Source organism: Amaranthus tricolor, chromosome 11, assembly GCF_026212465.1.
Source record: "Amaranthus tricolor cultivar Red isolate AtriRed21 chromosome 11, ASM2621246v1, whole genome shotgun sequence".
In the NCBI taxonomy this organism is placed as follows: domain Eukaryota; kingdom Viridiplantae; phylum Streptophyta; class Magnoliopsida; order Caryophyllales; family Amaranthaceae; genus Amaranthus; species Amaranthus tricolor.
The window spans coordinates 2165917-2238005 of NC_080057.1; the positions used below are offsets into that span (position 1 = coordinate 2165917).

Sequence of the window (72089 nt, forward strand, 5' to 3'; positions counted from 1 at the left end):
ATACCCGTTCGCCCACGATGAACTCTTCTGGTCGTCGCTTCAAATCAGCATAAGACTTTTCACGATCCTGTGCCGCTTTCAAACGATCCCTTATCAACTTCACTTTTTCAGTCATTTGGAATAACAACTCAGGTCCCAAGGTCACCGCTTCGGTGAAATCATCCCAATAAATCGGACTACGACAACGACGCCCATACAAAGCCTCGAATGGAGCCATCTGTATAGATGCCTGATAACTGTTGTTGTAAGAAAATTCGACGAGGTCCAAATGTTCATCCCACGACCCTTGCCATTCCATGGCAATAGCACGCAACATATCTTCTAGTATCTGATTTGTCCGTTCCGTCTGCCCATCCGTCTGCGGATGCAATGACGTACTATAAAGCAACGTAGTGCCCATTGCCTTTTGCAAGGTTTGCCAAAATTGTGACAAATACCATGTACCTCTGTCGGACACAATAGTACGGGGCACACCGTGAAATCGCACGACATACTTAATGTAAGCTCGAGCTAATTGTTCCATCTCCCAACGACAGTTCATAGGTATGAAATGTGCTGATTTAGTCAAACGATCCACTATGACCCATAACGCGTCATTTTCTGCCTTCGTCGGGGGTAAACCCACAACAAAATCCATAGAGATATCATCCCACTTCCATAACGGTATCTTCAAAGGTTGCAGTAAACCTCCTAGTCTTTTATGCTCACTTTTAACGTTTTGACAAGTCAAACAGCGCGAGACATAATCCGCAATATCCTTCTTCATCCTAGACCACCAAAACATTAGCTTAAGGTCTTGATACATTTTGTCACCACTTGGATGGACTGAAAATTTCGTAAAATAGGCCTCATCCAAGATACGTTCCTTCAAAGATTCTTCCCCTGTCGGCAAACACCAGCGACCATTGAACCTCAAGCTCCCATCTTCATGAACAAAGAATCCCTCCGCTTTTCCTTCCCAAGCTTGTTCCTTCAACTTCAACAATTTCGGGTCTTTATCCTGGGAATTCAAAATTTCTTCAAAGAACGAAGGTCGAATAGACAAAGCATTCAGGCACCCCTGTAATTCACCCTTACGCACCACCTTTAAGTTTAACCTCGCAAAATCCCGATGCAACTCTTCAACTCCGTCCAAGGCGAACAACGAGTGATTGGGCGTCCTACTAAACGCATCGGCTACTAAGTTCACCCGTCCCTCATGATATATGAACTCCAAATCATAATATGTCATCAACTCTAGCCACCAACGTTGTCGCATGTTTAAGTTAGGCTGAGTATAGAGATACTTCAGACTCTGATGATCAGTGTAGATCCTACATTTAACGCCATACAAGTAATGCCTCCATATTTTGAGAGCAAACACTATAACAGCTAACTCCAGATCATGGGTAGGATAATTAACTTCATGTACTTTCAGTTGTCGTGATGCGTAAGCAATCACCTTACGGTCCTGCATCAATACACAACCCAATCCTTTCTTCGATGCGTCACTGTAAATAGTATAATCCAGCTTTGGGTTAGGTAGAGTAAGAACAGGGGCCGTAGTTAACCTTTCCTTCAAAGTCACGAAGGCCTGTTCACACTCGTCAGTCCACTCGAACTTCTTCTCTTTCTTCATCAACGAAGTCATTAGCCGGGCAATACGCGAGAAATCCTTGACAAAACAACGGTAATACCCAGCCAATCCCAAGAAACTTCGTACTTTGGTGACATTCTTTAGTGACGACCAACTTCGAACTGCCTATATTTTTTCGGGATCAACCGAGACGCCCTCCTTAGAAACAAAATATCCCAAAAATGAGACCTTTTCCAACCAAAAGTCACATTTTGATAATTTTGCGTACAACTTGTTTTCTCGCAGGGTTTGCAAGACTAAATATAGATGTTTCTCATGATCATCCCGGTCTTTCGAATAGACCAATATGTCATCAATAAAGACCACCACGAACTTATCCAAAAACGCACTAAATACTTGATTCATCAAACACATGAATGCAGCTGGAGCATTTGTTAATCCAAAAGGCATCACAGTGAACTCATAATGCCCATAACGTGTTCTAAAAGCTGTTTTATATATATCCCCTCCAGCTATTCTTAGCTGGTGATAACCCGATCTTAAATCAATTTTTGAAAAAGATCCCAGCTCCTCTCAATTGATCAAATAAATCGTCAATGCGGGGTTATAGGTATTTGTTCTTAATGGTCACCTTATTTAGTTCCCTATAATCAATACATAATCTCAAACTGCCATCCTTCTTCCTTACAAAAAGAACTGGAGCCCCCCAAGGGGAAACACTAGAACGGATATAACCCTTGTCCAATAATTCGTCAAGCTGAGACTTTAATTCCTCCATCTCCTTCGGAGCCATGCGATAAGGGGCCTTTGAAATCGGTCCCGTCCTAGGCACCAAGTCTATTGTGAAATCAATTTCCCGTTGAGGTGGCATGCCGGGAATTTCATCAGGGAAAACATCTAAAAATTCATTCACCACCGCAATATTCTTAGGATCCTCCTTCTTCTTCCCCACTTGGCTGATATGACATAAGTACACAGGGTGTCCTTGCCTCATGAGTCTTTGCAATTCTAAGGTCGACAGCAAATTTGTTTTGGGTCCTTTTTTGAAATTTTCGATATCTAACCTTTTCCCTCTTGGTTCTTCTAGCGACACTCTCTGCTCCCTACATTCTATAGTGGCTTTATATTTTCCTAACCAGTCCATCCCCAAAATTACCTCTAAGCCTTCCATATCTAACACATACAAGTCACTAGGAAAAATGACTTTCTCTATTCTTAAGGGTACTTCCTTATACAATCTATCACAATTGTACAATCTTCCTGATGGAACAGTATAAGAAACTTTTTCAAATGTTCCTAAATTCAACTCCTCTACTTTACTCTTTGAAAGAAATGAACATGTTGCACCCGAATCAAAAAGTACATTAACAGCTACAGAATGAATGGTGAACATACCTGTAACTACATCCGTTGCTTGGTCAACTTCCCTTGCACTGACCGCAGATACCCGTACACCAATCGGCTGTGCATTTATTCCTCCCACTTGATTACCCCCACGTTGCATGCCTGACCCTTCGATCCGATTTCCATCCACCCGGCCTTGTCCCCCACTTACAGGTCGTTGAAACCTCTGAGCAGTGTTTCCATGATAACCATTTCCGTACTGCAGGTTGACTTGCCTCCCAGAGTTATTCGAATTCTGCTGCCGGTGTTGCCCACACGGCTGTTGACTTCCACTCCCTTTCTTGATGTAGCATTCATACTCTCTATGTCCCCTTTTGTGACAAAAATTACATTCAAACAAATTCCCATCACAATCTTTTCCCGGATGATTTCCCCTGCATCTCCTACAGAAATACTTCCTTTCATTGCCATCTCGGTCCAGTAATGACTTAGCAGGCTTCGCGTCTCCCCTAAACCCAGAATTTGTACTAGACCTAATTCCCTGAAAATTCCCGAAAGTTCTAGCTTTCTTCTAATAAAAGTCTGACGAATTCCCTGATGTCTGACCTGCAACCTCTTTCCTCTTCTCAGGGACATTACTCTTCTCTTTTTCTTTCTTCTTCCTCAGAATATTCCCTATTTGAGACGCACGCTTGTACATCTGTTCCAGAGTGTAATAGCGATCGCTCTCGATATCTTTTTAAATGTCATATGACAATCCCAGTTCAAATCGCTGCATCTTTTTTTCCTCAGTGGGAACATCATCAGGACAGTACTGAATATATTCCATAAAATTTCGGTAATATTCATCAACTGTCATGTCGCCCATCTCCAAACGAGAGAACTCGTTTGACTTATCTTTTCTAACGTGAAAAAGGTAGAATTTCTCTCGCATAGCCCTTTTAAACAAATCCCAAATAAGGACTCCATCAGCTTGTTCTAGTAACTCAGATCTACTGTTTGCCCACCATTAGTCGGCTTAACCAACTACATCAAAAAGTTTGTCAAACTCCCTCAACCATAGCTCGAGTTCCGATGGTTCCCCCTTACCGTCGAAGGTCGATGGCTTGCTCTGACTGATCCTTTTAATCATATCAGAGGCTAATTCTGACACAGATCTCTCTTGTGGAGTGCCTACATCCGCAAGTGCTCTTACTAAACTCCTTAGTGTACGGTTAGCACTGCTTCTAAACAGTCTTTACCAAGAATGTCCTAAGATTCAAAAGTTTTGGAGAAAGAACAGAGTTTGGTGAGTTTTTTTTTTTTTTTTGACTTAACATTTAATTACTTATTTATTAATACATAGGTGTATATATATATATATATATATATATATATATATATATATATATATATATATATATATATATATATATATATATATATATATATATATATATATATATATATACATATATATATATATATATATATATATACATATATATATATACATATATATATATATATATATATATATATATATATACATATATATATATATATACATATATACATATATATATATATATACATATATATATATATATATATATATATATATATATATATATATATATATATATATATATATATACATATATATATATATATATATATACATATATATATATATATATATATATATATATATATATATATATATATATATACATATATATATATATATGTATATATATATACATATATATATATATATATATATATATATATATATATATATATATATATATATATATATATATATATATATACATATATATATACATATATATATATATATATATACATATATATATATATATATATATATATATATATATATATATATATACATATATATATATATATATATATATATATATATATATATATGTATATATATATAAATATATATATGTATATATATAAATATACATATATATATATACATATATATATATATATATATATATATATATATATATATATATATATATGTATATATATATATATGTATATATATATATATATGTATATATATAAATATATATATGTATATATATAAATATATATATGTATATATATAAATATATATATGTATATATATAAATATATATATGTATATATATAAATATATATATATATATATATATATATATATATATATATATATATATATATATATATATATATATATATATTAAACTTAATAAAATACTGTAAAAGTGATTCAAATATATATAACGCACATCGCACCTCATTTGAAAGAAGAACATAAACATACTATAATATTTTTATTGATATTCCCTAATACATCATAACTGATTCACGCAAAGCATTTACATCATTCATAAAAGATAAAAACTTAAAAAGAATAATTATAGGAAGGATATAAAAGAAAAGAAATAAAACATTTAACGCCAAGCGTCCCAAAATTCAGTACGCTCATCATAACTTGCTGTGTTGAAATCCTCATTATCAGCATCTTCCCCAGAATCAGAACTGGAACCTGAAGATGTTCCTTCGGATTCACTGCCAAAACCCCTAGGGTAGTTTGTTGGTACATGGTATTAGTGGGCGGTAATGGTAATAAAATTAAGTAATAAAAAATTTGGTTGTTTGGATGCCTTCAATGGTAATGGATGGTAATAAAATAAGGTAATGACTTGTTGACATAGGCTTCTCAAAGGCCTTTGTACCCTGGATGTACAAAGTTCACCAAACTAACAGCAGTGTTGACAATTTTCAACATTAAGTCAAAGTTCAATTGGAGTGACGCTAGTTTCACAATGTTATTAGAAACGTTAGGACAGATGCTTCCTGAGGGAAATGAACTTCCAAAGTCAACATATTATGCCAAAAAGCTCATGTGTCCTTTCGGCTTAGAGTACCAGAAGATTCATCCATGTCCGAATGATTGTGTATTGTATCGGAATGAAAACGAGAACTTAGAAGAGCGTCCTAGGTGTGGGTTATCGCACTACAAGCGTAAAGGGGCTCGGGATGGTAAAGGGCCCCCGGCTAAAGTATTGTGGTATCTTTCAAGCGCTTATTTTCTATAAAAAGCTCAAACTTGGTTTGTTTTACACGAAACTTGGCACACAACACTATTTGGTATATATTATTGTGTTGAAGTGGTTGGAATTGAAAATCATAGTCAAATGCTAGAAATTAAGTGTTAAGTTGCGATTTTATGGGTTTTTAAGCTTTTTTGGCACTTTCGCGCATAAAGTAGCTCAAACTTGGTTTGTTTTGCACGAAACTTGGCACACAAAACTATTTGGTATATATTATTGTGTTAAAGTGGTTGGAATTGAAAATCATAGTCATATACTAGAAATTAAGTGTTAAGTTGTGATTTTATGGGTTTTTAAGCTTTTTCGGCACCTTTGCGCATAAAGTAGCTCAAACTTGGTTTGTTTTGCATGAAACTTGGCACACAACACTATTTGGTATATATTATTGTGTTGAAGTGGTTAGAATAGAAAATCATATTCATATGCTTGAAATTACGTGGTAAGTTGCGATTTTAAGGGTTTTTAAGCGTTTTTGGCACTTTCGCGCATAAAGTAGCTCAAACTTGGTTTGTTTTGCACGAAACTTGGCACACAACACTATTTGGTATATATTATTGTGTTGAAATGGTTATACTTAAAAATCATAGTCATATGCTTGAAATTACGTGCTAAGTTGCGATTTTAAGGGTTTTTAATCGTTTTTGGCACTTTTGCACATAAAGTAGCTCAAACTTGGTTTGTTTTGCACGAAACTTGGCACACAACGCTATTTGGTATATAATATTGTGTTGAAGTGGTTGGAATTGAAAATAATAGTTATATGCTAGAAATTACGTGTTAAGTTGCGATTTTATGGGTTTTTTTAGCTTTTTTGGCACTTTCGCACATAAAGTAGCTCAAACTTGGTTTGTTTTGCACAAAACTTGGCATACAACACTATTTGGTATATATTATTGTGTTGAAGACGTTGGAATTTAAAATCATAGTCATATGCTAGAAATTAAGTGCTAAGTTGCGATTTTATAGGTTTTTAAGCTTTTTTGGCACTTTCGACAACACTGACATCTATTTTCTCTTAGTTCTTTCGACAAGATTATAATACCGTTGATTGCGGCTACTACAATTTCAAATACTTGGACAATATCTTACAATCCGTGAAGGAGGTTGGAGTCGAAAACATTGACGCTTTAAGTATTTGTTATGTTCTTAAATTATAACATCATATCTTTATTACTATAGGTAAAATCTAATGTTTATGTATCATTTAATTTAATATTATATTATAGGTTTCATACAACACTCCAAGGGAAACACGCCCTTTGCGAGATGGAGAAATGCGCCAATTGAAAGACAAGATTGTCGCATATCTTGCTAATTTTAGTTCTTGGTAAATAATGTAATTAGTTTAGATTTAGGACTTTAATTTGTATATGTACATATTATAATATATACGATCGAGAGTTTACAAAGAGATTATTGGTGATAATTGGTGATTATCATTTGATTATTAATGACATTGTACATTAATCATTGTTTATTACATTGTACATTATTATCATTGGATTATTAATTAATATTAAACAAAAAAAGAAAAAAAAATTATAACTATATGTTACGGGCCTCTTGAAACCGCAGCATATAGTGTAAGACTATATGCTGCGGGTTTAGGAGGCCCACAGCATATAGTCTTACACTATATGTTGCGGTTCTTATAGGCCCGCAGCATATAGTTCATTTTTCTGCTGCGGTTTTAAACCGCAGCATTTAAAATAGGCCATCTGATGGTATCACTAATGCTTGGGGCCAAAACCGCAATATATTATGGCCAAAAAACCGCAGCAAATGATGTTTTTTCCACTAGTGTTCAAGGTGATTTACAGGTTCGATTTCATTGTAATTTCTTAGTGTAATTTTTTTGTTATTTTTCTCCAGATTAGATCTACTTTTTGTTGAATTAAATTGTAGTATCTTGTATGTATGTTGTTGAATTGGTTGGATGCGTAATGTTTTTGCTTCTGTACCCTTTGAGCGGTTGGTTGACGTGGATGTAATACTGATTTGAATTTATGAATAAGGTTAGAGAAGCAAAGTTTCTTAGCTTTGTGAGATTCAGATGGCTTTGCCCTTGATATGTTGGCAGGTAGACATCTGTTTTGTCCTGTACTTGAAATATATATTATAGATATTATATGTTCATCCATGATTGAAGGTGCGGAAAGATCCATCAAGACTAACTAGGAGATTAGAAATTAAGTATGAACAGATAATTTATTTGAATCATGTTTTTTGTGTGACTTATTGTGGAGGTAATTTAGCTTAAAAATGTTGTTTAAATTGTGTGACTTTTATTACAAGGAAGGTCCCATGTGTTTCTCTCTCTAAAAGACTAAAAAAAATAAGGGCATGCTTGGGGAAATGAGAAAATGGAGGTGGAGGGGAGCAATTTAATGGAGGCTTTACAGTTAAAGTTGAAGGAGGAAGGAGATGTTCATAAAAAGAAGAGAAAGCACAAGAAAGATACAAATGGATGGGCATCTCTCTTGTTCTTTGTTTACTTTCTTTGATTCAAACAATTCTTTTTCTTTTTACTATTTTGATTTATTTGGTTTTACTACTCAGTAGTGAGTAGTGAGTATTTTTAATAAGAGCTATAAAGTGTTGCTAGGTTAATGCTAAATAATTGTCCAAAAGCAGCCAAACCAAACAGTGAATAGGGAAGAGAAGAGAAGAAAACCCTATTTCATTTTGATCAAACTATACTTTTTTATGCCATGGATCCCAATGACATTACGACTCATTTACCCTTAGTGGTGGACCAAATTTTAACTATTCAAAATCTTTTAAATCGATCAAATAATAAGTGAACTCACTGCTATAATGATTGAGCATGTCACCTATATTATTTGCTCTTGCAAGTGGTTGCATTTGAAATTTCTAATATCTTTATTCTTTATTTAACCTTATGTATGTCTATACTTGGTCTTAACTAGGGTTGAACAAAGTTTGGTCTAAACAGTAAACCAAACCGGAATTTTAGTATTTGGTCTGGTCTACGGTTTAAGTGATCTGGTCTGGTTTCTTTTCAAATTTTGTATAATGCAATCAACACCATAAACCTTAATTAATGCATACACACTTTATTGAAATTTCACATATAAAAGTACATCACAATAGATAATACTGAAGAAGCCTCTAAGAAGACATGGAAATTTTTCTGTGAGAACTTCATAAGACCTTTTCCATGCATATATAAGCTCCTTCTAAACAAGTACATTCACTTAATTAAGAGCATTTTTATTAGACATACAATACACAACAGTACACCATGCATATAGATTATAAATCTACCTCTTTATTCTTTTAGTTTTATTTAATTTCAGTTAATTATAAGAAGATTATCTTAATTAATTAATTACTGGCAGATGCCAATAAGAAGCCAAAAAACAAGATAACAAAGACCAGAACAACAACCATCTTAATAGAATATAGTGCATGGTCCTCCTGCTACTACACGTTGTAGATGATGATTATCTGTTGTTGTTTCTTTTGATGATATTTATGTTGATTTTCCAAACATGATTTCCTCCTCCTCCTCCTCCTCCTCCTTCTTCTTCTTCTTCTTCTTCTTCTTCTTCTTCTTCTTCTTCTTCTTCTTCTTCTTCTTATTATTATTATTATTATTATTATTATTATTATTATTATTATTATTATTATTATTATTATTATTATTACTATTATTATTACTATTGTTATTACTATTATTATTATTATTATTATTATTATTATTATTATTATTATTATTATTATTATTATTATTGTTTTCATAAATTAAATCTATAACCTTTTCAACTGCTGCTAATTCTTGTTTTGCAGCAACAACTGCATTATTTATCAGTTGTGCTTCCATTTATTGATCTTGTGACTTATCATCTACTTATGCTATGATTTATGTAGTTATGGCGCGTCTTCAACAATCGCTTAAGGACTTTATTTTTTTTTTTGTTTGCTATGAAGCGAAGAAAAATTAGAAGAGTAATGATGCTGATTTTGATTAGGATAATCCTCATTTTTAGAAGAAGACTAAGAATTAGGATGTCTAAGCAACCCAGTCTGCATAATCCTATCCATAGATTAGCACATTTAGATGGAATGATAGAGGAGAGTGATATTGCTTGCATTGAGCAACTTAGGATAGATCGTCGCACGTTTAATATCTTCATTTCATTGGTTCGTGAAGTTGGAGGGTTAAGGAATACTAAGAACATGGTAGTGGAAGAAATGGTTGCTATATTTTTGCATCTACTTGCATTTGAGGAGAAGAATAGGGAAATAAAATATGATTTTCAACGGTCTAGAGAAACTATAAGCAGACATTTTAATAATGTGTTAAAAGCTGTGTTAAAACTTTCGAGTTTGCTCCTCAAGAAACCTGAACTGATTTCCGAGAATAGCACAGATAAAAGATGGAAATGGTTCAAGGTAAACCTTGTATTTTTTTATTAATAGATAGAAAACACATATCAATTTTTAACTTTTATTAATCACACCCCTTTTTATAGAATTGTATAGGTGCTATTGATGGGACTTTGATTGATGTAAATGTGCCTACGATAGATAAATCACGTCATAGGTCAAGAAAAAATACCATCTCAAAAAATGTTTTAGGAGCTTGTGCATCGAATATGCAATTTATATATGTTTTGGCAGGTTGGAAAGATTTAGCTGCCGATGCAAGAGTACTTCGAAGTGCTTTAAATAGAAATAATGGATTAAAAGTGGATAGAGGTCAGAAATCAATGTCTTATTTGTAAAGATTTTTTAAGGGAGCAATGACCAATTATGTAGCTTAACTCATTGGTTTTTCACTTTTTCACCTAGGTAATTATTATCTAGGAGATGCAGGATATAAACATTGTGATGGATTTCTTGTACCTTATAGAAAAATAATTTATCATGAATGGAGAAGAGGGTTGGAACAACCACGCTCTAAGGAAGAGTTGTTCAATATGAGGCATGCTTCAGCTAGAAATATGATTGAACGAGCTTTTGGTTTGTTGAAAGTGAGGTGGGATGTTCTTTCCAAAGGCACCAAGTGCACTCTCAGCACTCAAATAAATATAATATTGGCTTGTGTGTATATTCATAACCTTATTCGCCAACAAATGAGTGTTGATCCAATGGAAGCTATTTCAGATGCATATATGGAAGAGGAAGGAGAGAATGATAAAATTTAAGATGATGGAGACTACATTCAAAATTGTGACGCATCTGAAGAATGGACTAACTTTAGAAACACATTAGCTTAATGTATGTATGATGCATTCTTGGCCAGGAGACATTAGTAATGGATAGTTTCTTATTTTAGTTGGTTTTTCAATTTTTAGACTTTTAGGACTAGCTTTTATGTTGAACTACAAACATCAGTTGTTTTTTGATTGATTAGTTATAAAATATTCTTGTCTTACAAAGATACTTTGGTATTGTTTGCCACCATTATATGACAGATATATAATAACTAATATGGGTGATTCCGGGGGGGGGGGGGGGGGGGGGCACGCATGCAAGAAGGAAGCTTGAGATTCAAGGTCGAGGAAAAAATAAGAGAATGTGGACTTCATTGGAGGAGAATGCCCTTGTTGACATTCTACTTGAGATGCAGAATTCAAATTCAAAGTGTGACACAGGCTATAGGAGGGGCTATAAGACATATATTGAAAACAAAATAAATGAGTGATTTCCTTATTGTGGATTGAAGGATAAGCCACATATTGAATCCAAAATTAAGATTTTCAAGAGACAATGGGATATATTCTTGAAATTTAGAAGCAAGTTAGTGGTTTTGGTTGGGATGATGCTACAAAAATGGAAATTAGTGAGAAGGAAGTCTTTATGGGATGGGCTCAGGTATTTTCTTTTATTTAATTTGTTAACAGTAGCTATTAATCAATGTTTTTGCTATTAGTTTTGTTTCTTTCATTTGATTGATATATAATTGTAAGATATACTCCAGAGAAAAGATGAAGCGGTTGCTCTATTTTGTAAACCATTTCCTCTTTATGACAAGCTTTGTGAGATTTACGCCAAGGATCGTGCTAATGGAAGTATGGTCAAGGGGCCTGGAGACGATGAATAAGGTGATAAGAATGAGGCTGAAAAGAATGATGATGCTATTAGCTCAACTCTAACGATTGGGAAATCAAGTGGCCGAAGAGATTGTAAGAGAAGAAGGGAAATTGAAAATGAAGAGCTTAATGGGCTGGCCACTCCATTGACAGCTTTGATTGATGTTGAAAAGGAGTCTACTTCAATCATGATGGATATGAAGAAATCATTTTTACGAGATGTAGAGATAGGTGAGAAGAGAACTAACCTTTTTGGAGTATTGAGTAATTTGCAAGAACTGACACCAATAGAAGTTGTCGAAGTTACCACAATTATTGGCTTAGATGACAAGAAGGTGGAGATATTCTACAGTGTGCCTGATGCGTCCAAAGTTATGTTCATCAAATCTTTGCTAAAATGATAGTGTTGATAGATTTTAAAAATATTATGATGTAAAATGGTTGAACTTTAGGTTATACTTTCTGTGTTGGTGAAAATGTAGGAGTGTTTTAACAAAGTATGAACTTGGTAGTTACTAGAGGAATGGACTTTTATCGTAATTTTTATGCCTAAACACTAGCTAATTTTCTCGGTTGAAGAGTACTACTATGGCTACTTAATTGAAACTTTTTTATAATTGCCAAGTATTTGCAGTGTAAAGAATGCATGAAGAAAATATTATTATTTGTAATTGCAAGTCGATGCAATTGTCCAAAAAAAATATTAAAGAAAAAAACGGTGATGTTTGTAATTATCCACAAAAATATTATTATTAAAAAAAGAATCATTAGATACAATAATGCTTTTAGATACAAATATACAACAATGAAACTAAGACATTACCATTTTTTGTTACTAACAACCAAACGCCATCAATGGAATATTATCTTCCATTACCATTCTTTAGTCATGCACACTAAACAAAGGAATCTTCATTACCAATTCTCATATCCATTCCTTCATTACTATTGCCATTACAACATTTCATTCCCATGACTTCATTACCATCAACCAAACGGGTCGTAAAGATCATAATGCGACCCCCAATTCTCTTCCTCATTTTCACTGGCAATCTCCATATATGTAGGTGTTTCCCGCTTAGGCTCCCACATCTCAATATCACTTTCCACCTGGACCTCGGGTTCCACTCGTGGCAGATCGGGTAAGATCCGTTCCTCCATTGGTTTCACCGCTAGTTCAGGTTCATACCCTAAGTTGAGTTCTCCCTCTTCCATGGGTTCTTCGTCTTCTAAGGGTTCTTCTCAATGATTAACCCCACTCGGCTCCCCCTGTGTAAGTTCTACTCCCCTCCTAGTCTCGGATAAATGATACAACCTATTTAGGTCCAGCTCTAAGTCGTAACATACCCTTTCGGCCTTTGTTTTAACCATCAGCATCCTTTCCCAATAATCCCGGATACTTTCACCATCCCTTATTCTCCAAATATTATCATTAGAGACTTCTCTCCATACAGACTCTGGGTTAAACATCGGTATTTCCCTAGAGTCACTAGGGGTGTGCGAGTCCATAGGTGTTTTTCCCTTATTCATGTCTCCTGATTCTACACGAAAGAACAAAACTAAAACATTACGTAACACCAAACAACATACGACACAGCACATTCCAACAAACTTACGTCCCAAAGACTACTTCCCAACTCTCTACTAAGGTTGTTTATTCCTTTATCATCTGAGGAACGTTGGCTCTGATACCAATTGTAACGGTCCGATTTCAGTGACCCGGAAATCCATATGAAAATACAAATTTCGGTTCACTCTTTGGACTCTAGAGAAGAATTTTCTCTAGGATCGTCAACGTTCCGTCGATAAAGAAATATAGCTAAAATGGAAACAGTACCAGCGTGAAAGAAAATAAGTCAGCGGAAGCTCTTACGTACAACTCGAGAGCCTAAAGGCCTCAAGACAAACTAATTGAAACAAGCGGACGCGAAAAGAAAACTATACTATCTCTTGTTACATAAGTACAGAGTTTCTTTCTACTCATAATCCAATACAAAAAGGTAAAAGCATAGACTTGATGATTACGGGTTCTAAGTCGAGACCTCACTCCAGACCCCACCTGCAATCAACCTACTAGTCATCGTATGACAACACACAGTAGGTTCCAAAGAAACAAACCAATACACGTCAGAGTCTTCATACAAATATCAATCAGGTTGAATACAAGCTGTTGGCTCTTAAGGTTTTGTTGATGAGATGGGACTTAAGGTAACCGTAATTTCAACCCTGTATTAAACTCTCAACCTTTTCAAAAGTACTCACGCTACTCACATTACTCACGCTTTCTCAATTCTTCTTCAAGAAACCGTTCTCCTTCTTTTCTCTCAACCTTTTCAAAAGTACAAAATGAAAACCCCAAGATCTTCAAAATCAGGCAAGAAAACCCCTAAATCCCGTACACATACCCAGCCACAACCTCTAAGAGTGGTTCATCCTCCACCATTACTGGATGCTGCACCACCCACAACCACAGAAACCACGAACCTACCAGTACCAAACGCAAGATTTCATCACCAAAAAGTGGTTCATCCTCCAAAGTAGTCAAACGTTCGAAGCATAGTGACCCTAATAGTGCTGAAGAAATCTCAAAGGAAATTTCTGTTGGTTTCGGACTCGACAAATACTGGTATGACTCTACCCATTTTCCTCAACTGCATGACATTTTGCAACATCAAGAATGGGAAGTTTTGATGTCAAATTTTAGTTGTAATTCCATTTTTCCAAATCTAATGCGAGAATTTATTTCAAATTTCTCAAATGATTGTGGGATGTGCTCTAGTACTGTCAAGAACATCAAAATAGAATTTAATAGTGCATTGCTGGGGGAATGGTTTAATGTTCCTAATCTTGGGTTTGATACTTACTACGTTGGTTCAAAAATAGTATTTTCTGGGATAAATGAAAAAACGATTTTAAAATTTTTAGTGATTGAGCAAAGAAAAGGGAAAATAAGCCATAACATTTTGAATCCTCTGCATAAATTACTGTACAATATTGCACGAAGATTTATTTTGCCAAGAAACTCCAAAAGGAGTGAAGTAAGTTTACGTGATGCTACATTGATTTACTGCGTGGCTAATCACATAAAAATAAATTTTCCATCTTTGATGATATCTCATTTGTCTGATTGTATTGAGAAGAAAAACTTTGTTGGTTATGGAGGGTTGTTGACCTGGATTTTCAGAAAATTTGATGTCCCTTTGGAAGGGTTGGAGTTCCCAATGGGACCCAACATGAAGATAGGTGCAAAGTGTTTACAAAATTTTCACTTAAAATTAAATGATGAAGGGATGTTAATACATGATTTAGAAGAAGTGATTGAAGTTGAGTCTAAAGTGGAAGAGGTTGAAAAAGAAGAAGAAAAAATGAGGGAGGGAGAACAGGAAGAAAAAGAGGAAAAGGAGCACGGACCTGTTCCCACTAACAATATTGGAACAAAAGAAAAAGGGGAACAGGATGGAGAAGCTAGTAAGGGGGAAGCAGAACAGGAGGGAGTCTTAGGAGAAGATGCTTATCACAAGCTCTGTAATGATTCAAGTGATGAAGAGACTGTGATAGCATTGAGGAGAAAGAATAAATCTATTCAGAGGAAGAGTAGGAGGTTAGCCTCGAAACGTAAGGCTACATTGGTTGATGATACCACATTTGAGACCATGCCTGAGTCTACATCCAATAAACCTCCCTCTCCCAAGCCAACCACATCACCACCACATCACAATCCATCACCACCTCAATCACCTATTCACTTTACACCACCACCATCTCAGTCCTCACCAGGTACGGGTTGTGCTAATCCTGATTCTGTTCCTGCAACTTCTTCAAACTTCATTCTCTTCAAACTCCTTGACCTACAGTCTCAATTCACTGCTTTTCAAGATGAAATTCGAGTCTCACTTGCCTCAATCGTTGATCAACTTACCCTGATGGAGAACCGTCTTGGTGCAAAGTTGGATACTGTTGATGTGCAGACCGAATACATAGATGAAGAAGAGACTGCTCCCTGATTCCTCTTCCCATGTTTTTAATGATTTGTTGGCTGTAACATTAATCAAACAATTTCACTTTTCTTTGTACCATCTGGGGTACAAGTTTGTATTTGAACAACTGCTACATTTCTTTCTTTTGTTTTTATTTCTGGTCTGTGATGACTAACATTATGCGGATTTGATTGCTTTTTATGGTGCTTACTTTCATTATTGTTTCTTGCTTTCATCACTGACAAATCTATATGGTTTTAATGGATATTTTAATTAATTGTTTTGATTAATTCTTTTTGATTGATGACAAAAGGGGGAAGATTATGCACAAACTTAAGAGGAGCTGTGAATACACAGTACATATCTTGATTGATTTATATTGCTTTTTATGGAAGTTAATGTGCTGTGTTTATGATAGCTAAGAATCTGATCATCTGTGTTGATATTAAGTTTTAATGGATATTTTAATTAATTGTTTTGATTAATTGTTTTGAAAATACTTAATAATTTTTGTTTTAGTCTATTTTATATTAGTTTGTTTAAGTTTAATTATTTTTGAAATTTTTAAACATATTTGATATTATGTTTTTATAGAGTAAGTTGCTTTATGTATGCTTGGTAAATTATATTGTAACAAGTTGATTTACTAAGTTATTTGGAGTTGCTTTAATCTCTAGTATGCTCTAAGAAATTTGTTTTACTCTAGTTTACTTGAGTTTGTTTATAAAAGTTTGTCATCATCAAAAAGGGGGAATTTGTTGGCTCTTAAGCTTTTGTTGATGACTTCACTGTTAAAGTAAACAAACATATTTTAGAGATTGTTCTGTAGGTATATATCCGATTTTGTTGAAATCGTTTATGAAGCCTAGGACTTGATTCGTGGAGGTTGTACATGTCTTAAAGATCCAAGAAGTTAGATAAGTGTTATAATGTTGAAAGTAGATGTACAATCTACTGTTCCCAAAATGAACAATCTAACAGAAGTTGAAGCTGGAGACAGTATGCTGTTCCTACGTAGCAGGTCTGGAGAAAAACATCGACTGGAAAATTGCAGTTATTTTATTATTCTGTTTTTAGTTGATGTAAACGGTTAAATCTTAAATTAGTTTCTTAAATTAATTAGTAAGTTAATTGGCTAAACTATTTTTAGGTTATCTAAAAATAGCCTAAGACTTTTTCTTCTTAAGATTAAGATCTCCTATTTTTTAGGATCTTGTGTTTCTAATTCCTATGCTATTTCTAGCTTAAGGAAACCGTTTTTTCTCTTTGAGCAAATTACAGCTGGACATTTATTTATTGGCAATTCCACTATCTTTTTGTTTTGAGAACGTGGAGGATAGTGGGAGGTGTGTCTAAAGTAACTGCTGGTTGTTCCCATTATAAATAGGAGGAACTTTGCTCAAACCGAAAATCGATCCAAGAGTGTCCATTAAAGAGAGATCATTTAAGAAAAATATTTTCTGTTTTTAAATGCCAATTAATTTATTATATTTTTCTTAAGTAATTATTTTAATTTTTATCCTCTTGAGAATTGGCCTTGTAAGGGTTATTGAGTGATTTGTTGTAATTAGACTTATGAGAAGTCTAAGGGAATAGAGAAGAGAAGCGTAAGAAGAGAAAGAGAAGGAGAAAGTAGAGAAAGAGAATTAGGCCTAGAGTAGAGAAGCTTCAACTGAAGCAAACTATTTTATGTAATTGTAATTGATTGCCTAAAACATAGTGAGAATTTTGAAATCCCGGGGGGTCGTGGTTTTACTTCTTATTAGGCCAAGAAGGTTTCCACGTAAAATCTTTGTCTCCTTTTTATCTTTTGCTTTTTATGTTTAAGCTTTATTTTGTTTGTTAAAATTCCGCAAATTAGAAGAAAAACGAAGTAAAGCTAGATACACAACAATTCACCCACCCCCCCCCCCCTCTTGTTGCATTCGACCATCTCTGTGTATTTCAACAATTGGTATCAGAGCCTTGTTCCTCATTTAATCAGGAAACCCTGAGAGCAGTATCCTGTTCCCTGGCAAGATGTTGAAGATGAACGAACGCAAGGAAGAAGGGTACTCTACGCAAAGGCCACCCATGTTCGATGGGAAATTCTATACCTACTGGAAAAATAGGATGGAAATTTTCATAAAGGCCGAAAATTACCAAGTATGAAGAGTAATTGAAATAGGAGACTTTGAAGTGACGACCATCAACTCCAATAATGAATCAATTCCAAAACCAATCACTGAGTATGAAAAGGAAGACTTTCAAAAGATGGAGATGAACGCTCTTGCGATCAAGCTACTTCACTGTGGTCTCGGGCCAAATGAACATAATCGTATCATGGGTTGTAAAACGACAAAGCAGATTTAGGACCTGCTGGAAGTTACCCATGAAGGCACCAGTGAAGTGAAGTGCTCCAAGATTGATCTACTGATGTCCAGATATGAAAGGTTCGTCATGGAACCCAGGGAGAACATTCAAGAGATGTTCACCAGGTTCACAAATATCACGAACGAATTAGTCTCTCATGGTAAGATCATTCCCGTTGATGAACAAGTCAAAAAAATACTGAGAAGTCTTCCACAAGATGAGCGCTGGAGAACTAAGGTCACAGCCATCCAGGAGTCCAAAGATTTCACCAAGTTCAATTTGGAGGAGCTGGCTGGATCACTCATGACACACGAACTGCATTTGGGAACAGCGGACAGTTCCCGAAACAAAGGACTGGCTCTAGCAGCTGATGATAGTGAAGAATCAGAAGCTGGTGAAGAGGAAGCTACTATGTTAGCACGTAAATTCAAAAAATTCTTCAGGAACAGCAGATATAGAAACCAAAGAAATAATAAGGAAAGAGGAACTGCTAACTTGAAGACAAATTTTGAATGCCACAAATGTGGAAGTACTGATCACTTCATCAAGGATTGCCCTCTATGGAAGAATGAGAAGGGCAAAGGGAAGACAAGGGAAGCTGGAAGAATGCCAAAGAAGGGAAACTTCAGAATAGATTTTCGTAAAGCAATGATCGTAGCTTGGGGTGACACTGAAAGCGAAGCTGAAACTGAAGTTCCATTAGAGGAAGAAACTGCAAATCTGTGTCTCATGGCATCTCATGAAGAGACTAAGGAAAGAGAGGTAATGTCTTCTAGTTCTTCTCCTAAACATCTATTCAGTTTAAGTAAGGATAAATTAATTAAGTTATTTTTGGAAACACAAGAGAAGTTGGAAGAAAAAACAACTAAGTGTCTCCAAATTGAGAAAGACCTTAAGTTAAGTAAAGATCACATCTCATACTTAAATACTTTTAGGATCGATGTGCAAAGTAGATTTTTTGATTTGTTAGATAAGAATGTTATTTTAAAAGAGCAATTGGAGAAAATAAAGCAGGAATTCATCATTCTTAACATTGAAAAGAATCAAAACAAATTGCTAGAATTAAAATGGGATGAAAATGATAAATCCACTCATGTGTTTAGCACAGAATTTCAAGAAATGAAATTAAAATTAAAATCATGTGAAAGAGAAAATAAGTATCTCTGTGCATTTCAACACAAGCAATATGTATATCCTAACATGCATAGGCTCTAATACATTCATTATTAGTTAATCCCAACTTGTAACGTTGCCCGTCCTGTTCGGGTCGTTCAAGTATAAATCCAATCCTTTTGGAGGAATACACTTGGGAGAGCTAATCCCAAGGCAACCACCGACCTAAGACGTTGCCCCTCCTGTTCGAGTCGCCAAAGGCTAAAGTATGCATACCCCCATGGTGACCGTAATGATCCAAAACTTCCATGGGAACAATAATTGTAATAATCCAAACCAATACGTTAACCCCTTTGGGTAACATAACACAACCAAACGTCAACCCCTTTGGGTGACAAACACATAAATTCTCAATTTCAAATTTAATTTCTTTCAAATTATTTGAGGTGTCTAATCCTTATGTGATTTACAATACCTCGATTAGAAATGAAACAACACTACTTGCACAACCACATAAACAGTATGGTCTAAGCGTGTACCTTTAAGCGCTGCAACCAAACGATATTTAACCACGATAGAAATTTCGCCTTCTTATGAATCGAGGTCCTAAATATCACACACACACACAAAACAATCACGTATTAGAACTTGTTTACACATTTAATCCACTCCATACTACTACGACATCACTAGGATTTGATAATTTTAAATGTTTTCATCAAATTCCTAATAGTTCCAATTTGTAAACTTTAACTAGAAACTTAAATGATCGATTTGGACAGTTTAGAAAATTCAAATGAAAAATCCGACTTCGCCGTTGCGTTCGGAACGCATCAAATACCTTGGGTACCAAATTTCATAATTTCTAACATCCAATTACTTTTTCTAATTATTTTAAGCATTTAACGAGTTTTTAACGCATCGGTACAATAAAAAACAACGGAACACGACTAACATTCCCAGCTCAGCACCATCACCGAGGCGGAAAATGCTGCTGCCCGGAATATATATATATATATATATATATATATATATATATATATATGTATATATATATATATATATATATATGTATATATATATATATATGTATATATATATATATATATATGTATATATATATATATATGTATATATATATATATATGTATATATATATATATATGTATATATATATATATATATATATATATATATATATATATATATATATGTATATATATATATATATATGTATATATATATATATATATATATATATATATATATATATATATATATATATATGTATATATATGTATATATATATATATATATATATATATATATATATATATATATATATATATATTATATATATATATATATATATATACATATATATACATATATATATATATATATATATATATATATATATATATATATATATATATATATATATATATATACATATATATATATATACATATATATATATATATATATATATATATATATATATATATATATATATATACATATATATATATATATATATATATATATATATATATATATATATATATATATATATATATATATATATATATATTTTTAATTTTATTATTAATATTATTTTATATATACATTGTCAAATGATTAACCTTTTAAATCCCATGACCAAAATACATCTAAAAAGGCCACATTCACAAAATCCTTCAAGAAACTTAAAATTTCATAAATTATGATAATTAAATTAAATACTTAATTCTCTTGACAAATTAAAATTTTGTAGAGAATCATAAAACCAAATTACCCTTTTAAATCAAAACGTATATGTATAAACACAATCCTTCAAACAAATCAAATTTTGCTAAAGGATTTATAATCTCTTAAATAACTACACTACTTGGTATATACCATTTAAATTTCATCTAACAAAATGAAATTTTGTTAGAGAAAAGTAAAACATAAAAATTATTTAAATATCAATATAACTTTATTTCTTAATTCTTATAACAAATTTAAATTTCGTTATGTTAAAGAATATTGATCATGAAGTTATTTTCTTAATCCTTTTAACAAATTAAAGTTAATTAAAGGATTATAAGAGAAAATTTTCATATATAAAAGAAAAATATTCAATCCTCTTATAAGTCATAGGATATCATCATACATAAAATATAATTCATTTCAAAAATCTTTGTATATAAAATCTATAATTAACAATTCAATTAAACTTACCCTTTGATCAAAAGATTGGATTGAACTACAAGATTTTTTTTTTCTTTTGAATGTGCCAAAATCAAGGAGCAAAAGGGAGAAAATTTTCTGAACTTTTTTTGTTTACTTGATGTTTTGAAATGGTGAGGAAAATCAAAGGAGTTTAAATATTAATAGGCACTTAAGATAATGGTCATAATTGTGCCATTATACACAATTATGAGAGGAGTTACAAGACTCCTCCCATGCTTCCACCAACCGGCCACCTCCTCAATTTCCCCTAATTATTACTTTTTGTAAAATAATTAATTAATTAAGTAATTATAATGATATTGTTAAAACAGAAAAGAAACGTCACGCGATGGCATCGTACGCGATAAAACTCGTTACCGTTAAAATTTAATTTACTTTATTCTTTTAATTATATATGTAAAATAGTATAACTTAATAATCATTTTTATTTTTATCTTATTATATATTCTTTTTAACCCGATAAATTACGGGGTGTTACATAGGATGACAAAAGATCGTTCTTGAATGCGGAAGCATTGAATCGTTAGAATTTATTGATGGCGTATTAGAATTTTGTATTATTGCCGTTGAACATCAAGTTAGGACGGGGGAGTTGGCTTTTATTGCCCATGTGTCAAATGTGGCAATGTATCGAAGGTAGATAGTGTTGATATCCTTAGGGAGCACATACTTCGACGTGGGTTTAGGCCTCAATATCATGTTTGGGTTTGGCATGGTGAGGAAGGAGTTTACAAAGAAAAAAGTGTTGTTGAGGATGTCAATGTTGTGGATGTCAATGAGGATGTAGTAGATCGTGTTGATGGGTTTGAGACAGATGAAGAGAATGTCGATGAGGATATAGATGATGGAAGGAGTCAAGGATTAGTTAGGAACACGTTCTCGTGTTTTTGACTTGTTGACAGAGGCTTCTCAAAAGCCTTTGCACATTTGTACCCTGGATGTACAAAGTTCACCAAACTAACAGCTGTATTGACAATTTTCAACATTAAGTCAAAGTTCAATTAGAGTGACACTAGTTTCACAATATTATTAGAAGCGTTAGGTGCGATGCTTCCTGAGGGAAATGAACTTCCAAAGTCGACATATTATGCCAAAAAGCTCATGTTCCTTTCGGCTTAGAGTACCAGAAGATTCATGTGTGTCCGAATGATTGTGTATTGTATCGGAATGAAAATGAGAACTTAGAGGAGTGTCCTAGGTGTGGGTTATCGCGTTACAAGCATAAAAGGGCTCGGGATGCTAAAGAGCCCCCGGCTAAGGTATTGTGGTATCTTCCAATAATACCTAGATTCAAGCGCTTGTTTTTTAAAAAGAAAGATGCGTTAAATTTGAGGTGGCATGCAGATAGGGTGAAGAAAGGTCACTTGCTTAAACATCCATCTGATTCCCCAGAGTGGAAAAGTATTGATAGGTTGCATAAGACATTTGGGGATGAAGTTCATAATTTAAGGCTCGAACTGTGTACGAATAGAATGAACCCATTCGGCAATCTTAGTTCTCAACATAGTACTTGGTCAGTACTGTTAATGATCTATAATTTGACACCTTGGTTGTGTATGAAGAGTGAGTACATTATGCTTTCGCTTCTTATCTCGAGTCCTAAACCACCTGGCAATGACATAGATGTATATCTTGCACCTCGCGTTTTAGATTTTAGAAAGATGTGGGATAAAGGCATATCCGTGTTTGATGCACAGCCTAATGAGGAGTTCACCTTGCGTGCAATGCTCTTATGCACCGTTAATGATTTTCCGGTATATGGCAACTTATCAGGGTATAAGAACAAAGGGAAGAAAGCATGCCCAATATGTGTCGATGACATGGAATCCACGTGGATTCCTAAGTGCAAACATGTATTCATGCACCATTGAAAGTTCCTACCATGAGATCACCAATATTATAAGAAGAAAAAGATGTTCAACGGCGAGGTTGAGGACCGTGTGACTCATCGACGATTGACTGGTTATGAGGTTTACGAACATGTTAAGGGAGTTGAAACTACATTTGGTAAAACAGAGCAAGTGCAAGGGGGTGATGACCGACTATGGAAAAAAGAATCAATCTTTTGTAAGCTTCCATATTGGAGGAATATACAGGTTTGGCATTATCTTGATGTTATGCATATAGAGAAAAATGTATGCGATGCCATACTCGGGATGCTCATGAAAATTTCGGGCACGACAAAGGATGTTAAGGCCGTGCAAGATTACTTTGAATTTAAGGGTATTCGTCCGGAGTTGTGGCCACAGGTTAAGGTGAATAAGAAAAGAAATAGAGATGATAAAGTTGGTGGCAGAAACAAGCGAAAGAGCAGTAAGAAGAAGATGAATAATGAAAAATATTATTTGCCTCCAACTTGCTACACATTGTCCAAGGTAGAGAAGCGGGCATTTTGTGAGTCTTTGATTGTATGGCATTAAGGTTGCGTCTGGGTACTCATCCAACAAGAACAGATTTGTGACCCTAAATAGTGAGTTGAAGTTGGGAAGCATGAAATCTCACGATTGCAATGTAATGATACAAGTGTTCTTACCAATTGCAATCTTTGGAATACTGCCAAAACATATGAGATATGCTGTTACCGAGCTATGTTCGTTCTCCAACACCATTTGTAGTAAAGTTCTTTTTTGACATATTGGTTAATCTTATTGTCCACCTTGTTCATGAAATCAAGCTTTTGGGTCCAGTTTTTTTAAGGTGGTGTTATCCTTTTGAAAGGCACATGGGAATTTTACAAAATAAAGTAAGGAATCCAGTACAACCCGAGGGGAGTATGATTCAAGGCACTGTGAGCAATGAGATTGGTAACTATATAGCCGAGTATATGGCCATGGAAAAGCCTATTGGACTTTCCACCTCTCGACATGAAGGAAGGCTTGAGGAAAAAGGAAAAATTGGCTCCAAATCGATCACACCTCTTCTAGACAGTATTCTACAAGCACACTTGTATGTGTTGCAATTATTTCCACTTATCGCGTTTATTTTTATGCTCCTTTGATGAAGTTTAGTGGTGGTTTAGGGCTGTTTTTAGTCCAATTACTCCGATTTGTAATATTTTAACCCTCCGGGAGTTATTGGGCCGATTTTGATGATTTGAGGGTATATTTGTGCAAGAATTGTGGTTTTTACAATTGCAGGGCATTATGAGACGGAGATTGATGCTCGTGAACTAAAGTGTGAACAATAGAAACCACAAAAAGACCCTAAGTGCGAGTTTCCAAGCATCAAAGCAAAGCCTATTCGGCTTTGAGGACCACCCAAGGTCAAAGCCTACTCGTCGCTAGCCTTTGGAACAAAGATCATAGGCAGTGGATAAAGCCGACTCGGCTTCACAAGAGAATCAAGCCCCAGCCGAGTCGTTTAATGTTCTAAAAAGCAGCAATTTAGGCAGTGAAAAAAGCCGATTCGGCTTTTGTGGAAGGCAAAGTCACTGCCGAGTCGACTGTAGGTTCTGGAAAATCAGTGTTTTTTATTTCATCAAAAGCCGACTCGGCTTTCTACTGAGCACTTGCCACAGCCGACTTGACTGTGCACCCTGCTTGGCGATTTTCCCTAATTTTTGGAGCCACTATTTAAAGTGGCGGTTACTCTTATCACTTTAATCAGTTTTTAGTTTAATTTTCTTTATTAATTTCAGAGAATTCTCTCTAGTTTTTTAGTTAGTTTTCATTGAAGATCCATTGTTGAACACCATTGTTACTCTTTAATTCCTTGCAATTTACAATTACGTTCTTCTCAAGATTTGTAAGTTTTCTTGTTTATTATTTCATTATTCAATGTTGTCTATCATTTGCTACATGTTCTTCATCATTATGCATAGTGAGTAGTTTCCTTATCTAGGGTTAGGGCATAATCCCTAATACAAATCATGGGATAATATTTTATCAACTGATTGTGTGTGAATTGAGTCTGTAATTGAACCTACGCTTAATGAATCTTGATTTAAACATCTTTATTAGCCTTTTCAATAAAACGGAAGTTTGAGATTAGGATTAATTTAGGATTGAGATATATTTAAGTTAAATTCCTTCTAGTTTAACCAATAAAACGGAAGTTTGAGGATTAACACTAGTTTGGTCTTAAATCGATATTAATCAATAGAGCAGAAGCTTGAGATTAATTAGATCACGTTTAATTATGTCGATAACTCAATTTCATACAATCATGAGAGTGATTGACTCCCATGTTAGAATTAGGCGACGCCCGACGCCCTAAAGTTTGTCATATCATTGTTATCCCCATATCGTTTCTGTTTTTGCATTAGTTTATTTGCATTATAGTATTAGTTCTCAACCCATATCTATTGTTTGATCTGTGTCTTGTAGTCATAAAACAACCGATTAGATTAACTCGCCTCCTTGTGTCTGACCCGCAGCTACACGTCAACCGTGCACTTGCAGTTATTAAAATTTGCACTATCAAGTTTTTGGCGCCGTTGCCGGGTAGGCGACGCATAATCCCTTTGTTTTGTTAATTGTTCTACTTGACACTTGCTTGTTGTCCCCTATCCTAGACCCCTTTATGTTTGAGTTTTTTGAATGCATAAAAGAGCTCGATCTCTAGAGCAATACGACCCAGAGATCAAAGCTACTGCCCGTATACTGAAGGCCAAACGCCTAAGGCGGTTAAGGCGACAACAAGACCAAATGGCCAAAAATGCTAACCAATCCTTTGGCTGATTGGGTGCGCCCACGCTCACCCAAACTTCCATTCCATGTATCGTCAAACCTGATTTCGGTACAGAAAACTTTGAATTGAAGCCTCACCTCATCCAGATGATTGAGAGAAACCAATTCGGAGGTCACCCCAGTGAAAGTCCCCATGACCATATCGCAGACTTCACTGAAAGGTGTGACACCATTACCGCCAAGGACTTGTCCATGGAGGCGGTACGTATGCGGCTTTTTCCCTTCAGTTTGAAGGATAAGGCCAAGTCCTGGCTCAAGTCCGAGCTCGCTGGTATATATAGGACTTAGGAAGAATTGGCCAATGGCTTTTTGGCCAAATTCTATCCTCCACGCAAGACCTCTCAAATCCGGACACAGCTGCAGACTTTCAAGCAGCGGCCTTTTGAATCTTTCTACGAGGCATGGGAGAGGTTGAAAGACCTTCAACTTAGCTATCCTCACCATTTGATACCCAACTGGTTGCTTGCCCAATCCTTCTATGGAGGATTGTTTGATGAGCATAAGTCATCAATCAACGCCGCATGCGGCGGTAATATGGATTCTAAGCTCCCGGATGACCACTTGAGACTCTTTGAGACCATGGCGAAAAATGAGTTCTCATGGAGCAATGAGAGAGGCCCAGTGTCCTAAGGTAATAATGCAGAATCTAAGACCATCAAAGCACTCACCAAACAGATAGCCAATCTCACCGAACAGATGGCTAAGGTAAGCATGGTAAGATCTTCCTCCAATTTCAAAAATGCTACTAATTTATATGATACTTGTGGCGTCCCAGGCCACTGTTCGAGCACTTGCCCCCAAGTTTACGAGGAGGTAAATGCCTTGTACGATAAACCCTCTGGCGACCCACATGCTAACAGATATAATGCAAGTTACAAGCATCCGAATTTGTCTTACACAAGCACGAATGTGCTAAACCCACAGCACCAGCAAACTTCATAAGAACATCCGCCGCCGTACAAGCAATACGCTCAACCGCCTCAACGTAGCCTAAGGTCTGAGTTCGACGAGCTGAGAAATTTGTTGTGGACCCACATCCAAAACAGTGTCTCACACATGAAATTTTTCGAGACACAAATAACTCAAGTAGCACAGCAGATCAACACTCGCGCTCCAAACCAGTTTCCTAGCCAGCCTGAACAGAAAGGCAAGGAGCCTAACCAAGTAACTGCTGTGATCGAAATGAAAGGTAAAGATTTGGCTGACAATTCTCTTCATGAAGTCTCTTCGACGAAGCCGATTGGTAATACCTCTGATATTTTTTGCGTTGAATCTGTTGAATTGGATCTGACCATGGAAATAAGGAATAGTCTAGAGTAACTGACATTAAAATTGACTATGTCCCTTTCCCTCAGAAGTTGGCCTAAGCCAAACTTGAGAAGAAGTACGGGAAGTTCTTTAAGTTACTCAAAGATAACTCTTTAAAGTCGTCTTTCTTAGACATGCTAACCAAAGCACCCACAGTTCAGAAAATGTTTGAGGATCTAGTGTCTGATGAGCATACAGTTCCTAACCTAGGAGACCCCGGTAACTTCAGTATTCTTGTTACTATTGGAGGTATATCAATAAGCAATGCTTTATGTGATTTGGGTGCAGGTGTGAGTTTGATGGCGTATTCGTTGTATAAGAAGTTAGGATATATCGGTAAATTGAGCCCCTATGAGACTAAACTACAACTAGCCGACCGTAGTCTTATACATCCTAAGGGGATTCTGGTGGATGTGTCGATAGGAATTGGGCGATCTGTGGTCCCTTGTGACTTTTTAATTGTAGACAAACCTGAGGACCGTATGACCCCAATCATTTTAGGGAGACCATGTTTACCATCTTGCGGGACCGTGGTAGATTCTGCTCGAGGTAAAATAATGATGGAAATAGGAAATGACAAACATGAATTCAACATCATCCGTTCCTCTAATCTATCTGTCTTTGTTGAATCTGTGTGTCACGTAGCCATTCCCACCAAATCTAGTGAAGAAGCGAAGAGTTGTAAAGGTATTTGTAATGAGGATTTTGAACTAACCCATGAGATGTTGCAAGATGATGAATTTATGCAGGACGTTGAGTTGCAAAATAAAGAGCCTACACATGAGGTCAACAAGATGACAAGGGAGAGCTCCACACCTCACAAGGTAATTTCTAGTGAACTTTTATCCATACAAAGCACTAATGTTGTCCCCCAACAAAGATCACAAAAAGAAATGTTTTAAAAAGAAGTCTTGTAAGAGAAAGAAAAAGAAAAGGCTTGTTGGGGACAGTTTTAAAAGTATTGATCTTGTTGACGATGACACTACTTGGGTAAAATACATAGAAAGTGTGAAATTGAACACTTGTATTGAAAGGAACTTTTTCCTTTGTGATGATATTAAGCCTAGCTAATTTTCATGGGTTGAGCTGAGTCAAGCTATAGACGTTAAACAAGCGCTTCGCGGGAGGCAACCCGTACTCCTGTATAGTCTACTTTACCCTTCTCTTCTATTTTATTTTATTCTTTTTTATTTTTCGCTTTTTATATATTTTATTGCTATGTTCTATATAATGTCTTTTACTTTATTTATTTTTATTTATTTAAAAAAAAAAAAAAAAAAAAAAAAAAAAAAAAAAAAAACAGGTGAAGGCAACAGCAAAAGCCGACTCGGCTTAAGTTTCCGGAACACTCAATTCTCAAATCTGCATTAAGAAAAACTCAATGGGAGAACTTTGGTCAAAAGTCGAGTCGGTGTTTCCAAGGCCCAATTCCACAGCCGACTCGGTGAAAGTTTCTTGAACAAAATACTTGATGAATGACCAACAGCCGACTCGGGTGTCTCTGAAGCCCAACAAAAAGCCGACTCGGCTTTGATTATTGACGCACATTATAGGGTCTTTTCAGCAACAGTTTCGCATCTCCCATCATTAAACCCCAAACCCACGACCCATCTCCTCACTCCAACACTATCCCCATCTCCATCCTCATCTTCTTCAACCACACCCACCATTAAAACAACATCTTGGGTTCCAATTTTTTCAAATTGGGTTAAAATTTCAAAAAAAAAATTAAGATTAAATAGCACACTCTCTTGGAGTTTCTAGGATCTCAAGCAAATTTCATTCTATACATCAATTGGAAGGTATAACACTCTCATTCTCTTTTTCCATTTGATTTTTGCACTTTCATAGTAACAAATTGCTTGTTCTACATTAGGGTTTTCTTGTTCATCTTTGTTGTGGTGTTGGTTTTGTTTGTGGATATTTATGTAAAGCTAGTTGGTTTATCTGTGTTTTTAGTGTAATCATGAACAAGCTATTTAAAACCGAAGGGCTAGGTATGAGTCTTCCTCCTCCCAAAGGAGGGAAGAAAGACCGCCTTCTTCTCCACGGCCAGCTGGGCCACAAAGGGCCACAGGGGCCTCGTCCAGTGCGACTATGCACTGTCGCCTAGAGTCGAAGCCAACTAAAATCTTTAGGGAGCTCCGAAAAAGAACCCTCCTACCCACGAAATTCATGGAAAAGAGTGTCCTTAGGGACCTTGGACTCTTTAATGGTGTCTTTGCCCTTCTTAAGCGGCGTGGTTTGCATGGTTTTATGGAAGTCGTCGCTGAGGTCTACCCTAGGCTTACTCTTGAGTTTCTCGCTACCTTGACTCGTCATGAGTCTTCTGAGGGTAAGTATATTGTGTTCCACGCCTTCAATTATGTGTACACCATGCCTTACGCCGACATTGCTAGGGCGTTCAATTGGGTGATTAGGGATGAGCTTTATGTTATACCGGAAGAGAGGCCCATTATGAACTTTTGGCTGGCTAGCACAGCCAATCGTCCTTACAAAGTCTCGGGAAACAAGATTTCCTATATCTACCATCCCGCCCTGCGGTATATATTTCGGCTACTCGCCATGACCATTTTTGGTCAAGGCGAGCCTAGAGTGGTCTCCAAAGGAGAGCTAGCGTGTCTTAGACCATTTTTATATGACGACCAGGGGAACCGTGACTGGGTAAATCTCTGCAATGTAGGCTCAACGAGAGAGAGAGCGCGAGGCCGAGCTCACAGCTAGGCGAACAAGAAGGATTTCATTCTCTTTCTTTCACCGCCATGATCACTAACAGCCATATGCTTTTAGACTTCCCCTATTTGTGTGCTTAAGTTTTTTGTGCCCTCGTCCCTTTGCTATGCTGTAAAGCATTGAGGAAAATGCTTTTGATAAGCATGAGGGGGGGAGTCTACACCTGTTAGTGTAGCTTTTATTACCTTCCTAGTTTAGTTTTTATGCTTTCACAGATTAGGATTTTGTTTTGTTTTTCCTTTTTGTTTACCCCTATTCAAAAAAATTAAAAAAAAAAGAGAAAATGAAAATGCTAGCCAATAACCTGTGAAGGAGGCTAGGCAAAAGGAGAGTGAGTGTTCATCAGCTGCTATCATCGTTCCTCCTTTGCCGTGGCGCTTAATAGGTATATTTCTATTCCTATCTCTACTCTCATCTCTTCTCATATTTTAGCTCCACAATATTGTCATACCTTGACCCACCTAGCCATCCTTACTTAGATTCTCGCATACCATCTCTCGTTAACTATTGCATGTATATGAGCTACAAATTTTAACCAACAACAAGCCCCCATCCTCTTTGATCCAAAGTAAGTTCTTGGATTGTGAGATCTAAGAGCTCCATTGCATGAGCCTTACAGTTGTTTGGAATTTTGATGGGATTACATATGAGATTATTTTGCGAGGGGAAGGGAGATTAAGATAGGAAGCCTCTTATTTTTGGGGAGTTATAAGTAGAACCGATGTTTCATGTCTAAGAGGTAATGTTGTAACCGATGGTGCTATCCTGGTTCAACATTGGAGTTATTAGGTAGGTGGAATTCTTACATTTTTGTGCTTCAACTGTCATATCCAGGGTTACTAAAGACCCTAAGCTTATAAGGGTTGCTGAATACCCTATTGCTACCCACCATGAAAAGCAAGCATGAGGGAACCTATTGCTTGCTTGTTCCTGTTTTCTATTCCTTTTTTTGTATAGGTTTAGCTTGCGTATGCATTGTAATTTCAATTTCATTATAGCTGAGATTGTACTATGTTCTTCATCGAAAACGGGAAAAAGAAAAAAATGCTTTATAAGAGATAAGCGCAGCTAGGTTGAAAACCCGAAAGGGCGACCTAGGCAAAAGAGCGCCATTAAATGAGTGAGCAAGTGAGAATTGAAAAAAAAATAATAAAATAAAATAAAATAAAATGAGTGGCTAGGATGAAAACCCAATTATGAGTTCCTAGGCAAAATGAGAGAAAAAGAGAGAGTTAAACATTCATGTATATCATTTTGTTCTTGGAGTAGGCGACATAAGAACTGGGAGCTATAAGTTAGGTATTTGGCTAAGTCACGATTGGAGGATAAGTGTAGAATTTTTCTTTTCTCATATTCTTTAGGAGTCATAAGGAGGTTGAAGTATAGGGATTTTTTATATTTATTATTTATATTATTATTGGGTTGTGTTGTGTTAGCCTAGCGAAGAGGATAAGAGACTAGTATGTTTAAACCCTTGGCAGACACTAGGAACTAGCAAAGTTTAGGAAAGGGAGGCATAAGAAGTAGCTTAAAACTTGGAGACCGTACCTTACCCTTGATTTTCATCTATTTTCACCTTAATTTGCTCAAGGACGAGCAATGGTTAAGCATGGGGGAGTTTGATAAGTGCAATTATTTCAACTTATCGCGTTTATTTTTATGCTCCTTTGATGAAGTTTAGTGGTGGTTTAGGGCTGTTTTTAGTCCAATTACTCCGATTTGTAATATTTTGACCCTTCGGGAGTTATTGGGCCGATTTTGATGATTTGAGGGTATATTTGTGCAAGAATTGTGGTTTTTACAATTGCAGGGCATTATGAGACGGAGATTGATGCTCGTGAACTAAAGTGTGAACAATAGAAACCACAAAAACTCTGAAATATAGCTAAAATAGAAAACAGTACCATCGTGAAAGAAAATAAGTCAGCGGAAGCTCTTACGTACAACTCGAGAGCCTAAAGGCCTCTAGACAAACTAATTGAAATAAGAAGAAGCGAAAAGAAAACTACACTATCTCCTGTTACATAAGTATAGAGTTTCTTTCTACTCATTATCCAATACAAAAAAGATAATAGCATAGTTTTGGTGATTATGGGTTCTAAGTCGAGACCTCACTCCAGACCCCACCTGCAATCAACCTACTAGTCGTCGTATGACAACACACAGTAGGTTCCAAAGAAACAAACCAATACACGTCAGAGACTTCATACAAATATCAATCGGGTTGAACACAAGCAATATGTTTATCCTAGCATGCATAGGCTCTAATACATTCATTATTAGTTAATCTCAACTTGTAACGTTGCCCGTCCTGTTCGGGTCGTTTAAGTATAAATCATTCAGTACTAGATAATCCCAACTTGTAACGTTGCCCGTCCTGTTCGTGTCGTTTAAGTATAAATCATTCAGTATTAGATAATTCCAACTTGTAACGTTGCCCGTCCTGTTCGGGTCGTTCAAGTATAAATCCAAATCTTTTTGGAGGAATACACTTGGGAGAGCTAATCCCAAGGCAACCACCGACCTAAGACGTTGCCCGTCCTGTTCGGGTCATCAAAGGCTAAAGTATGCATACCCCCATGGTGACCGTAATGATCCAAAACTTCCATGGGAACAATAATTGTAATAATCCAAACCAAAACATTAACCCCTGGATAGCATAATCCAACCAAACGTTAACCCCTTTGGGTGACAAACACATAAATTCTCAATTTCCAATTAATTTCTTTCAAATTATTTGAAGTGTCTAATCCTTATGTGATTTACAATACCTCGATTACAACTGAAAGAACACTACTTGCACAACCACATAAACAGTATGGTCTAAGCGTGTATCTTTAAGCGCTGCAACCAAAAGATACTTAACCAAGATAGAAATTTTGCCATCTTATGAATCGAGGTCCTAAATATCACACACACACAAAACAATCACGTGTTAGAACGTGTTTACACATTTAATCCACTCCATACTACTAAGACATCAGTAGGATTTGATAATTTTAAATGTTTTCATCACATTCCTAATAGTTCCAATTTGTAAATGTTAACCAGAAACGATCGATTTGGACAGTTTAATAAAATAAAATGAAAAATCTGACTTAGCCATTGCGTTCGAAACGCGTCAATTACCTTGGGTACCAAATTTGATAATTTCTAACATCCAATTACTATTTTTAATTATTTTAAGCGTTTAACGAGTTTTTAACGCATCGGTACATAAAACAACGGAACACGACTAACATTTCCGGATCAGCACCCTGACCGAGACAGAACTGCTGCTGCCCGAAAATTTTTTTTTATCATTATTATTATTATTATTATTATTATTATTATTATTATTATTATTATATATACATTATTCAAATGATTAACCTTCAAAATCCCATGACCAAAATATATCTAACAAGGTCCCATTCACAAAATCTTTCAAGAAACTTAAAATTTCATAAATTATGATAATTAAATTAAATACTTAATTCTCTTGAAAAATTAAAATTTTGTAGAGAATCATAAAACCAAATCACCCTTTTAAATCAAAACATATATGTATAAACACAATCCTTTAAACAAATCAAATTTTGCTAAAAGATTTATAATTTCTTGAATAACTACACTACTTGGTCTATACCATTTAAATTTCATCTAAAACAATTGAAATTTTGTTAGAGAAAAGTAAACCATAAAAAAAATTATTTAAATATCATTATAACTTTAATTCTTAATTCTTATAACAAATTTAAATTTCGTTAAAGAATATTGATCAAGAAGTTCTTTTCTTAATCCTTTTAACAAATTAAAGTTTATTAAAGGATTATTAGAGAAAATTTTCATATATAAAAGAAAAATATTCAATCCTCTTATAAGTCATAGGATATCATCATACATAAAATATAATTCTTTTTAGAAATCTTTGTATATAAAATCTATAATTAACAATTCAATTAAACTTACCCTTTGATCAAAAGATTGGATTAAACAACAAGAACTTTTTTTTTCCTTTTGATGTGCCGAATTCAAGGAGCAAAAAGGGAGAAAAATTTCTGATTTTTTTTTTTGTTTAGTTGAAGTTTTGAAATGGTGAGGAAAATCAAAGGAGTTTAAAGATTAATAGACACTAAAGATAATGGTCATAATTGTCCCATAATACACAATTATGAGAAGAGTTACAAGACTCCTCCCATGCCTCCACCAACCGGCCACCCCCTCAATTTCCCCTAATTATTTTTTTTTAAATTAATTAATTAATTAAGTAATTATTATGATATTGTTAAAACAGAAAAGAAACGTCACGCGATGACATCGTACGTGATAAAACTCGTTACCGTTAAAATTTAATTTACTTTGTTCTTATAATTATATATTTAAAATAGTATAATTTAATAATCTTATTTATTTTTATCTTATTATATTTTCTTTTTCAACTCGATAAATTACGGGGTGTTACAGCATATCCAAGCTAATCTACTCTCATTTGAAGAGTGTTCTTGGGAGTATTATTAGCCAAAATCAGGGAGCCTTTGTGGTAAGGAGGCTTATCTCACACAACATTTTGTTATGTCATGATTTAGTTAAGCATTACTCTAGCAAAAACTGTTATGCCAGCTATATGATTAAGGTTGATTTGAGGAAGGCCTATGACACTATGGACTGGGACTTCGTTCATGATATGTTGATTGCTTTTTAACTTCCCCCCATTTCATCAAGATTATCATGGTGTGCATCACATCCACCCAATCCTCTCTGCTAGTCAATAGCAACCCCTCTGAAATCTTCAAGCCGAAAAGAGCTCTCGGGCAAGGTGATCCTCTATCCCCTCTTCTCTGTGTTATAGGCATGGAATATCTATCCAAAATCCTCAGGGTAACAGGGGATAACCAACAGTTCAGCTTCCACCCCAGATGTAAGGGTCTCAAACTAAATCATTTGTGCTTTGCTGATGATCTTATGCTATTCTGCAAGGATGAAGCTAAATATGCTAAGCTTCTTTGTGAGAGCCTTGCTATTTTTTCAGCTGCATTTCCTCTCCATGCAAATACTTTTAAATCAGCTCTATATCTGGCAGGGATCCCAAAACCGGTTCAACTACAAATTGCCTACCTTTTGGGTTTGCCTCTTGGTAAATTTCCCGTTAAATATCTGGGTATGCCCCTCACCAGATCAGCCATCAAGAAAGTCAATGCAATCTGTAGCGTGTATGTTTGGCATGCAGACCCTAACAATACAGCCCTTGGGAATATCAACTGGAATGATATTTGTAAACCAAAGAAAGTAGGGGGTTTGGGTATCAGGAACATTGATAAATGGAATAAAGCTGCACTGGGTAAATTGGCTTGGGATGTAGCTAACCTCTTTGAATCCCTACGGGTCCACTGGCTGCATGACGTATACACGAAAGGAGGTAACTAGACTATTTTCAACCCTCCCATTACTGCAAGTTGATCATTCAAGAAGATCTGTAGAATTAAGGGTAAGCTAGGCTCCTAGATCGTGCATGTAACTGTCCGGTTTAAGTGACCAGAAAATCCATATGAAAATACAAATTCCGGTTCACTCTTTGGACACCAGAGAAGACTTTTCTCTAGGACCGTCAAAGTTCCGTCGATAAAGAAATATAGATAAAACAGAAAGCAGTACCAGCGTGAAAGATAATAAGTCAGCGGAAGCTTTAACGTACAACTCGAGAGCCTATAGGCCTCTAGACAACTAATTGAAATAAGCGGAAGCGAAAAGAAAACTACACTATCTCCTGTGACATAAGTATAGAGTTTCTTTCTACTCATTATCCAATACAAAAAAGATAATAGCATAGTCTTGGTGATTATGGGTTCTAAATCGAGACCTCACTCCAGACCCCACCTGCAATCAACCTAGTAGTCGTCGTATGACAACACACAGTAGGTTCACAAGAAACAAACCAATACACGTCAGAGACTTCATACAAATATCAATCGGGTTGAACACAAGCAATATGTTTATCCTAGCATGCATAGGCTCTAATACATTCATTATTAGTTAATCTCAACTTGTAACGTTGCCCGTCCTGTTCGGGTCGTTCAAGTATAAATCATTCAGTATTAGATAATTCCAACTTGTAACGTTGCCCGTCCTGTTCGGGTCGTTCAAGTATAAATCCAAATCTTTTTGGAGGAATACACTTGGGAGAGCTAATCCCAAGGCAACCACCGACCTAAGACGTTGCTCGTCCTGTTCGGGTCATCAAAGGCTAAAGTATGCATATCCCCATGGTGACCGTAATGATCCAAAACTTCCATGGGAACAATAATTGTAATAATCCAAACCAAAACGTTAACCCCTGGGTAGCATAATCCAACCAAACGTCAATCCCTTTGGGTGACAAACACATAAATTCTCAATTTCCAATTAATTTCTTTCAAATTATTTGAAGTGTCTAATCCTTATGTGATTTACAATACCTCGATTACAAATGAAACAACACTACTTGCACAGCCACATAAACAGTATGGTCTAAGCATGTCCCTTTAAGCGCTGCAACCAAAAGATACTTAACCAAGATAGAAATTTTGCCATCTTATGAATCGAGGTCCTAAATATCACACACACACAAAACAATCACGTATTAGAACGTGTTTACACATTTAATCCACTCCATACTACTAAGACATCAGTAGGATTTGATAATTTTAAATGTTTTCATCACATTCCTAATACACTAGTGGAAAAAACCTCATTTGCTGCGGTTTTTTTTGCCATTATTTGCTGCGGTTTTGGCCCCCAGCAATTGTGATAGCAGCAAATAGCCTATTTTAAATGCTGCGGTTATAAACCGCAGCAAAAAATTGCATTAATTGCTGCGGTCGTGGGCAAAACCGCAGCAAAAAGTGTGTGTTAATTGCTGCGGTCATTGGGAGAAACCGCAGCAAATAAATTGGCCCATTAATTGCTGCGGTCGTGGCGAAACCGCAGCAAATAGCATATTTTTTTTTTTTATTTTCCTTTTTATCCTTTTAATAATGCAATAATAATACAATCACAAATAATCAACATTAATCTCTTTGTAATAATAAACTCTCGCTCGTATATATAATATAATATTATGTACGTACATATATATATATATATATATATATATATATATATATATATATATATATATATATATATATATATATATATATATATATATATATATATATATATACATTAAAGTATAAAAAATAATCTATACTATAATTACAATTTATCAAGGACAAATATTAGCAAGATACACGGCAATCTTGTCTTTTAATTCGCGCATCTCTTCACTTCTCAAAGGGCGTGTTTCCCTCGGAATGTCGTTTAAAACCTATATATAATATTAAAATAAAAGATTAATATAGAAATTAAACATTAGATTTTACCAATGATATATTTAATTAAGAAAGTAACAAATACTTACGGCATCTATATTTTCGACTCCAACCTCCTTCACGGCATTAATAATATCGTCCATGAACTTCAGCGCGTAGTAGCCGCAATCAACGGACCCAGAAGGTTGTTGAAAGCACTAAGAGAAAATAGATGTTAGTGTCAAAAACGGTTAAAAACGCATAAAATCGCAACTTAACACGTAAATTCTAGAATATGACTATGATTTTCAATTCTAACAACTTCTACACAATAATATATACCAAATAGTGTTGTGTGCCGAGTTTCGTGCATAACAAACCAAGTTTGAGTACTTTACGCGCGAAATTGAAAAAAACGCTTAAAAACGCATAAAATCGCAACTTAACTTCTAATTTCTAGCATATGACTATTATTATCAATTCTAACCATTTCAACACAATAATATATGCCAAATAGTATTGTGTGCCAAGTTTCGTGCATAACAAACCAAGTTTGAGTACTTTACGCGCGAAATTGACAAAAACGCTTAAAAACGCATAAAATCGCAACTTAACTTCTAATTTCTAGCATATGACTATTATTATCAATTCTAAGCATTTCAACACAATAATATATGCCAAATAGTATTGTCTGCCAAGTTTCGTGCATAACAAACCATGTTTGACCTACTTTACGCGCGAAATTGACAAAAACGCTTAAAAACGCATAAAATCGCAACTTAACACGTAAATTCTAGAATATGACTATGATTTTCAATTCTAACAACTTCTACACAATAATATATACCAAATAGTGTTGTGTGCCGAGTTTCGTGCATAACAAACCAAGTTTGAGTACTTTACGCGCGAAATTGACAAAAACGCTTAAAAACGCATAAAATCGCAACTTAACTTCTAATTTCTATCATATGACTATTATTATCAATTCTAACCATTTCAACACAATAATATATGCCAAATAGTATTGTGTGCCAAGTTTCGTGCATAACAAACCAAGTTTGACCTACTTTACGCACGAAATTGACAAAAACGCTTAAAAACGCATAAAATCGCAACTTAACTTCTAATTTCTAGCATATGACTATTATTATCAATTCTAACCATTTCAACACAATAATATATGCCAAATAGTATTGTCTGCCAAGTTTCGTGCATAACAAACCATGTTTGACCTACTTTACGCGCGAAATTGACAAAAACGCTTAAAAACGCATAAAATCGCAACTTAACTTCTAATTTCTAGCATATGACTATTATTATCAATTCTAACCATTTCAACACAATAATATATGCCAAATAGTATTGTCTGCCAAGTTTCGTGCATAACAAACCATGTTTGACCTACTTTACGCGCAAAATTGACAAAAACGCTTAAAAACGCATAAAATCGCAACTTAACTTCTAATTTCTAGCATATGACTATTATTATCAATTCTAAGCATTTCAACACAATAATATATGCCAAATAGTGTTGTGTGCCAAGTTTCGTGCATAACAAACCATGTTTGACCTACTTTACGCGCGAAATTGACAGCATCAAACTAGTGACCAGACCACCTTGCACGACACGTGGAGACCAAACCTATGCATCCAGGACCTAGGCTAAAGTGGAAATGGAATCTTGGTACTTGGATCTAGCTATCAAGGTCCTAAAACCATTCTAACAATCCCCGTGGACTCTTAGAAGCTGAGCCGAAGGAGGGCTGGTCGACAGTTTGCTAGATCAGAATTTTGTTTAAGTGTTTGTGGTTGTTTCGTGTTCTTTTCATGATCATTTGACCAAACCTATACAAAACCCATAAAATCGAATTTGTGTACCTTTCTTGCTATCCATTTTGGAAATGTGGTTCTGGATGTAGATCCCATTTGTCCACGCACTCTTTTCATTGCGCTGAAACGCATGGGAAAAGTAATACCATTTATATATATATATATATATATAACACTTAATTAAATCAAATTGGTAAAATAATTAATATTACGTACGCATTCAACAATGCTTTGAATCTTGTGTTGCGAGGTAGGCTGTTAGGTTTTTGTAATGAGTCGAAGACGTGCACGGTGTTCGTTAAAGGACATATGATCAGAAGTATCCAATGCAAACTACAAGCACAAATTTAAAATCAACAAATTAGAGATTAGGTGACTTTAAAAATCAAAAGATAAGTTCAATTTCAAAAATAAAACTTACTCTTCCCAATATGGAGCCAGAATGAATGTGTGTTTACATGCAAGGGAATTAGTCAAAGCAGTTTCAATGTATGCTCTGACGGCATCTGGATCATTTCTACATTTACTACCCGAAATCGTCTCCGGACAAAACCATCCAATTTTTATTGGAGGTTCGCAAGAATTTACCTCCTCGTAAACCGCACTAAACTCACAAATAAGAGAATTTTGTTAGTAATTCGGTCATTAAAACAATTAAACAATAATGCCTAACTTGTAAGATAATGAACATCACCTCATGTAGACATGGAAAATAGCTACGTTCAGCATCTCTCCTCTCAAAAATTGCCCGATGTCACTAGGACAAATAATTACAAACGGGTCTTCTGAAAAGCAGTATTGCTCCTTCAGCAGGGGCAACATGATTGGGTCTTCCTCACTTATGCGAGATGCACAATAATGCAGCCATTTGCAATCTTGAGAGAGATCTTTTAGCTCCTCATCAGTCAAAATTGGAGTGCTTGGCATCGACTTTGACCCAGTCGACACCTTTGCTGAGGAACCGACCTCTCTACAAGATCCCTTTGGACTCTTTTGCTATTTCAATTTATAAAATTAAATTAGTGTGAGCATGCAATTAAAAAAATAAAAATAAATAAGGTACAAATGATTCTTACCGTGTTAGTGAATCGGACCCAAGCATATGGCCATGTGACGAAACTACCTAGGGCGTCTGATAGTTTCTCAAGGCTCCATGCTGGCATTGGAATTGGGAGTGAGAAATCTTCAAACCCCTTTACAATAGTCTCCACGGCCACACTGATGTGGCCACTTGTAACAGGCACTGAATGCACTGTTTGGCCTTCTTTATTTGGCTGTGCCATACCATATGCAACCTCAGTTAAGTCGCCATCACTAGCAACACCTAACTGAGGCATCAAAAGAGAACAAGGAGTCGCCTCCTGAAAATGGTGTCGTTTAGTATAATAAGCATCATAATAAAATTGTAATTACGCGTTGCAATTTAAATTAATAAGTGCTATTATATTTAAAAACTATGTACCTGTAGCACTAGCACCGGAGTTGGCTCCGGATTTTGAGCAACGGGGGTATTAGTAAAGAGCTGGGGTGCTACGGGGGTACTGGGCTCGGGTGTTGGCTCGACCAAAGCGTTAGAATCCCCATGTTGACTTCCCTGATCATCGACAATCAGGTCTGCCAAGTCCACAATGGGTGCACCCATCTTTTGCAACACGGTGGCCAACTTCGCGAGAACGTCCTTCGTAATCTCCGCTCGGAGGGTTGCTGCTTCTTCCCGCAGTGCCGTTCGGGATTGAGTAGCAACACACTCTTTGCCGAGTGCCTTCTGTAACCCCACGCGGACGCCTCCTTTTCCGACTACCCGCCCACTGTGGTCTTTCCCTAAGACCATATGCAATGCGTCAACATTGCCTTTTGGGGTGAACTCCCCCGTAGCTTCTTTTTCCTTCCAGCCCATCTGTTCAAATAAAAAGTGACATATATAGTAATTAGTAAAAGTACATCAAAGCCAAAGAATACAAAACAAATGAAGAATATACTTAATAATTTCAAAACTCACCACAGCATCAGCAACCTTCTTCGTTCCCGGATCATTAATGGTAAATTTACCACTTACATCTCGGGAATGAAGCCCGCAATACCAATCACGCACCCGATCTCCAGCAAAATTCACGGATGCGGAGGTAGTCGTAGATGAGGGCGTGGATGAACTTTGATTGGGGTATAAACCCGCATCCACCCACTCTTTTCGGACCTCATCGTACGTTTTCTGGCCTAAGCGATGGTAAAACTTCCTTTTGCTTGCAGAATCAGAAGCTTTACCACGCTTTTCCTAATTAATCAATAGAAATCGAATGTCATGTATTAGTTTAATGACTGAATCAAAAGAAGTAAATTCAAATTGGTAAACTATAATATAATATGAAATACTTACAACTTCTATGGGAGTTGTTCTTTTGGCAACAAAGGCCTCCCAATCCCTCTTCGTTATGTGACCCCATATTTTGTAAGGCATCTTCGAAGGTGCTTGCTCTCCACTTTCGTTTCCCGTTTTGACCTTTTTGGTCGTACGGGCACGGCTCTTCGTAATCCAGCCAGTTACAAGCTTGGATTTGAAATCTCTGAATCTTTCAGCAACAGCTGAAAGAAACACATTCTTCTTATCCTCATCGCTCTCGATATGGAAAAGATTCTACAAAAAAAATTTATATTTATTACTATCAATAAAATTAATTTTAAAATGAAAATAAATGAGTAAAAATAGTAAAGTTGCTTACCACAGTATCATGCCACAGAGAGTTCTTCAAACCCTCTGGAACCTCGTTCCATGCGTGCAATATGGAAAGCTTTCGGATACATAGACCCACTTGTTTTCCATATTGCCTACGCCATTTTCCGCAGGGTTGACCCAATGCATTGTATTCCAAATGCATGGGTTCTGTGACTTTGAGGTTTTTTGTAGGACCTCGCCCTTTTCTTTTCTTACTGGTAGTGGTGAGAGCATCCATTGGTGGGGCGTCTTCAGTTTCAAAATCATTGTCAATCGGTGGAGCTTCTTCAGCCATACGCTCGTATCTCACAATTTGGTCTTCTTCGCTGTCATGACTACGATGCTCATTATCCGAACTCTCAATCTCGGGGACAATTTCGTCTCTGAATAAATGCATTGTATTATATTAGTACCTGAAAAAGTATGAATAGAAATATATTAGAACATAAGCTAAGTAATATTAAGAATATGACTATGATTTACAATTCTAATACGTACGTTCAACACAATAATATATAACAAATAAGTGTTCTGTGCAAAGTTTCATGCCAAACAAACCAAGTGCTAGTAGTTAATGCACTTCTTAGTCTCTCTATGTGTAACTCTGTTTTCTCACATGAAACATGGTATACTTTTATTATTCTCCATTATGCTTCATGAAATAAAAAGAGGAACCACAACAAACGTCAAAGCCTTACGTTCGGTGCAATAGTCATGAACTCATGATCATTAATGATGAATATGAATGTCATGAATTAAAGAATCACTTTCAATGGGGAAGAGCGCAATATTGGCATTAGGGAAAGGATAATCTAGAAGGAATATTTTAGTTAATTGTTAGTTTGTTATTTCTTTCCAAGGAAGACATTTAGTTTTATGTATATATAAAGGAGGGGAAGAATAGGATTATGATTTTGTATAGACAATAGTGTTTGTTTAAACACTTTGGGAACTTGAGTATACTCGAAATACTCACTTATCCTTTTAGCTAATACAATATCAGTAAATCTCCATTTCTATCTTATTGCTTTACATTTCTGTTTCACTACACACGCTTGCAATGTTCATTACACCAAACCCAACCCAACCCAACCCCAACCCATACAAACACCACCACACCAGCCACCCTTAACATTAAAAGGAAGTAGCTTGATTCCTGTCAAGTTCAACCATATGCTGTCATTATACTTTGTTTTTCTCCTTTGATGCTATTGGTTCACACAGACATACATATTCCTACCATTTTACACTGAGTATTATACAAATGAGTATTATACAGTATCAATAGTTGGATATATTGATGGTCTAATTCCAAAATCTTCTATTAATTAAAATAGGTACAAATGAGTAACCGGCCATAAAAGCTCAAAGATATACACATATATATTCAAATAATGTAAAACATATATATGAAAAACTTGAATAATGCAAATTAGTAAAATAAATATAATAAATACAACGAAAACAGAGACCAAAACTTAAATATACACACAGTTGCCATAGTTTTCGATTGTTTTCATGAATATCTTGCAAAACTTAAATGCTTAACAAATTAAAATGAGAAAAAATACCTTAATTTCGTGGGTTTTGAAGATGAACAAGACCAAAGATGAATTTCCAACAGTAGCAGCAGCGTGGGTTTCGTGGGTTTCGTGAAGAGTTAGCCCTAAATTCGTGGGTTTCGTGAGTTTTTGAAGGAAAAGCAACAATGGTGGGTTGAAATGTAATAGATTAAAACAACAAAACTCAACAATACGTTGAAATTCCGTGTGTTTATATTGAAATGTCGTGGGTTTATATTGAAATAGGTTTAAAGAACTTACTTGAACAAGAAGAAGGAACTTGAAGAAGAATGTAATTAACGAACTTGAAGAACCGTGTGGGTTTTTCGTGTATGCGAAATTGAAGAAGAATGGAACTTGAAGAAGAAGAAGTTGAAGAAGACAATGGTACAGTATGCTTTTTCGTATGCAGTTTTCGATGAAGAAGACAAGAGAAATGAAACGTTATAATAAAAAGGCGGGTTTTGCAAAAAAAAATAAAATAACCAAGGGATATTTGCTGCGGTCAACGGAGAAAACCGCAGCAATAAATGCTTCTCGTGTATACCTATTTTGCTGTTATATTATTTGCTGCGGGCCCCACACATAACCGCAGCAATTAAGCTTAATTTAAACTGATATTTGCTGCGGTCCACAGCCTAACCGCAGCAATTAAGCTTGCAATGGATTATTTGATGCGGTTAACTCCAAAAACCGCAGCAATTGCTTTGCTTTTTTTTTTCTCTTATTTTTTTTTCGTTTTATTGCTGCGTATATTCAATAACCGCAGCAAATACTTAGCAGCAAATACGTTTTTTTCCACTAGTGATACTTCCAATTTGTAAATTTTAACCAGAAACGATCGATTTCGACAGTTTAATAAATTCAAATGAAAAATCTGACTTAGCCATTGCGTTCGAAACGCGTCAATTACCTTGGGTACAAAATTTCATAATTTCTAACGTCCAATTACTATTTTTAATTATTTTAAGCGTTTAACGAGTTTTTAACGCATCGGTACATAAAACAACGGAACACGACTAACATTTCCGGATCGGCACCCTTACCGAGACAGAACTGCTGCTGCCCGAAAATTTTTTTTATCATTATTATTATTATTATTATTATTATTATTATTATTATTATTATTATTATTATTATTATTATTATATATACATTATTCAAATGATTAACCTTCAAAATCCCATGACCAAAATACATCTAACAAGGTCCCATTCACAAAATCCTTCAAGAAACTTAAAATTTCATAAATTATGATAATTAAATTAAATACTTAATTCTCTTGAAAAATTAAAATTTTGTAGAGAATCATAAAACCAAATCACCCTTTTAAATCAAAACATATATGTATAAACACAATCCTTCAAACAAATCAAATTTTGCTAAAAGATTTATAATTTCTTGAATAACTACACTACTTGGTCTATACCATTTAAATTTCATCTAAAACAATTGAAATTTTGTTAGAGAAAAGTAAACCATAAAAAAAATTATTTAAATATCATTATAACTTTAATTCTTAATTCTTATAACAAATTTAAATTTCGTTAAAGAATATTGATCAAGAAGTTCTTTTCTTAATCCTTTTAACAAATTAAAGTTTATTAAAGGATTATTAGAGAAAATTTTCATATATAAAAGAAAAATATTCAATCCTCTTATAAGTCATAGGATATCATCATACATAAAATATAATTCTTTTTAGAAATCTTTGTATATAAAATCTATAATTAACAATTCAATTAAACTTACCCTTTGATCAAAAAATTGGATTGAACAACAAGAACTTTTTTTTTCCTTTTGATGTGCCGAATTCAAGGAGCAAAAAGGGAGAAAAATTTCTGATTTTTTTTTTTTGTTTAGTTGAAGTTTTAAAATGGTGAGGAAAATCAAAGGAGTTTAAGGATTAATAGACACTAAAGATAATGGCCATAATTGTGTCATAAAACACAATTATGAGAGGAGTTAAAAGACTCCTCCCATGCCTCCACCAACCGGCCACCCCCTCAATTTCCCCTAATTATTTTTTTTTTAAATTAATTAATTAATTAAGTAATTATTATGATATTGTTAAAACAGAAAAGAAACGTCACGCGATCACATCGTACGTGATAAAACTCGTTACCGTTAAAATTTAATTTACTTTGTTCTTATAATTATATATGTAAAATAGTATAATTTAATAATCTTATTTATTTTTATCTTATTATATTTTCTTTTTCAACTCGATAAATTACGGGGTGTTACAGCATATCCAAGCTAATCTACTCTCATTTGAAGAGTGTTCTTGGGAGTATTATTAGCCAAAATCAAGGAGCCTTTGTGGTAAGGAGGCTTATCTCACACAACATTTTGTTATGTCATGATTTAGTTAAGCATTACTCTAGCAAAAACTGTTATGCCAGCTATATGATTAAGGTTGATTTGAGGAAGGCCTATGACACTATGGACTGGGACTTCGTTCATGATATGTTGATTGCTTTTTAACTTCCCCCCATTTCATCAAGATTATCATGGTGTGCATCACATCCACCCAATCCTCTCTGCTAGTCAATAGCAACCCCTCTGAAATCTTCAAGCCAAAAAGAGCTCTCGGGCAAGGTGATCCTCTATCCCCTCTTCTCTGTGTTATAGGCATGGAATATCTATCCAAAATCCTCAGGGTAACAGGGGATAACCAACAGTTCAGCTTCCACCCCAGATGTAAGGGTCTCAAACTAAATCATTTGTGCTTTGCTGATGATCTTATGCTATTCTGCAAGGGTGAAGCTAAATATGCTAAGCTTCTTTGTGAGAGCCTTGCTATTTTTTCAGCTGCATTTCCTCTCCATGCAAATACTTTTAAATCAGCTCTATATCTGGCAGGGATCCCAAAACCGGTTCAACTACAAATTGCCTACCTTTTGGGTTTGCCTCTTGGTAAATTTCCCGTTAAATATCTGGGTATGCCCCTCACCAGATCAGCCATCAAGAAGGTCAATGCAATCTGTAGAGCGTATGTTTGGCATGCAGACCCTAACAATACAGCCCTTGGGAATATCAATTGGAATGATATTTGTAAACCAAAGAAAGTAGGGGGTTTGGGTATCAGGAACATTGATAAATGGAATAAAGCTGCACTGGGTAAATTGGCTTGGGATGTAGCTAACCTCTTTGAATCCCTACGGGTCCGCTGGCTGCATGGCGTATACACGAAAGGAGGTAACTAGACTATTTTCAACCCTCCCATTACTGCAAGTTGATCATTCAAGAAGATCTGTAGAATTAAGGGTAAGCTAGGCTCCTAGATCGTGCATGTAACGGTCCGGTTTAAGTGACCCGGAAATCCATATGAAAATACAAATTCCGGTTCACTCTTTGGACTCCAGAGAAGACTTTTCTCTAGGACCGTCAAAGTTCCGTCGATAAAGAAATATAGATAAAACAGAAAGCAGTACCAGCGTGAAAGATAATAAGTCAGCGGAAGCTCTAACGTACAACTCGAGAGCCTATAGGCCTCTAGACAACTAATTGAAATAAGCGGAAGCGAAAAGAAAACTACACTATCTCCTGTTACATAAGTATAGAGTTTCTTTCTACTCATTATCCAATACAAAAAAGATAATAGCATAGTCTTGGTGATTATGGGTTCTAAGTCGAGACCTCACTCCAGACCCCACCTGCAATCAACCTACTAGTCGTCGTATGACAACACACAGTAGGTTCCAAAGAAACAAACCAATACACGTCAGAGACTTCATACAAATATCAATCGGGTTGAACACAAGCAATATGTTTATCCTAGCATGCATAGGCTCTAATACATTCATTATTAGTTAATCTCAACTTGTAACGTTGTCCGTCCTGTTCGGGTCGTTCAAGTATAAATCATTAAGTATTAGATAATTCCAACTTGTAACGTTGCCCGTCCTGTTCGGGTCGTTCAAGTATAAATCCAAATCTTTTTGGAGGAATACACTTGGGAGAGCTAATCCCAAGGCAACCACCGACCTAAGACGTTGCCCGTCCTGTTCGGGTCATCAAAGGCTAAAGTATGCATACCCCCATGGTGACCGTAATGATCCAAAACTTCCATGGGAACAATAATTGTAATAATCCAAACCAAAACACTAACCCCTGGGTAGCATAATCCAACCAAACGTCAACCCCTTTGGGTGACAAACACATAAATTCTCAATTTCCAATTAATTTCTTTCAAATTATTTGAAGTGTCTAATCCTTATGTGATTTACAATACCTCGATTACAAATGAAACAACACTACTTGCACAACCACATAAACAGTATGGTCTAAGCGTGTGCCTTTAAGCGCTGCAACCAAAAGATATTTAACCAAGATAGAAATTTTGCCATCTTATGAATCGAGGTCCTAAATATCACACACACACAAAACAATCACGTATTAGAACGTGTTTACACATTTAATCCACTCCATACTACTAAGACATCAGTAGGATTTGATAATTTTAAATGTTTTCATCACATTCCTAATAGTTCCACTCCATCCCAACTTGTAAAGTTGCCCGACTGTTCGGGTCGTTCAAGCATAAATCCAAATCTTTTTGGAGGAATACACTTGGGAAAGCTAATCCGAAGGCAACCACCGACCTAAGACGTTGCTCGTCCTGTTCGGGTCGTCAAAGGCTAAAGTATGCATACTTCCATGGTGACCGTAATGATCCAAAACTGCCATGGGAACAATAATTATAATAATCCAAACCAACACATTAACCCCTTTGAGTAACATGATATAACCAAACGTCAACCCCTTTGGGTGACAAACACATAAATTCTCAATTTCCAATTAATTTCTTTCAAATTATTTGAGGTGTCTAATCCTTATGTGATTTACAATGCCTCGATTAGAAATGAAACAACACTACTTGCACAACCACATAAACAGTATGGTCTAAGCGTGTACCTTTAAGCGTTGCAACAACAATGTTTAAGCACGACAGAAATTTCGCCCTCTTATGAATCGAGGTCCTAAATAACATACACACAAAACGATCACGTATTAGGACGTGTTTACACATTTAATCCACTCCATACGCTAAAATATCACTAAGACTTGATAATTTTTTATTGTTTACATCCAATTCCCAAAGGTTCCGAATTTCACATTCTGACCAGAAACTTTAAGGGCCATTTCGGACAGATTAGAAAATTCAAATGAAAGTCCGACTTCGCCATTGCGTTCGGAACGCGTCAATTACCTTGGGTACCAAATTTCATAATTTCTAACATCCATTTACTATTTTTAATTATTTTAAGTGTTTAACGAGTTCTTAACGCAACAGTGCATAAAACAACGGAAAACGACTAACGTTTCTGGGTCGGCACCCTTAACGAGGCAGAACAGCTGCTGCCCGAATACATATACATATATTCTTTTTTTAAATCATTATTATTATTATTTTATATATACATCATCAACCCTTTTCTTTTAAATCTCATGACCAAAATAATTCTAGCAAGGTCACATTCACAAAATCCTTCAAGAGACTTGAAATTTCATAAATTATGATAACTAAATTAAATACTTAATTCTCTTAACAAATTAAATTTTGTAGAGAATTACAAAACCAAATCACCCTTTTAAATCAAGACACATATATATAAATATAACACAATCCTTCAAACAAATCAAATTTTGCTAAAGGATTATTAAACCCTTGGATGACTACATTACTTGATCCATACCGTCTAAATTTCTACTAACAAATTGAAATTTAGTTAGAGAAATTTAAACCATAAAAGAAATTTAATTAAATATTAACATAAACTCAATTCTTATAACAAATTTAAACTTTGTTAAAGAATATAAATCAAGAAACATAACTTAATCCTTTTAACAAAATTAAGGTTTATTAAAGGATTGTTAAAGAAAATTACATAAAAAAATATACTCAATCCTCCTCAAAGTCATAGAGTGTCATCATACATAAAATATAATTCATCTTAGAAAACCTTGTATATAAAATCTATAACTAGCAATTTCAATTAAACTTTCCCTTTGATCAAAAGATTGGATTGAACACAAAGGTTTTTTTTTTTGTTTGTGAATGCCGAAAACAAGAAGCACAAGGAAGAGTTTTTTTTCTGATTTTTTTGTGTTTACTTGAGGTTTTGAAATGTGAGGAATACAAATGATGTTTAGGATTAATAGGAAAATTAAGGATCAACCTAATTAATCCTAATTACACCATTATGAGAGGAGTTACAAGACTCCTCCCATACTCTCAAAACCGGCTGCCCCCTTCACCTCCCTTCCATTATAATTTTTTTTTTTAAATTAATTAAGTAGTTATTATACTTTTGTTAAAACAGCAAAGAACGTCACGCGACGGCATCATACGCGATAAAATTCGTTACCGTTAAAATTAAACTTACTTTAAATTTTATAATTAACTATGTATAATAATATAATTCAATATTACTTATTTATTTTATTTTTTTACACCCGATAATTTACGAGTTGTTACAATGCAAGACAAGTATAACATTAGAGATGTCTACCAAGACAACTTTAAAGCCCTTCCTAAAGTTGCTTGGAGCAGATTTGTTTGTAATAGAGCTTCTACACCCAAAAGTAAGTTTATTCTTTGGTTAATCACTCTACATAAACTGAAAACCAAGAGTAAACTTTTTCACATGAAGCTTGTGGATGACAATTAATGCCCTCTGTGTCTCTCTGCGGTGGAAATGATTGATCATTTGTTCTTCACTTGCCCCTTTAGTGCTAGATGTTTTAAGGAGCTTTGTACTTAGCTTCAGCTGTACAACTACCCCCTAATGATTCCAGAGGAAGGTGATCATTACTAGCATCTGCAGTCTGTGTTATTATATTTGGAAAATCAGAAATGAAGCAGTCTGGCAACTCCGTATCAACACTGTGAACAAAGCTCTGGCTTATGTAAGGAGTGAGATTAAGATTAGATTTTCATCTTTGTATTCTGTTAAATCTAAAACAAACACTCAGTTTAGAGATCTTGTCCCTTGATGTATTACCTTTGTTGAGGCCTTTCCTATTGTATTCACATAAAGAGTGAGCTAGTACAACTCTTTCTAGAAGGTGGATATCTTCTTCACACTTAATGTAAAACTACAGTAGATAAAGATGTCTGCCTATGATGTATCTGTTTTGTTTTGGTGCAATGGATTTTCATTTTCCAAAACCGCCCATTTGTCATCCCTAGACTTTTTAATACACATTTTAATGTTTAAGTCATCCTACTTTAAAATTGGAAAGAAAATTTAAGTCTTGCAATTGGACTTTTTAGTCTTAAAGTTGAATTTTTAAGTCTCGGAATTGACTTTTTAAGTCTTGAAATTGTCAAATTTCATGATATAAAAATGTCAATTTCAAAACGTTAAAATTGGGCTTTTAAGTCTTAAAATTGGTGATTTAAGTCTTTAAATTGGTATTTTAAGTTTTGAAATTAGTCTTTTAAATCTTGATATTGGTAAAAAAAATAACCAAATGAGTCTAATAAGATGCGTCGTACAAGTAAAATAGTCTCACCTAAGATTTTGTGTTCACTGAATAGAAACTTTTAAAACACCAAAATTACAATAGACGTAATCAAACCCACAAAAGGGAAATCTAATTGGTTAAGTTTGTATATCAAGCTTATCAACTGTTGATGTATTGTATTCAATCCAAAGTCAAAATCTCAAGTTTCTTGAGTAGGGATTAGCATCAATTTCACATATGCTAATTGATTAAAAAATCCTTAATATAAAATTTTACTTCTATGTGGCATATGTTCAAATACACATTATTTTAATCATTCTATTAGTATATTTTATTAATTAGCTAATTATTAAGTTGAGTTGACTATGTTCAAACACACACTATTTTAATCATTCTATTAGTATATTTTATTAATTACTGTAGCTAATTATTAAGTCGAGTTGACTATGTTCAAATACACGTTATTTTAATCATTCTATTAGTATATTTTATTAATTAGCTAATTATTAAGTCGAGTGGACTATGTCTTGTGTAGTGTGAACATATCTATTGTGACATTGCTTAGACCAAAGTGTGTAAATTATATTTTAAATAAATTATAATAGAAAATTTGTTCTTCTGAGTTTGAGATAAAGCATTACAATTTAGGAACATTTTGATATTCCATTCTCATTATATTACTCTTTTTATTTCATTATGATTGTCTATTATTAACTTTTGTGTAAAAATTTGAAGGTGAATCTTTACTTAATATAAAATATTATTTTAAAAAAGAACATAAAAGATTTATTCATGTTTTGTAAAGATAAATTAGAAAATAATAAAGATATTTTAATCATTACTCAAAATTAAAATGGTAATCTATGTCTTACAATAATCTCACTTTTTATTGGTTACTTGAATGGTAACATAAATTACTTAAATATAGAGTACAATGAGTATGAGAATAGTTTTGGAAAAACTTATGTTCAAAAAAGAACATAATTCTAAGGTGGATTAAATATGAAACTATCCGTTTTATCAATATGGACAAACAAAAAACACGAAGAAAGTATTTCTCTTTCCAAAGCCTACCATAAAATAAAATCAAATAAAGTTTAAATTATAATATTTAGTACTTCAATCTTAATCATACGCTTAATATGTTCACTAACGATCATTACATCAATATATTAAAATCATATTAAAACTTAGGACAAATTGCAAAGAAATACCTTATAAAACCAATTTTTTTGTAAAAAAACACTTTTTAAAATTTTTTTTGTAAAAAAACACCTTTTAAGAGACTTTGTATTAAAAAAAAACACCTTAAATCAGTTTCCGATGACATTTGTCAACTTTCAGGCGTTGACTATGCCATTTGTCAACTTTCAGGCGTTGACTTTTGAGCTCAAATGGCATAGTCAACGCCTGAAAGTTGACAAAAGTCACCGGAAACTGATTTAAGGTGTTTTTTTTAATAAAAAGTCTCTTGAAAGGTGTTTTTTTACAAAAAAGAATTTTAAAGATATTTTTTTACAAAAAACTAGTTTTATAAGGTATTTCTTTACAAATTTTCCTAAAAACTTATAAATAATACTCGTGAAAGCTACTGACATAGAAACTTCATATTCTTTTTAAAAAATTGATGTGAAATAATCCTAATCTTTAACGGCATTATGCGCGTAAAAGGTTTTGATATTCTCTTTATGAGTGGATAATAGGAATCAATTTGATTGTGATATTTCAATTTTCATGAGTTTCAAATGTCATAGGTTTTTATTTTAGAGTAGTAGAAACATTCAAAAAAATGTGGTCAATAGAACTAATTGATGATAATGTAGAGTGACTACTAAAACATTATATGATTGAGATGTGCCGTTAAAATTATAAGGCAAGTTTGTAAAAGGCCTCTTAAACTAGAGCTCATTTATGGATTGAATTTTTTTTGAAAATAATCCAACTATCCACTCATCTACTATAAAAATCCACCTATTGATTATTTTCTAATAATCTCATCTTTAATATGTATTTGCTCCTAGTATACCTGAGGTGGAAAGCGTGGGGTGGGACTGTGATAGTTTTAGGGGCCGGGGTAGGTTGTTGGTAGTTTAGATCACTAAATATGGTGGGATCAAATACATAACAAAGATTATTATATTGGATATTAATCCAAAGTTGAGATTATTAGCAACGGATAAATAAAAGGTTGAATTATTTTTAACAATATTTTCTATATGGATAAGAATGTTGAGATTTTCAAAAGGATCATAGAAGAAAGATAAAAGTAACAAAAATGCGAATGTTTCGTTGGATGAGTGGGCGTACCTTAAATGATAGAATTCGAAATGAAAATATAAGTAAAGGTTAGGAGTTACAAACAGTGATCGAGAAAAAGATGAAACTGCTAGAATCGGTTAAGATGATTATTGACATGTGCAAAGACGAGGTTTTTGTGACTTATTAAGGAGAAAAAAATTTGAAGCTCAGAAAACACAAAAAGAGGCGAGAAAGACCAAAGATGACTTTGAGGACAAGAGTGAAAAATGATATGATGAGATTAACTTACAAATTGGGATAGTAAAAATTTGAATTTCACCTGAACAACCATTGGAACTCATATTATATTAGTTCATGTGGCCAACTTCAATATTTTGAGATTAAGGCTTCGGAATTGTAGTTGTTATTATTATTGTAGATTTTGATATTTTGTCTTATTTGGTTGATCAAACAATCTAAAAAGTGTTTGGTATATGTCTTCAAGCCAATTAAAATGCTAACTTTGAAGCTAAATTCAAAAAGCTACAAAAGTAGTCTTTAGAAAGTAAAATATATGTACTTGAAACATATGAAAGTAAAAAAAAAATAAAAAAAATTACCTAGAATAATCCAATTTATTAGTGATTTTCTTATGATAATCCCTCATATTGATTAATCATGAATATTCCCAACTTTGAGGGATATTTTCCTAAAGTAAACCCAGTGACCGGATGATTTGCTATAGCAAGTTTTATTTTTATTAAAAAAAAGATAATTTAAAATAATAAGTCGAAAAAAATGTTCAAAAAAAATTTATGTTTTTTTCATTATTTAGAATTTTTTATGTAAAATTTTAAAAATTTTCTCTAATTTTAAATTAATTTTCAGTTTACTTTTTTTGTGAATTAACCACTATAGCAAGTCATCGGGCTACCCAAGTTTACTCTTGGCAAATACCACGTAAAGTTGAGATTATTCATGGTTAATCAATAAGTGAGATTATTGTAGGAAAATCATGAATAGGTTGAATTATTTTTGGGTAAATTTTCCAAAAAAAATAAATAAAGTTGTACCTTATTTTTTTGGCCATTCTTTTAATTTACAATATTAATTGAATAAAAGTGTAAACATTGTAGCTAAATTGTCGGATTTTGATAGCTTTGACTTGAGATTGGCCTATATGACTTAAATTTTACCTATGATTTTACATAATTGACCTTAAACTCCCTAGAAAATTTTTTAAAAAAAATTTAATTTCTAATATAATTAAGATTAACATATATACTTATTTATTTTAATATTAATTTAATTTTAATTTTTCAAAATTAAATTTTAAATTACTTATCTTCATACAAAAAAGTCAATATAATGGGTAAGAACAACTTTAAATATTATTTAGATTTGCGTTGTGCAAATAAATCATGAATGAGGTACCTATTTTGAATAGTAGGTTGAAATGAGTACTCATGTCGTTTTGCTTTACACGCAAAATATTAATAAGATATCTAATATTGTTTTTACTGATGCTAATAATTTTTTTCGAAAGAAATGTCGCGGTCACGCTTAAGGGCTAGCAAGTTAAAAATTCGATCGAAATGTTTAATTATATGCCAATTTTTTTACGGACAAAGCAAGATAATTAATGTTGTTTCAAAAAGTGCTAATAATTGTTTACGAAAACAAGACGTTGAGATCATTCTTATGTGACGCCTAGTTTAAAGTTCAATCAAAATGAAAACTCATACGCTGACTTTTCACAACAAACAAACCGAGTGGATATATTATATTTTTTTTTACTGTTGCTAATAGGTTTTCTAAAAAAGCAAATGTCACTATGATCCTTATAGGAAACCTAGTTTAATAAATCTGATCGACATGATCACATATATGGCGTTTTTTCCAACAAGCAAACCAAGAAGAATTTTAAATTATTTTTATTGCAAATTGAGCACACATACGCAATCATCCTTATGTGCCGTTCAAAAATATGATTAGAATGAGTATTTTTACTATAATTTACCCCACATATAAACCGAAAACATATTTAATATTCTTTTACCTATGTTAATAATTTTTTCGAAAAAGCAAACGTCACAGATGATTTGCTAAAACGCGAATAAAAAAATAATTAATTTTCAAACAAAATATAAATGGGTGATGGCCTTGGGCCGTAGACATTTTTAAAAAAATTTCTTTGATATGATGCACACCTTTTAATTTTTAATTTATTAATTATATTGATATTTATTTTATTTTAAATATTTTTATTTGATTAATTAACATTTAAGTTTCATTAAATATAGTAATAAAAATGCAAATTCTTTTTTCTTCTATTTTTGTATTATTATAAATGAGAGTTGAGAAATTAAATATGAGAGTTGCAAAATGTAAAATGAGCATTACGATGTGTTCTTTTTATGGATGATGTGTTCTTTTTATAGATGATGTTTGAAGTGGCAACAAAGTAGCTACACCTAGGCGACGAACCATAATATGGCTGGCTGACTGACTACTGCTTGGCGATATGGGTGTTCAAAACCGGATATTAGGTTGACCCGGTTCCGAAAAACCGGGTACCCGGTTTTTCGGATACTTAAAATTCTATTCCGGATCCGACCCGGTTTAACCGGGTACCCGAATTTCAGGTACCCGGTTTAACCGGGTCGAATACCGGATACCCGGTTATGTTAAAAACTTTTTTTTTCTTCCTTATTTCTTTTTAACATTTTTTTTATATATAATTCAAATACTAAATCTCTATAAATAGTTAAATACTTCGCTTAATTAGTCATAAACTATATCGATTATGACCTCTGGATGCTCCAAAGTTAATGCATTACCTAAACCTAGAGTAAGAACAGTCGAACAATATAAGGTTAAAGGACAACCAACATTCTGGAAAACATGCACTAAATTTCAAGGGTTCATTGACAAGTTTTTCATTGCAAAAGACAACCAACATTCTGGAAAACTCAATGCAAGAAGCTAGCGAAAGAATTTGAAAATGTAAGACATAATATCCTAACACAACAGCTATCTATTATCCTTCCATTTTCGCCCCATTTGGTATCCAGCCAGTATTAGATGGATTATTTAGAGAAAAAAGAAGAAACTATGTCCACACAAAAATATAATTCAAACACTGTACAGAAAACCCACATCAAATTAACAAATGCTAGTAAAATATACAACCCAAATTAATTATCACAATGAAGCACTTGTATTCTCAATTGAAAATCAGAATAATTTAAGTGTGTTGATTAAAATTCTTACTCGAAAAGCAGGATAATCACAATCTAATAATACAAAATGAAAACAAAGCCTCATGGCCATGAACCCATAAAATAGATCTAACTAATGAAGAAAATCCAAATTAAATTTAACAAGTACCAAAATGGCTAAAACTCTGCGAAAATGGCTAAATAAATCTCTGTAAAAAAATCGAAAATGGCAAAAAAAAAATTATATAAGTACAAAAATCAGGTTTGTTTCGGATTATGAAGATCTTGAGAAGAAGAAGAATGGTGATGAACTAAAAGAATGGTGATTAACTGAAAGAAACTTACCCAATTAAAAATGGTGAAGAAGAACAATGGCAGTGGTCTACTGGTCTGGATTCTTGTCGACGTCTCAACGTGAATGGTGAAGAAGAAGCAAGATGACGGCGTGAAGATTGAAGAAGATGGGAGTCTGCTTGAAGAAGAAGATTAAAGCAGCGGCCAGCAAGAAGAATGAAGACGGGATTTGGGTTTCAAAAGGCCCAAGCTTGTATCAGTACCAATTTAGGGTTTATAGAATAAATTTTTTTAAAAAAAATTAAAATAAACTAAAATAAAAAAATTACAAACCGGATACCGGGTACCCGGTTTCCCAAAATTTGCGATCCGTATCCGACCCGAATACCCGGTTTTAAAACCGGGTACTCGACCCGAATTATACGAATTTGGTAAACCGGGTAATTTACCCCGTTTTAAAAAGAGGATACCGGGTATTCCGGATCGAGTTTTTCAAACCGGATATTTTTGAACACTCCTACTTGGCGATCCCTGTCGCTTGTAGATACGTGGTCGGTATTATCAAAAAAAACTATTACAAGGAGCAACGAACTAGCTATGACCTAGCGACCATCTAAATTAGTGACGATCTGTAGCTAGTCCCCAAGTCATGGCCATTTTGGAGTCAAAAACTACAGAAGATATTGAAATCACTAGACTGTCGCCCTTGCCAAAAAGGTGGACAAACCTTTGTTCGTCGCTTTATAACTGTCGTAATTTTAACATTTTCTTTTGTAAAGCTCGACTTTTGTTAGTCTTAACTTATAAATAGTGTACATTAAATTAATATTAAGATAAAAAGTATTTCCTCCAATCCAATGTATCATTAAATTGTTATTGAGATTTGTTACGTAATTGTTGTTTTAGTTTTTGCACGTTTGATGAAAGAGTAGAAAAATTCATATAATACAAATGGTTAAAAGAAATATGTAGGTTGATAAGGAAAGGAAACAGGTTTGAAGACTTAATTAGTTCATGAATAACTAAAATATTTTTCAATGTTAAGTGAAATAACTTATTTTTATTATTAATTAGTCGCTATTAATACTTTATTACTAATGACGACTTATTGATAAAATGTAAGTTGTCCTTATTTCAAATAAGGACAACCTAAATTCTGTTATTAAGTCGTCACTAGTAACAAAATATTAATAACAACTAATTAATAATAAAGTTATAATTGTTAATTTATAAACTTGCATGTCGCATCAATCATAATATAAAAATGTTAATTTCGATAAAAAAAATTCTTTTGATTTAAGAGGAGCCCATTTCTAAATATATATTTTTTTCTCATCACACATATAGTAATCCTTAAAACTGACATTGATTTTGAAATATGATTAAATCAAGGAGGACTATAACCAATATCTACTGAACCAGATATCTAAGAGACAACGCGTTATTCAAATTAAGATTTAGATTAAGTTGGCGACAATTAGTGAAAAATGTCTTAAATGAGAAGCTTCCTAAACCGTGTTAATGTCACACAAATAATCCAGCTCAGTTGTTTTTATCTTATAAGCATGTTCCTACTTTTCTTCAAGTTATAGACTATGTTACTTAGACTTAGGTTCAAAATAAAAGTGTTCCGAGTATCAACTATCGTATCCATGTCTAAATGTCGAGGGTCAATACAATTATGTGGTTTAGAATGAAAGAAATTGTCAAGGAATTAACTCAACCAAAAGTTAAAACTAATAATTGAGATCCCAGGATATCTTAAAATATGTTAGCCTGTGACAATTTGTCACGTAATATGCAACAACATAACTTGCATTCGTAACGTAATATGTGAGTCCTTAATTCGCCACAAACCCATTGGTAATGAATGCTGACTTGCATATACACTTGATAAGGTTCACTTTTTTTAAAACAATTATGTTGTAATTTGATTACCCACCAAGCATTATTCGCAAGTCAATAATCTACTATTTTAGTGATGCACATCTTCTTTACATGTGAAGTAGCGGCGTTTATTCGGATCATCCGGTTAATTCCAGGTTAAGTGTTTCGGGTCGGTTTGAAATCGGGTAAATTTTGAATCATCGAATCAGCTTTGAACATCTCTAATGTGAAGAAACAAAGTGAAACACTGTATGTTATGTCAAAAAGTTCAGTCTGTGCTTTATTAGATTAGTACAAAAGCATTAGGGTAAAGAATATGATATATACATGTAAAACATGAATGATATCCTCCAAAATGACACTAAGTTGAAAATATAGAACTAAATCATTGATTATCTTGCACCATGCTATATACCCATCTAAGCAATGTAATCCAGTACTTTGTACAATCGAAGATGTCGACTTTATCAACTAAGCTAGTTTTACAATTCACCCAAGTGAAGAAGAGAGCTACAGCATATACCGCGGCAATTGGATCACCATCACACTAACATCGTCAAGAGAGCCTCGCGTAGCAGACAAATCAACCAGTTTCTTACAAGCAAGTAATGGCTGAGTTTTGTTCGTTCCTATGCACAAAGGCCGTGCAATATCGACAGCTTCCTGATTAGTTACCTGAATTGCAATACGAACATATAATTAGCGAATTTTTCGTTCATCGTGCTGATTCCTAATAACATAACAATGATCAAGATGTATTGATTTGTTTAAGATGCATTACCTTCTCCCATAATCCGTCAGAAGCTAAGATCAAGAATTCATCATCGGTTTTTATCTTGATAACTTTTGTTTCGGGTTCAGAAATCACCCATTTTTTGAGTTGCAAGTCTCCGATTCCTCTAGACACAGCCAGTGATCCCTGGATTCTCCATACACCCTTGTAACAATCAATGTATCCACCCTATAAGAATAACCATCATATATCCCATTAGTCCAATTTTGCACTCATCTGTACTTAAATTACGTACGAGCATTGAACCCTCGACCATCTATGACAATAGTCGAGTCAAACACAAGTGCCTGTATAGTATTCTGAGTAACATATATTTTAACAATTAAAACTGACACTACCACATAATTTGCTTTTAGTGGGATATATTTAGCGACATTTAATTTAAAAGTCACGAGCTATTTCAAATTTCTAATAGTATATAGTGGATTTAGTGACATTTAATAGACACTTTAGCAGCATAATAAAAAATCATACTAAAGCTTTTCCGACATAGGATTTAGTAACATTTCTCATAAATGCCACTATAGACTATACTAACAATTACATATGCCACTAAAGGCCAAATAAAATGTCACTAAATCACTTTATAATGAAACTTAAAATAGAAATCAACAATTATTATACTAAAATTATAAATCAGTGATAATTTTTTAATGTCACTGAATCCAATGTCGTAAAAAGTTAAACTTGTTATAGTGTGACAAGGTTTACGGAATGTGATTCTTACCAAGGCTTCGATTCTGTCCTTCTCGTCCTGTCTCGAAGGTGTATGTTCAGTTGTGAGTGCCTCGGCCACACCACCACAACTTAAAACAGCGCGACAATCACCAGCGTTAGACACAATAAGATCACCCTTAGTGATCAAGGCAGTAACACAGCACGAACCGCCATGAATCTCTTGTTCTAGGAACTCTGAATCTGTTTTCAAGTAGCCTTGTTTAACTGCCTCCTCGATACCGTCCTTGTCCTTCCTTACAATTTCTGCCATGATGTTTTTATTCAGGTTTTGTGCTGCAAATTCTGCGGCCTTCACTCCTCCATGACCATCAAATACACCGAAGAAAGCCTAAACAATACAAGAATTGTAGCATAACATGTCAGATGACACTCAATTAACCAATAATCATAAGATATATCATATTAAGATTCATCGACTATAATCTACTACATAGTAGTCCTTATAGTCAATTGCAGCAGTAATTTCACATCATAAATCAAAACCTATGCCAGTTTTTTTTTACAAGTACTGCATATCTAACCTAGAGTATATAGCAAGCACAAAAGCTTTAAGCTATGATTGCGAACCTACGATATATTATATACTCTAACAATATCTTTAGCACGAATAGGAGTAATCACTAACTGGTTTTCATATTCAGTATGTTCAAATTGGTTTTTCATCTAAATTCATGCGGCCCGTCTTGTGTGAGACCGTCACATGGTGAGTCGATCTCAAAACTAGAAGCCCCATAGACTAAAAGTTTTTATTATTTATTAGGCCATTATAATTCGTCACGTAATCTTATCGTGGCCCACTCGCGGGACACCTGTGGGCTCGGGCCTACAAACCCAGGGGTCAAGAGCATTAACTTGCACATACACTTGATCAAATTCATTGTTTCCCAAAACTAATGATCGTAGGAAGATTAGCTCAACCAACTAACATTCATCAAAATTTGCTAAAAATATTCTCTGAAATTTCCAATCACCCATCAAGTAGTATTCATAAAGGCAAAATCTTTCAAATTTAAATCAACCATATCAACATTTCAATATATACATCTAAAATTTACCTAAAACTACTACATCTATCCCTCACAAAAAAAATAAAGATGAATTCATATAAATTCATATACATAACAATCACTTTAAACCCAAAAGTAGATTAAGTTCTATAATTTAATAAATCACTAAAAACAAAAACCCACAAAAAATATGGCCTTATAAATAAACCCAATAAAGTAAAAGCAAAGTCATAAAATTACCTGTTTAGAATCACCCTCTAAATGAAGTAGAGCAGAAAATGTATCCTCCATAACAGTTCTCCTTCCTTTCTTACAACAAACAGAGTAAAACCCATCTGTTTCATCTTCCACCATAGTTTCCTTTACAGGTTTTGGTGTATTCTGAACTCCAAAACCCATGTTGATAACAGGTATATCCAATCTAGCAGGCCGTTTTCTCTTTAAAACTGGTGTAGGAGATGAAGATCCAGATGTTGAAGGCTCATTTGTAGCAATACTCTGCCTAAAAGGATGGGTAGAAGGAGAGATTCTTGATGTAGGAGAAAGAGATGATGATCCAAAGATTGATTTATGTTATGATGGTGAAAATACAGGGGATTTTGATATTACTACTGACATTTTTTCAATTGTGTTGTGATTGTTGTTTTTGTTGTATTATTCTGAGAAAAAAATGGGAGGAATTTGTGTGTATATAAAGGGAAAAAAGAAAGTCAAGGTTGGGTCAACTCGTAAATCTGTACTCAAGTGTGGTGCATACGTGTTGTTGGTTGTTGTCGTCGTCACATTTTGTCTTTGACTTGAAAATTGACACAATTGGCAACTAGGTGTATTTTATTGTTGAAAGTTGAAACTTCCCAAGTTTGCTACCCGATCCTTAAATTTCGCCACCCTTTTTATTTTATCGCCACCCCCCTTCAAATAAAATTATGAATTTGCCCCTGATTTTTATAAAATTACAATTTTACCACTCATTTCAAATTTTTTATTTATAATAATAATAATAATAATAATAATAATAATAATAATAATAATAATAATAATAATTATTATTATTATTATTATTATTATTATTATTATTATTATTATTATTATTATTAATATATCAATAACAATAATAATAATAATTAACTTTTTTATATTCTTCAAAAAGAATATAAATAAAATTAATAATAATAATAATAATAATAATAATAATAATAATAATAATAATAATAATAACAACAACAATAATAAAATTAAAATTAATAATTATTATTCAAAAAAAAAAATGAGTCGCCCAGAACCGGGCGACTGGACCCCGGTTCAATCGCCCAATTTTGGGTGACTCAAATTTTTTTTTTCTTTTTGGAAAATAATAATAATAATAATAATAATAATAATAATAATAATTTATAAATTAATGTGGTCTATTAGCTCAGTTGGTTAGAGCGTTGTACTAATAATTATTAATTTTTTATCATATAAAATTAATAATTATTAAATAATGACTTGTGCAGGTCTCGAACCTGTGACATTTATGTTATTATTACAACGCTCTAACCAACTAAGCTAATAGGCCACATTAATCTATAAATTATTATTATTAGTATTAGTATTATTATTATTATTATTATTATTATTATTATTATTATTATTTTCCAAAAAGAAAAAAAAAATTGAACAAAGGCAGCAAGGGAAGACACTTTACCAGATTACCTAAGTGTTGAAAATCAATTGGTTGTTGATTCACTTCAACATTTATTCACAAAGCTAAGTTTAGAAACAATTAATTAGTTAGTGGAACTGATTGGTTATGCAGGGGGTATTGAACAAGGGACTATGCAAGTGAATGGCAATGTTGACGTAGGAATGTATAATTAACAAACACACCAACAACCAATTTGAACCACAACATCATTATTTTTGGGAGCATCAAAGCTAAACCAACAGCAAAGAAACCAACATATCAACAACAAAACAATAACTTTTTTTGGGAACAAGTTGAACAACAACAGCACAGAAACCAACAGATTATGAAGAACAGTAACCAACACAACAGTAACCAACACATCAACATGTTTCAAGTGTAAATCCTTTTGATTTTGGACATATTTTAGGGATCTTAAACATGGGATGTTTCCGGTGTAAACAACAAATTAAAAAATTTATGTTGTTTCTAATGAAACATTTGTATTCATATATTCATAATTGAAAAAAATGGTTGTTTTCAGTACTCTTAGGTACACTTGTTTATTTTTTTCAAATCATTGAGTGGAAAATCGAACATCTTTGCACTTAAAACGTTGGAAAACAATCCAAACCCCGTTTTTTCGATTTATGGTGGCTAAAAATTACTCTCACTTAAAAAATGCATCACCAGTCAATATCAACATGCACCAACACGAATAGAAACTCACTTGAGAAAGGACCAAGCTTATCAAGCCAATCATCTTCTTCACAATCAATATTCGAAAAAAATAGTATCAATGGAAGAATATTCATGTAATACCCCAGATTTAGCTTGAAAAAAGGATTCATAGACTACTCATATCAACAAGGTGCATCTTCTTTTCTAGGGAGCCATTTGCTAAGAACTCCACAGTTAAGCGTGCTTGGTGGAGAGCAATCTTAGGATGGGTGACTTCCTGGGAAGTTTTTCCGGGTGTGCACGAGTGAGGCCAAAGTGCGCTGGAAAGACTTGTGTTGGTTTGTGGGGCTAGTCTACAGTCTCCAAGAGTAGTCACCAGTGGTCCGAGGGGCCGAGGTGTTACATTCACGATTAGGATACAAATCAGGCTCAGGTGTGTAAATGGGTTCACTATCAGAGTCAAGTTCTCTTCCCTACTTAGGATCAGTCTCAATAGAAGTTGAGTCATCATAGTAATCAAAAAAGTCTTCCTCAAACGACTTCAGACTAGATCTAGGGTTTTCATCATCGAGCCCCTTCAACTCAATCTTAGTAGGTGATTTGTAAGGGGATTTGGGGATTCTTAGATAAACAGAAGTAGGCGAGTATGGGTTTTTCATGGGTGAGTTGAATGGCGAGTTAGGGTTTTTAGGGGTGAGGTCAAAGGCGACTGAGAATTCTTCAGGGGAGATTTCAAAGGCGAACTGGCATTTTCCATGAGAAGAGATAGAAGAACGTGAAAGCACAAAAGAAGAGGGAAGATACAACTCATATCCAGAGTTATTAGAGGATTACAGAGAAGGAGGCAGAGGAAGATGATGAAGAAAGAACCCAGATTTACGGTTCAAGAAAGAACACAAAAACACAAAGGAAGATAAGGATGGGTAGGGTTTAGGGTTAAAAAGGAAAGGAATGGTTAATGGGTGAGTAGATTAATTAGGTTTAAGATGTTTTGATTAATGAAAAGGGAGATCAATTAGTATGGGTAATGGAGGGTATAATTGAAAATAACATAAACCCACTAAGGGCGTAAAGGTCAAGAAACCATACTAAAAATGAAAATGGGACAATTAGTGTGACTTGACCATAAAAGAAAATGAGACACATAAGAGGAATAGGAGGGAGTATATTTTAATTTTGTTGAAATTTCAATTTTTAAAGTAAATTATTGTTTATTTAATATTGAATATTTTTATTATTAATGTTTATTTATATAATATTTTATTAACCTAATCTATGTTTTATTTTATATTTTAAATAATATTTATTAATGATTGAAAAATTATTTTACATTTGCAGGACTTTGAAAACATAGGGGACAATGTAGATTACTCTGGTAGATTTGTTCCGGATACAGAATTTAATTCTGTAGATGAATTACATGCTTGGGCCGATAAGATAATAATAGGAATTGGTTTTCAATTTACACGTGCTTCATATAAACAAAAAGAAGGACGTTCTAGAGTTAGTTTGTATTTGAGATGTCACTGCTATGTAATATTAGGGGTGATTTATATAACATAGATAATGCTACTCGACCTGGTTCTAAAAGTAGAGCATGTGGGTGTAAATTTATGATTGTGAGAGTAGTCGTAAACCAGGAGAATAACCTTGGACGGTGAGGGTGTCTCATGGTGAAAAAGGAAGACATAACCACCCGTTCTTACTGTACAAAGATGGTCATATAAGGGCAAATAGGTTGACTATAGATATTCGACAGCACATACGAGAGCTTAGTGCAACCGGCATGCAGCCTGCATTCATCATGACCTCAATTAAACAAAATTTTCCTGGTTTTTTTTGCTAGGATGAATCAAATTTATAATGTTAGACAATCAATTAGGAGGGAAGAGATGGAGGGTAGGACTCCCCTTCAACACTGTCTTTATATGGCTATAGAGTATAATTACATGGTTTGGGCAAACTTAGATAGTGAAGGGGAATTGAGTAGATTATCAGTTGCAAATCCTATATCCATCCAGATGATACGTACGTGGCCCAATGTTGTGTTGATAGATACAACTTACAAAACAAACAAACAAAAGTGGCCGCTTTGTGAAGTAATTGGAATGACGCCAACCAATCACAACTTCTTGGTTGCATTTTGTTTGATGCGAGATGAGGTGGCCGTGTCATATTCGTGGGTGTTGGAGGGATTGAGAGATATTTTTAGCAGAGTTCAGACTCCCAGCGTCATCGTAAGTGATCGAGACGAGGGTTTATCTGCAGCTTATTCGTGATGTCTTCCCAGGTAAAAAGGTTGTGTTGATTAATTATTGTCGTTCTATTTATTGAATATATCTTAAATATGTTTAATCTTCTATTTAATGTAGATGTACAACATTTATTATGCGTATGGCATATTGCCAATGACGTAGAGAACATGGTGGACAAATTGTGTGGCAGGAAAAGAAATCAACAAGGGCAGATATTTAGGAAAACTAGATGGAACCTCTTAGTTAACAGTTCTACGCTCGCCGAATTTGAAAACAGATGGGAATCGATTGTGGCTACCTGGTCGACTAGGAATACAAGGGTCGTTCGATATTTGCCTGGAACATGGGTTCCACACAAAGAGAAATTTGTGCGTGCATGGACAAATGACTGTTTACACATGGGTAACCAGACTACCAGCAGAGTTAAAAGCCAATACTCGTCTTTTAAGTACTATCTTGGTAGTGGTAATAGCTCATTTGATACCCTGTTTCAAAGGGCACACACACAAATAACAAATCAGCAATCGCGGATCCGACAATCGCTATAGGAATCCATGAATTCTATTTCAAGGTCTTTGCGATATAATTTCTTAAGACCGTTATATCGTCATGTATTCTTTTTTGCCCTAGAACCGTTGCTGCTTGAGCATAACCGTATGTTAAAGTTGGGTGATTATGTCTTTGACAAATGCGGTTGTGCTCTTCAGAGCACCCATGGATTACCCTATGCTTGTTATTTTTATTTATCAATCAAGTCACAAGGTTCGTTGTATTTGGATGACATTCATCCATTCTGGAAAACATTGATGTACATAGAGGCAGAAGTTGACACCAACGAAGGAGTACGACACATAAACGCCGATGATAAAGAGTACTTTCAATCGTTGGTTGATGAAGTGTTAAAAAGCCGATCCTGCAAATGTACGACGCATGTCTCAGGTACTTGAAGATGAATTATATCCTGATGGTGCCGATATACCTGAGCCACATGCAAGTCCACCGAGAAAGGGAAGACCGACAACAAGCAAAACCCTCAGGAGAAACAAAAGCGCTTTTGAATACAACAGATCGTCCTTTAGGGGTCGCGGATCGAGATCTTCATCACGCGGGAGATCTAGTGGTAGATCTAGTGGTAGATCAACGCAATCGTCAGTTGAAATTAACTTTAGTTTGAACTTATCTGGTACCTGACTTTATTAGTTTATTACAATTGAATGTTACTAACCTTTTTTTAATTACAGATGGTTCAGCTGGTCGTGATTTTTCATTTTTTTCGTGGCCCAATCACATCCCGTATATACTTCCTCCTTATTTATTTGATTGGATTGATGTTATAGGAGATGATAACTGTAGATTTAGAGCTATTGCCATCACAGAGTTGGGAGGCGAGGAGGCATGGCCTCTTCTACGACGCACAATGTCTATGGAAATGCAAATGAACAGAGATCAATACCTAGGTGTGTATCGATCAGCAGAAACGCTAGAGAACGCTATATTTTTAGAATTGGTTTACATAGCAAGGACCTGCACCGTTTATTCACTAGTTGGAGGCGCCGATGGGATTTTACTCTGCATCAATGTTTCTTAACATTGGGTCATTGGCATTGCGTATTATGGTTCTGCTGACGTTAATCCAAACTATAGTTGTTTAGTTCTTCCGTTAAGGAGAACATCGGGTGTGCATGGTGTAAATAAAGTTATACATGTTTGTTGGGTGAATAGAAATCATTATGTTCAACTATTAATAAACGATGATTCATCTCCATTGCCGCCAATCCAGCAACCATGGAGAGAAGCAGCTGACAATTCATGTATACATTTAGAAACACATTTTCGAAGCAGAATTTCTCTTTGGAATAGACTATACGGGGTGCAACCACCAGAAGGTAATAACACTGCTGAAGATGCAGTCAATTTAGATAGTCCATAGTGTAATAATTGTGTACTTAAATATTTAGGTAACCTTTGTATGTAGATATCATTCAATATGTATAAATAAATATGTTAATGAAAAATGTAAAAATCATTGATGTAAATTAATAGAAGCAATTCAAGTAATTTAGAAATACAACACTACTCCAACAATTAGTTTTTAATTACAAACACAAATAGTCTATGTAGGGTTTTGCCCTTTTAAAGCTTGTCATTCGGCAAATAAATTTCTCAGTTCTTCAATGTATATATCGGCAGTCTGTCTTTCCCGGGGGCTCATATCCAACATAGTAGGCATCCTCAGCAATGACGCGATTCGACTCGGAAATTCATTTACAAACTATAAGAAAAAAAGTAGTTTCAACAAAATAATAAACAACATTTAAGTAATGGAAACAAATAAAAGAAAATAGATAAATAGAAATATTAACGTATTCAACTCTGCTATCAGCTGGACCAAAGCCAGCAGTCGGTCCTTCGACGGGGGAAGAGAAATGGGTAGGAGGACACTCTAAACCAATCAAAGTAATTAGGAACAACCTCTGATGGAACAAATGCCCGACGAAGTGCCTGATCACCAAAGCGGGCACAATAGGGGAACCTACTCCATGCCTCCGTGTAACAAAGGTCACGGAGTAGGTACCCTGTGCTGGTCGCAGAGCGTGGGTAGGTCTCATAGGAGGGGGGAATAGCTTGTACAAAACCAAGCTGTCTGATTGTCTTCTCAGGCAAATACACCTCGACGATATCAAAACAGGTGATACCCCCGATATAGGCGATGCGTGGGTGCACATTTAATAATTCCCTAAGAGAAGTAATGTATGAAGTCCATTCCAATTGCTCACAAGCAAAATTAGCATAAACTAAATACTCTAAAGTTAAAATAAAATGTATAACATTGTCTGATGTGATGTACAAAACCCGAGTTTCCGTCATGGAGTCCAATATACTCCTACAGTCTCTTAGTCTGCTGAGCTCACAAACTGGCTTCTGTGTGGACCACATCTCAGCCCTTGTCTTGTTAGGCACATCAACTTGACGAGGATGGGGGCGGAAGGCCGGGAAGTACTCGTAGATCCATGTCTGCAACAATGTAAGGCAACCAACAATAGTCTTGCACCCAGCCCTAGAAGCCATACCCAGTTGTCGATTCAAATACGCCAGAGTCACTAAACCCCAAGCAATCTCATCCTGATCGACATCACAGTAAGTATAGGGTGAGGTCGCATCCCAGTTCTAGTCTTATCCACCAGCAGTGTCGAACCCACAACAGCCATGTAATAGGCTGTATACTGCGTCTCTAAAGCCTGAGACTGGTGGCACATGTGCATAACTTCACTAATGTTGATGGTCCCGCTAGTAAAGCACCCATTTCTACACAGCTCAGACATGGGCTCTCCAAATAGACCAACCAACGCGAGCTTCCACTCACCCTCAGTGGGTTCAGCTAGGAGTAAACCTTCGATACCAACACTTAAAATGCGTTGCACGTCGTGCAACATAATGGTCATCTCTCCCCACGGCATGTGGAAGGTGTTAGTATCCGACTGCCACCTTTCCACAAAGGCCCTAATCAAAGCACTATCAATGTGCTGGTGGATAATGTGTGGCAGACGACCAAGGGGAGTGCAAGTAATACTTCGTACAGCTCATTAAACATATCCTGTAGTTTGATGATCGCCTCTAGCGGCTTCTTCCTACTACAACACTCCAATATCAGAGGCGTACACTCAACGTCCTAAAAAATTACCTTAGCTATGTGCCCCCTGTAGTTGGGTATCAAGTGGGCGTCAGTGGGGCCCCCCAGTCTGGGGTGATGTGATCAACCAGTCCGTTTTAGAGGGACTGTTGGCGCCTCATCCCCCGTGGAGCCGCATCATCAACATAACTGTATTCTGCATGATCAGAAGTGCCTGATGTACTAGGGCCTGCTCGTGTAAACTTACCAGCATGCCCTCGCACAACCGTCCAATCAACTGATTGACCAACAGAGCCGACGTATTCACTATCATCATCACTAGAGCCCCCGAATTACTCTACAGGCTGGTCTGGTCATCCAATGAGTACGCACTTGGTGCAACGTACTCGAACGTTGGGCCTGACTATATTTGGCCGCCTCGTCCTACCTAACTCGCATAGCTGAACCCGTAACTCCCCTTTTATGAGGGTCCCCTCTTAGTAAGGTAGGCCTAGAACTATTTCCGCTCAACAAGCTTCTAAAAAAACCCTTCCCTCTTCCTTGGTTACCAGCCATTTACTACTTCATAATTTAATTGACTAGTAATAATAAATTACAATAATAAAATATTACGTTAAGTCAATTACATGAATAAAAATAATAAATAATTACCATATTGATTCATGATTGGAAACGATTACGTAATTAACATTAATAAATTCCCGGCACTAAAAAATTATTAAATTAATTTTAATTACATTAACAATATTAATTTAATATACATTTAACAATATAAATTATTAACAAATAAGATATTTCATACATATAAACTAAAAAACAATCAAAATAAATATTTTTAAATTAATAATTTAAATTAATAAATATTTAATTAATATATTATATAAGTTAATAATTGTTAGTTTAATATTATTATTATTATTTGTAACGGCCCGGTTCAAGTGACCGGGGCAATCATATGAAAACATGAACCGGTTCACATAACGGACACTAAAGAACCATCTTTACTTAGATTGTCAGCGTTCCGTCGATAAAGGAATATAACTAAGACTGAAAACAGTCTCAAGCGGAAAAAGAAGAAAAACAAGTCAGAGGAAGTCTTTTGCATACACTAGAGAGCCTAAAGGCCTCTAAACAACCTAATTGAGATAGCGGAATCGAAAAGGAAAATACACAATCGCCTGGTACTTAAATACAAAATTTTTTTTCTACTCATAATCTAATTCAAAAGATAATAGCATAGTCTTGATGATTACGGGTTCTAAACCGAGATCTCACTCCAGGCCCCACCTGCAATCAACCTACTAATCGTCGTATGACAACACACAGTAGGTTCCAAAGAAACAAACCAATACATGTCAGAGACTTCATACAATTATCAATCAGGTTGAATACAAGCAAAATGTTCATCCTAGCATGCATAGGCTCTAATACATTTATTATTAATAAATCCCAACTTGTAACATTGCCCGTCCTGTTCGGGTCGTTCAAGTATGAACCATTCATTATTAGATAATTCCAACTTGTAACGTTGCCCGTCCTGTTCGGGTCGTTCAAGTATAAATTCAAATATTTTTGGAGGAATACACTTGGGAGAGCTAATCCCAAGGCAACCACCGACCTAAGACGTTGCCCGTCCTGTTCGGGTCGTCAAAGGCTAAAGTATGCATACCCCCATGGTGACCGTAATGATCCAAAACTGCCATGGGAACAATAATTGTAATAATCCAAACCAATACGTTAACCCCTTTGGGTAACATAATATAACCAAACGTCAACCCCTTTTGGGTGACAATACATAAATTCTCAATTTCCAATTAATTTCTTTCAAATTATTTAAGGTGTCTAATCCTTACGTGATTTACAAAGCCTCGATTAGAAATGAAACAACACTACTTGCACAACCACATAAACAGTATGGTCTAAGCGTGTACCTTTAAGCGCTGCAAACAACAATGTTCAAGCACGACCGAAATTTCGCCCTCTTATGAATCGAGGTCCTAAATAACACACACACAAAACGATCACGTATTAAAACGTGTTTACACATTTAATCCACTCCATACTCAAAAATATCACTAAGACTTGATAATTTTTAATTGTTTACATCCAAAACCCAATGGTCCGAAATTTCAAATTCTGACCAGAAACTTTAAGTGCCATTTTGGACAGTTTAGAAAATTCAAATGAAGAATCCGACTTCGCCATTGCGTTCGAAACGCGTCAATTACCTTGGGTACCAAATTTCATTATTTCTAACATCCATTTACTATTTTTAAATATTTT

At 34.6% G+C, this 72089-nt stretch overlaps 2 protein-coding genes and 1 pseudogene across 2 annotated transcripts; 2 read left to right on the plus strand and 1 right to left on the minus strand.

Annotated features, from left to right (window-relative positions):
* Nucleotides 1-35220: 35220 nt before the first annotated feature.
* LOC130826443 (uncharacterized) lies at nucleotides 35221-46406 on the plus strand. The gene is made up of 3 exons (XM_057692033.1): nucleotides 35221-35908; nucleotides 45999-46023; nucleotides 46169-46406. The coding sequence occupies exons 1-3, from the start codon at nucleotides 35221-35223 to the stop codon at nucleotides 46404-46406; spliced, it is 951 nt and encodes a 316-aa protein (XP_057548016.1).
* Nucleotides 46407-46432: 26 nt separating this feature from the next.
* LOC130826444 (uncharacterized) lies at nucleotides 46433-47128 on the plus strand. Its single transcript, XM_057692034.1, has one exon. It carries the CDS (start codon nucleotides 46433-46435, stop codon nucleotides 47126-47128), a length of 696 nt encoding a protein of 231 aa, XP_057548017.1.
* Nucleotides 47129-59137: 12009 nt separating this feature from the next.
* On the minus strand, nucleotides 59138-62206 carry LOC130826846 (probable protein phosphatase 2C 25; annotated as a pseudogene).
* Nucleotides 62207-72089: the final 9883 nt, after the last annotated feature.

What these genes read in the sequence shown, in the direction of transcription:
- LOC130826443 (XM_057692033.1), top strand. Translation starts at nt 35,221, where the DNA reads ATGGTGTGCATCACATCCACCCAATCCTCTCTGCTAGTCAATAGCAAC. An exon ending in TGACGTATACACGAAAGGAG is followed by an intron (nt 35,909 to 45,998) that starts GTAACTAGACTA and finishes TTGTTAAAACAG; the next exon opens with AAAAGAAACGTCACGCGATC. An exon ending in AAACGTCACGCGATCACATC is followed by an intron (nt 46,024 to 46,168) that starts GTACGTGATAAA and finishes GGGGTGTTACAG; the next exon opens with CATATCCAAGCTAATCTACT.
- LOC130826444 (XM_057692034.1), top strand. Translation starts at nt 46,433, where the DNA reads ATGGTGTGCATCACATCCACCCAATCCTCTCTGCTAGTCAATAGCAAC.